Source organism: Rosa rugosa, chromosome 2 (assembly GCF_958449725.1).
Source record: "Rosa rugosa chromosome 2, drRosRugo1.1, whole genome shotgun sequence".
Taxonomy (NCBI): domain Eukaryota; kingdom Viridiplantae; phylum Streptophyta; class Magnoliopsida; order Rosales; family Rosaceae; genus Rosa; species Rosa rugosa.
Genome location: NC_084821.1, coordinates 63,620,649 through 63,691,035, shown reverse-complemented (window position 1 = coordinate 63,691,035; position 70,387 = coordinate 63,620,649). Strand labels below are relative to the sequence as shown.

The following is a 70,387-nucleotide window of genomic DNA, read 5'->3' as shown; positions in this document are numbered from 1 at the left end:
CAATTGACATTCCCAAGCAAACCTCTCCACATTTTGCTTAAACTCCTTCATTTCAGCTCCCTTCGCCTCATAAAACCTGTTCCTCTCCTTTTCCAATCCCTCAAGCTCCTCCACCTCACTCTTCAAAACCCTAAATTTCCACCCCCAATTCCAGACCCAACATCACAATCCAATTCAACCAAAATCTCCAAAACCAATCAACCAAAATCACAACCAATCAAAAATTCAATACCTCAATTTCTCTAAATCACTCTGGTATTTTGCGTCGAGCCGCTCGATATCAGACCGGAGCGCCCAGATCTTGAAGCTTTGGGCCGCGATCTTCTGCTCCAGCAACAAGCACCGCTGCTCCATCGCCCCCATGCTCGCAAGCTTCAACGCCATCTCCTGAGACTTGTTCGCCTGCGATTCTTTCTCCGCCTGAAAAAGAATCCGGAATTGATCAGATTTCGGCCGCCGGGAAAGTCAATTTCTTTCGTTCTGATCTGGAAATTAAACAGAATTTGGGGAGAATTAGGGTTTGAATTGGGACCTGGAGGAGAGAGAGACGTTGGTGACGAGTGTGATCCATGTGTTCGAGTCGGTCACGAAACGCCGAGAGCGCCATTGCTGATCGGAAAGAGGGAGAGAGAGCTCGGAAAGACGGAAGCGCCTAATGACATTTTGAATTTCGGACTATATATATAGCCTTTAGGACTTTTATTATTATTATTTTTTTTATTTTTTTTTTATTTTTTAAGTTAGTAAACTTTCGATACAAAACCTTTCATATGGTTTCTATTAGAACCTATATGTTCGTACGTTGAAATCTCGATTGACATAGATGATTGTATCAAAGATTCTACATCCAGTCAATATATCCGCCATAAAGTTCGTTATTCGTCTTGCACAAAACATGACTAAATTGAATTTTGTCAAATCAACTCAATAACTCATAGTTTGAACATTTAGGGGTATTACAATTCTTATATGTAATATAAGAATTTGGAGTCAACTCATATTTGGAGTCAACTTGATTCTTAGAAATGAGAATACCTAGCGCTCTTCTAGGGTTGGGAGAGCGGCGCTCTTGGCCTCTCTGTACCTTACTCCATCAACGATGGAGCAAAATTCCGGCATCGTTCTCGGCGTCGATACCTTGGCGCACAGCTCATACCATGTCGCTTGATAGGTCGTGGTTCGCAATCTTGCCGGCGACGACCTCTTTTTCTCAGACGCTATTTGATCATGCCAGTTCTTTTCTGAGGAGGGAAGCGGCTGCGGTGTATACCTGGACTGGGATGGCACCGAGAGTTCGTCATCTTCGTCCAATCCGAGCTCGACTGAAATCGAAGGAAAGTGGTTCAGATCTGGTAGCGCTGTGGCAGAAGTTGGTGGCTCGATTTTGGCCTGTGGCAATTTCTTCCCTTCAGACCCATTCTGATCGTGTCTCTATTCAATGGGGAGAAGCAATGGGTACATTGCCTTCTCGGTTCAGGAAGGCCCTGAGAGTCGGGCGACTTCGGACATCTCGGGCACGGCTCAAGTCGATGGTGTGCGGCCTTGGACTGGTGGCGAGTGAGGGGCTCGTGAAGAGCCGTTTTTTGATCCAGTTTTCCCAATGCGTTGTAGCGGCGATCGGAGTGGAGCAGCGCATGGGCTTTGGGCTGGACCTGCGCTACATCTGGTGGAGGCGGGTGGAGTCGCATTGGTGGGACCGGGTTGTGCCTTCTCCGACGACGGGCGGTGGAGCAGTTGTCGGAGCAGCAATCAAGGTTGGTGCATGCCCAGAGAGGCATTGGGTGCCCAAAGTAGACCTTGGTGGGCCAGGGCCTATATTCTGTTGGGTTGGTCAAGTAGGGCTTTAGGCTGGGTCTTCCTTCTTGGGGCTTGGCAGCTGGTGAATGAGCCCGAAGCTGTTAGGGTTCGCATTTGGGATCCGGGAGACTTTTTTGGGCCCTAAATTTATCTGCATGTTGGAATTGCTTCTTTGGTTACTTAGGTAGAAGATTGCCCTTTATTCAGCGCATTATTTTGCGTGGAGTAGGCAAGGTCGATCACACTACCGGCGGTTACCTTGATAGAAGGTTACCCTCTATTCGACGTATTTCTTTGCGTGAAAGTATGGTCGACCATACTATTGGTACCGTTATACATAGCCCGGACTCTGTCTGGTGCCTCATCAAATGCTTAATTGCATCCCTTCGTACCCTTAATAGGTTTTATTTCCGATGCTTTATTGCATTAGTATTTCTTTTGCTATTTTATATTTTAATGTAGTTTCTACATCTATAAGTTGTAATTTTTCTTATGGTTATTATTAATAAAATGGTTGACTATTACTCTCAAAAAAAAATAATTGGAGTCAACTCCAACTCATATTTGGAGTCAACTATCCACTAGTCTTCTATGTTGGTTACGAACTTACGAAACCAGCATTAAACATTCACTCAGTGCAAAGAGCTTGAGACTTCTCATTTTTTTATTTTTTTTTCATTTTCTTTGTTTCTAGTAGAGAACGAGAGTGATGAACTTTATGTTTAATACGTCGATCTCACTGATTTTAGTACTTTCAATGCTTCACGTGTAAAGAACTTTAGATTTATGTTTTACATTATATCAAAGCTTTGTGTATTCGTATTGAATCAGAACCATTTGGTTTATTTAGGGTAGGGATTAATTTTAGCAATTCAATCAACACTCTGTTTCTTTAGATATTTGGTTATGATGTAAAATTTTGCGAAAACAGTTCTTTGGTTAAACCGTCTTGACAAGTTGGATGAAATTAAGGGTTTGGAGTCTAATGTTACGATGCTTACCCTAATAGTGGTATTAATATCGATCTTTTAACCACATGAACAACTTTAGGAATCAGGTAATTTAAAAAAGAGTTAAATCCACACTCCTCATTTTACAATCTACACTCCATAATGTTTTCATTTTTTGCTAACTTAAATTTTGTCTTTTTATGATAATTTTGACCAAAAAAAAAAAGAGGGAGTGTAAATTTCACTTCCCAATTTAAACTCTAATCTCTTAAATCACATTGCATCCAGCCCTTATTTTCAAAAAAAAAAAAAAATCACATTGCATCCAATAACTTCTAATCACCGTACGTCACTTCATGAATAGATTCAAGATTTACCCTATTCTCTTATACTAATTTTGATCAAGGCTAATACATCAGAAACAATCAGGTAGTCTAAACTGTAATCCCTTAAAGCTATGCTCATCACTTTCTCCAAATGCTGACACAATTACCACCTTAATTACAAGAAATTTCACACCAAAAAGTTCCCCATATGCACATGCAACACATTCCAGATCGTGTGAATCATTAAAGAACATCGACTCGTTTTGCTAGATATGTTAATTTCCATTTTCAGAAACATACCCAGCTTCCAGACTTCCAAAGATGCAGAATCTTGGTCTCTAAGTAATAATCGCTATGCCCTTTTTTCTTTTTCTTTCACAATGAACCAAGAACCCTAAAAAGATCTAGCTAGTACTATGCCTACTCTTTAAAGAGTCAGATTTTCACATTGCTGTGACTTGTGGAGCAGTGTTTTGTTACTTCCTGAAGAACACATACATGTGCAGACCGCAGAATTTCCATTTATGCCTGGGTAATGTGATTTGTATCGGTCGTTTATGATTGATGCACTTCTGACTAAGCAAACTGGAAAAAACTGAAAACTTCCATGTGAAAGAGGACAATGCCTTTGAGGGCCTAAATCAAAAGAGGAAGCTAGCAGCCACTTTATAAAAGCATCTTCCACAATGTTATCTATATATATAACAAATGGTAAAGGGTTTCGATTAAAGAAGTGATTAGAGCCTAACGATCATGATCCCTTAACATGGTATGAAGCTTATAGGCCTAGCCTATACATCATTGTGACTCTTTTAGAATCAGAGGTCATTGTTTTTAAGGATTAACTACCACAACCAGACAATTGCTTTTGACCTATTTGGGGAACAAAAGCAGGGGTTGTAGGAGCACTACCTTATCACTATTGCTATTTCGTAAAGGGTAATAGGCAGCTTCCATTAGATGATTATCCTATCACTTGAATAGTTGAATTTAAAAAGACCCTTTCAATTGTATCTTAATTAGTAATTGCTTTGACATTAGTATACATGTCATGATACACATACAATCAAAATATTTGTAGAATATTATGCTAGTTTGATATACATTGTAGGCTCAATTCGAGATGACCTAAGAAGAAAACGGAAGAATTGAGTACGTCATTCTCATTTCATATTTTGATCCCGCCAGTATTGACTAACATTTTGAATTGTGAATCATTCTCATTCTAGTAGATACAAGCGAAGAACAAAGACACGAAAGCGTAAATGTCTATCTCTTTTGGGGGCAAATCCGGAAAATCTCTGTATTACTATTCATTCAACAGTACCAGAACATTTTACTTTTATATATGTATAATATGCACGAATCACAAATATTTCTAGTTGTCTAACATGATGTCGGGATCCATCTTTGCAGGAAGGACAACATTGGAATCCTCGAACCTTCATTTTCCCTTCTATATCTGTCTGCCTCTTATTCTATGTATTGGGATGTCTCATATACATATACCACCTGAATACGTTTACTCCTATGTACAGGAATTAGCTAGACTCCCACATTACACGTACATCTAGAATTTTCGACTTCAATCATTTTGGAATAATTCTAGCGTATGCCAATGATTAAACTAATATTTCACCAAGAACCATAATATACAAAAGGAGAGCCATATATTCTGTGTCAGATCATTGTGCCGACAGAATCATTTTTGAGAAGTATATATGGTGTGGTCCATAGTATCATCCTGCTCTTTTTGCTTAGTAATCTCTGATAGCAAATCTCATTTAGATGTACGTCCAAATCCAAAAGTTCTACCAGAACTTCCTCCTAACAAAGCAATATGGGGAGTCATACAGAAAGCCTTAAGATATGCTTATATGTGTGTGTGTGTGTGTGTGTGTGTGTGTCTGGTGATTGGATTTATGTCCTACCAAAGCCAAAAGGTTAAGGGTATTAAGAAGAAGAAGACAATTAAGAAGATGTATTACATGTATGATGCAAAGAAATGACAGATAAGACAGTGGACAGAAACAATATGACATATATCCAATCCTATGAAACTTTGAATCGAGCTAGGCATTCCCAAATACATATGAATTTAGACAAGGAATGGACTAGCAGCTAGCTACCTAGCTGTGGAGTATGGGATCTGACAATCATATATGCTTTTGTCTGGTCAGAAAACAAAGGCTATTTTGATTTAGTTTACGGCAAGAACACAGCTGGCCAATTTTTAGTAGTATTGTTGTATGACTAGAACATGGCTTAGCCAAAAGGGCCAACAAACCGCCTCGCTATAACAATTTTCTGTAGAAGTAGATCAGCAAAAGGTTCACAGAGAACAACTACGATCTCATATGTACATGTAGAGAGTACGTACAGATTGCCCTACCTGTTGGGAATGACCTCGCATGCTAGCTTGTTTTGTTTGCCTAGTTGTCATCTCATGGCTTCTTTGAGACAATTCATCAAATACTTTACCTTAACCTCTTTGTGTACCCTTCATTCACTCAACATGTTATCTTCTTGCCTACATCTCTTTCAAGTTATTCAACAAACATCTTATCTTTACACCGTTACAAAAATTTGAGGGAAAACGATTGCCTTCAATGTCGCCCCTCATATCCGCCATTGTATGTTGGTTAAGATCATAAGTGATACTTGGGTTTTAAGCTTTCATGCCATATTATTAGACTCTAAAAGCTTAACTGCCGTGGAATCAGCTAGAAAACAGTGTATATCAAGCTAGCTAGCTAATTACCGAGTGATCGTACGATTATCTTTTGCTTTTATATCCAAAAATGGAGAATGCATAGTGTGTGGTGTGGAAATTGTTGGTGGGCATGTGCACCGCATTGGGTGATGTCAATAGGTAGACCGTCCTCATCAAGTTGAACTAAGGCTGAGCTTACATTGTCTGCCCTCAGCTCTTATTACAGACAAACAAAAGCTTGGAAAAAAAAAGGCTAACTTTGCATAAAGGATTGGCAAGGCAATGAGCAATGCTGACGGTTATAATAGGCCAGTGAGGAATAAAGCTTTGGCCGCCCAATATATGTTATTTGATCCATCAAGATAATAAAAAGAACCAAAGAAAGCCTTCCCTTTTCTGTACTTTAGGCTCTCTCATTATCTCATTTTTATACTCGAACTTTATGCATCATATTTGATTTGATATATATTAAGAGAGAAAGAGTCATAGAGTCATAAACAGAAAGCAAATGTGAGAAAATATTATAGAAGCAGGAACAGTTATGGATTCCACGTTCCAAAGGAAAAAGCTTTTCCTTGCAACCAATGAAGAGAGCCATCTGGTATTCTCACTCTATATATTCTAATTTCTTCTCTAATTAACAACCACATATTTGTACATGCATACATACTTTGTTTTAATAAATGACAGAGAAATTAAATTGAGAAATAAATCTTGTTTTACAGCATCTTAATTTGACTACTACTTGTCACAGTTAATAAAGTCAACTAATGGCTTTATCTTCTCTAACAAATTAACTGCTAAGCTGATCGAAGACGACGATGAAGATGATATATATGATGATCCATTTCTGGTTCTTGTGCTTCTGTTTCTGAAGATCATTGAGAATCTAAAAAGACCCAATTGAAGAAATTAACCCGCAGAGTAAATCCCTCCTCTTCAAAAAGTACTATTTACATCACTACCATTTATCCATTTGTCATTTGCTTAAAATGGTCTTCTCATATAAACTTGGAAGGTCACCACACAAACAAAGATGCAGCTCACCCAGCTTTGATGAAAGTCCATTGCTGTTGGCTGTTTACCACAGTAAATACTAGTTATATAGGAAGAAGAAAAAAAAGAATGAAAGAAAATAATAAATAAATGGTGAGAAAGAAAATCTTTTTTTTTTTTTTTTCCTTACCTTTGTGGCAGAGGAAGTGAGATCAGAAATTGAAGCTGTCGAGGTTGATGAGGTAGTTGAAGTAGTTGACAAGGCAGACAATCCCACATTGTAAGCCATAGTTCCATCAGGTTGAAATAGACCGTAATTCCTCTCTGAAGTTGGTCCAGGCTTCATGTTCTCATTGAAAAGAGCAAAAACATAGATTTCAAGCCTCATTCTAGGCCTCAAAGGTGTGCCTTCATTTTCCAATTGCCTTCTCAGCAAGTTTCTATTGTAAATAGCAGCATTCTGCAAAGTTGCACCGATTTCATTGGCATCGCCCTTGGATGGCCACCCCGTCTCCGAAACCTTGACCTCGATCCCATTGAACCCCAACCGCGCCATAGCGAAAATGGCTGCATCTACTTGAGCATACAACATATTGTCATAATGCAACTTGGTATAAGGGTCAATCATGCCCGAATTGGGATTGAAGAGCACATAGTCTAGAGAAATTTTATTCGGGCTATCTTTGTATGCAAAGTAGGGATAGGCATTGATCCAAAAAGGTGCCTTTGTGGTTTGCAAAAACTGTAACAATTGTGACATGACACCAGCTACTTCAGTTTTGAAGCTCCCCGCGGAAGGCGGGTAGGATTCTTCAAGCACTGCTAAAGAGCAAGGTGTTGAGACCTTAATGTTTGAGTCAAGGCCTAACTGAGTTAGTGCCGCTTGAATGCTGACCATGGCTGGGACAAGATTATCTAGCAGCACGGTTGTGTCATCGTCGGTGAAGACCTCATTCCCTACCGCAATGCTGGATATTTTCGTGGCGGGGACATAAGGCTTGATGTGGGCGTTAACCCATTGAAGGGCTGCTTGGGGGTTCATCAACTGGCCTAACATTGCGTTTTCGATTGTCACCATTAGCTCAACGCCGGAATTGGCAAATGCTGTTAGTACTTGAGGATTCGTGTCGTAAATTCTTGCTTTTGTGACCTTAAGGGAGCTTAAGAGGTCTAGGACTTTCTGTGGTTCTAGCAAATTGTTGCCGAGTTGGCCATAGTTGATGCCAAGTGATGTAACTCCTTGTAATTCTGTTAAAACATAACAAAATTTTGGTTAGAAAAATGAACTTAAACAATGTACCAAACACAAAAACCAAGAGAAAAAATAAAGAAACCGATAATGCATGGTACCTGAGAAACAGAGCAAACAGAGAAGAAAAGCATTGATTCTGGCAATTCTGCTAGAAATTTCCATAGATAGATAGAGAGAGAGGGAGAGAGAATCTGAAGGATTGGGAAGGAACTCAGAGGAAGAGGAAGGGAGATATAGAGAAGCTGAGAATTCCTTTCTTTTCTTGGTTTGGAAATATTTGGGTTTGGGAGCTGAGGGGTTTTAGCTTGCCTTGCCTTGACAATGTTGTCTTTGGCTCTTAACCTCTAAACTGGTTTTTAAATGACTTGATGATCCCAATTTCTTCGAGGAGATGGTTTCTTTTGGAGCTGTCTGATCAGCTTGTCTCTTTCCAACCCACTCCTGACGCCAACTCCCGTCAACTTGATATGACCAAACAGCCCTGACCACTTTCTTGCGATAAAGGCAAAGGGAAATCCCCACTAACTTGGTTAAACACGGGGGCAGAGCAACTTAAGGGATCCAAAACTAGGGTTGGGGTGATATGCATGAGAGTCCCTAGGTTTTTCTCGGATAAGGTTTTTTTGAGGCCGTGAAAATACTGTCTCAATTTTATACTTTATAGGTTGTTCGACCGTTGATAAATTTTCTTATCATATAAAAAGTTGTTGTATCACACTTGTAGATTTTACGTTTTTTTCTTATGCAAACATAAGTGAAAGGAACTTTCGGAAATAATGTTAATGGTGATTAGTAACATTTACAAATAATTTGACAAGTAATTTTTTAAAAGGAATGAGCTTTCTTAAACTTGATTAAAGCTAGCGTTCCTATTTTTTTGGTTAGATTAATTTTTCAAAAATTTTCTATTCTAATCTCGACTATTGAAACCTATTCTCCTACATACGGATAAGTGAAACTTTCCTAAAGAGATAACTTCAGTTTATTACTTTATTACCTTCCTATTTAAATCTAAGGTGAAAGATGAGTTTGTTTTAATTGACTCAAAAAAATTGCATGAAGGAACATTTATGAATCAAAACAACCCAATTAAGTTACTTGAAGCTAGCTATTCAGCTATTGCATGGCTCATGAATCATGAATGTTTGCCCTGCACTAGTTAATTAATAAAGTTAAAAGTTACTGGCTCCTAGGTAGTAAAGCAATATAGTTAAATCAGAAGCAACCCAAGTGAATATTCCAGCCCCTTGCACACTCGATCTATTAGCTCATGAGTCAGAATCATAATATTACCTTTCGTTTTTCTTTTGTCCTTCCTCTTTCTTGGAGTAAAAGAAAGAAAAAGAGGGTTTCTTCTTTCTCATCTTTCCATTCAAGAGAGATGCATATTTAGTTAAATGTTTATTTACTTAATTGGGCAAATTTCCTTCTCTTTGATAATGTGCTTCAATTCCTTTGTACTTCGGTTAGATTCTAATAGATTCAAGAAGGACTCTACGTACCCCTAAGTTATTGATAATTTGATAGCAAAAATAAGATTCTAATTAAACGAAATAAAGTACTTCAACCGTGCATGCATGGTGGAATTAATCGTTGGTCAATTACTGAGATAAAGCAAAGAATTACTTTTGAGAAGAAGACAAGTAAGTATTACATGTAAATATTCGGTCTTACGTCAAGATTTCAACCAGAGAAAATTCAAAAAGGTATTTGCTAATAAACCTACGTAATTAGGCCAAAGAGAAATCAAAACGACCCCCTAATTTGACCTTAGAAAAAGGCAGCCAGAATTTTTTTATTGTGGATAAGGGATTGACTATATGTCCATAACTACGTGGGAATGATAAGACAAACAAGTTTTCCTACGTACATTTACTGTTAGGGTTTTCTTTTCCTTTAATTTCTTGCTTTCCCAGGTGGCCTTCCATCAATTCGGTCACGTAAACTTGTCGATGTTTCTCGTTCAGGACCCATCTGAAAGTTGATATACACGTACTGCGTACCCGGCCTTTTGAATTTTTGATTTGTATACCGTCAAATTTAGCTTCCTATGTTTGAACCCACGTGCAGAAATAGGTAGGAATTCATGATTAGGTTGGCCTTGGATCGACCTCATTAGGGTTCTTAATTGATAGAAAAGCAACCAAGAAGCTTCAGTATTGGATAAGTTTGATCGAAAAACTTGTACAGGAAGTTAAAGAACCAAAGCTTGTCGGCGGTAGTGATTGTTTGTTTTGGTAAAGGTATATCATTGCATGCATGACATGTCAAAGAAAATGACTATGAGATTACGTATATAATACCATAAATTATAGAAATAAGATTCGATCCTTGCATAGTGAGTGTGTGAAAATTGATTGGAAGTTGGATCATAAACTGTTTTAATGATATTTTACTTGTCTCTAAGCTACATTAATTTTAGGGTCTCTGACTCAAAGCACAAAATTGAGCAAATGTATTCTCATTTATCCAACCAACAAAATTTTATTCTTACTCACTCAATTTAAAGTAAAATATCAATTTTGCCCTTAAACTAATTAATAAACTACAGCCTGCCACTCTCATCCCGATCTCTCTCTCTCTCTCTCTCTCTCTCTCTCTCTCTCTCTCTCTCTCTCTCTCTCCCTCTCCTCAGCGCTGTCGTCGAGGCTCAATCCGAGGCCGGCCACCGGAATTGCGCCGTTGTCAAGGCTCAATCCGTCGTCGAGGCTCAAATCAGTCCGGCATCGAGGCTCAATTCGTCGTCGTGCAGCACGGTTTCGACTCAAACAGGGACTCCAACGTGCAACATGGACTTCGATTTCGACTCTGATGTGCAGCCCAAATTTCGATTTTGATTTTGACTTCGACGTGCAGCACGGATTTCGACTTCGACTCCGACGTGCAGCCTAAATTTCGATTTCGACTTCGACGTGCAACACGAACTTCGACTTCCACTCCAACGTGCAGCCCAAATTCCGATTTCGGTTTCGACTTCGACATGCAACACGAACTTCGACTCCGACAGCGACTCAAACGCCAACAGCCAGGCAATAAACAACAGCGATCTCTAAGCCGGGTAATCCGATTCCGAGCAATAAACTCCGACAGAGATTCCGGTGTGCCTACTGGTTTGTTTCTCGAGCTCCCTGTTTGGCTCCAGTTTTGTTGCAGCTGGTCAACAGTCTCTTTTCTACACCGGCGTGCCAGTACCGTTCGGGTGCGGTCGTTGGGGGTGTCCCTTGACCTGACTTCTTTTGAGCGACTGTAGACGAGGAGAGCACCAACCTCGTCGTAGGGGTCTTCTGTGCCTCGTGGTGAGGAATTTATCTTGTGTTACCAAGTCGATACTCAACGTTGTAGGTTAAGTAGAGCGAAATCACCGGGAAGTAGAGAGAGCTTGCCAAAGCGTGACTTTAGCTTAGCTGGTTTGCGAGGGCGTTACCCTTGCTTGGCTGGTTTCGTAACCGTTGTGGTCGCTGTACTACAGTCGGCTCCCGAGGAGACTAGGACCGAAGCACTTTGACAGAGGGTTTGGTGGCACTGACAGTCGGCTCCTGAGAAGACTAGGACTGGAGTGTGATCACCGGTAAGAGAAAGAGAGGGGTTGCTCTGAGAGGGCTTGCTCTAGAGAGGCTTGGATGATCATAGAGATTCTTTGATGAATTGTGTTGTCCATTGTTACTTGTTGTAGCCTCTATATATAGGCTACCAAGCCATAGTGGTTGGCCTTAAACAAATCATGATGGGTTAGGTTTGAGCACTTAAACTCTAATGGAATTGTTAGGTTTAAGCACTTAAACACTAATGGAATTTGTTAGGTTTGAGTCACTTTCTGCTCCTTTATTCATTCAGTTATATCTCTACCAAGAAATCAGAATGGGCCTTCGATTTCTTCATATCAAATGATCCATAATGAGTATAGATCATTGTGGTGGAATTTCATTGCTTAATTCCATGTGGTTGGGCCGGAAACGCTGCTGGACTCTTTACAGGTCCAGTTTTCCATTTTTGCTTCTGCAGAAAATTGGACTGATTGTTTGAAAGCTTTCCACTTAAAACTAGCTCTGGCACTCTTCATAATAAATGATCATTGGGATGTCTAGAATTAATCTGGAGAGTTTTAGCTCATTTGGATTTCGTTTGGTTAGTCTGCCGCCCCTCCTTCCTTGTTTAGCTCGGTTTCTCCTAGCCGAAGTAGGAAAATGTGCTAAAGTTGACTTTTCATTTCCATGCTTCCATCATTTCCTTTTCTTGCAGTTCGCATAATCTTCCATAATTCTGCAAGTAGGCTTTATTTAGCCTCTAAATTATATATTTTGAACTAGTCGACAATATATAGCTTGAGCCACTGACATTGGCTCAATTTCTCCAAGACACGCCTTGTCAGGCCAAAATGCTCATTTTGGGTCCAAACACTCGCCCATATGGAAATCAAACAGCACCGTTGAGCTGGGTCTCTCACAGTGCAGACCTACAACCGACGAAGAAGGAAGAAGAGAAGGGAGAGGATCATCGAATCTCTCGCAGTACCGGTGGGTGCCCAAATCAATTTTTTTTTTGGGTAAAATTGGGGCAGAAGGCTGAAGGCCCAGAGGGAAAGAAAATGAAAAAAAAAAAATCTATTGGGGGGGGGGGGGCAATAGAGATCTGCTAAAGGTTCATTGGGGGGTAATAAATATTTTGAATTGATGTAATCTCATTGTTTTTTTTCTTTAATTAATGTTTTATTTGTCTAATTTTAGGGAGATTAGTTCCCATTCCGGCGACCGAAAGGTCTATTGGAGGCAACAAACTCCTCCGACTCCATATAAGATCTCCGACAATCTCTTTGGGAACTTCCGGCGAGGTTTCATAAACCTCTATTGCCCTCAATAAATGTCTATTGGGGGGCAATAGAGATTTATTGGGAGGCAATAAAGGTCTATTTTGAGGCAATAACCATTTCCGGCGACCTATGAGATCTCTGATGACCTCTTTAGGGACATCTGATGAGGTTTTCAGAGAAATCCGGTGGGTGGCGGCCGGTGACTGGTGAACGGATTCAGGCGACCGGTAACCGGAATCCAGCGGCCTATGACTGGACTCCGGCGAAGTCTCCTATGGTTTCTCTCTCTCTCTCTCTCTCTCTCTCTATGTAACAAAGAGGTGAGGGTAAAATAGTCTTAAAAATAAATAAAAAACAAAAAACTTAATTGGGTATTAGAGAAAACCTTATTAGAGTCTTTATGGGTAGGGAAAATTTTGAGAAGGGTACATCAACTTAAGGCCACTATGCATTTCAGTACATCAAGTTCCAAAATATAAACTTTGGTACATGAGGTTTCAAAACCGACCCAGTATACATACACGACGTCAATGACGCCGTTAGTCTCGTGTCAGTTGTCGTATTTCAAGGGGTAAAACCGTCCCTTCACAGTAAAAAAACCCAGTTATCTCTCTTCTCTTATTCTGGGCACCCATCTCTCTCTCTCTCGCAAAATAGAGGGCATAGCTAGACGGCTCGTAGCTCGCACCCATCTTCTTCAGACCCAATTTCTCCGCCACACCACCACCGCAAACTAACCCACCTCTGTCGCCCAAAATCTCATCTTTGACAACAATTTCTTGATGTAGAAATTGCCCACCATCGCCCACAACGAATTTTCCATAAGAACTTGCCCACCATCGTCGCCCAAAATCCCATTTATATTAATCCTCGCATGTTTTGTCTTCCAACATTTACTGGAGACTCTCCAAATGACGTTGCAGTATTCTTCTCCAATACCAAACCCCTCTCACTTCCTCTTCAAGCTCAACCAAATAGTTAGAATCATACACACCCACCAAATCAGGAAGAGAGAAAAAGACAGACACAATCAAATCAAAAGCAACCCATCTGAGTAAGAAAAAAGAAGAGGGCAAAGGTTTCAACCCATCACAGCCACCAATTGTTCCAAATCAAGCAACGAGAACCAAAGGAGGAGGAGGAGGAAATGGAGGCGGAGCAATGACGGGGAGATTTCAGCGACGGAAATTCTGGGAATTCTTCGATTTGGGGTTAGGGTTCTTCGTTTCGGGCTTTTCCATTATGGAAATTTCGGGGTCTGATAGAGAGTGAGAGTCATAGGCCTTCTGAAGGTGGCGGAGAGGTATGGCGCCGGCCTTCTGCAAGTGGCCTATCTCCGGCTTGGTAAGCTTCCGGTCGCGGCCATGGAGGAAGAGAAAGGGGTGGGTTTGTGGAAAAATTGAAAAAGAGAGAGTCTAGCGAGAATCGGAGAGAAATGCCTTAAAAAAAAAAAAAAAAAAATTGAGAGAGGAAATTTGTGAAAGTACTAAGTTACCCTCTGATAAATAAGTAATGACATTAGAGTAAACGGTGTTAATGACGTTGTGTCTATATAGTGGGTCGGACTTTACATTTGGTGTACCAAAGTTCATAATTTGTAACTTCGTGTACACAAATGCATAGTGGGCTAAACTTCATGTACTGTTTCTAAAATTTTCCCTTATGGGTAAGGGGGAATTAAAAAAACGTAATAGGGTAAGTGGGATAAATGACCCTAGAATTAAGGTAAATGTACTAAATCTCTTAATTTTATTTTAGGGTAATTATCACAAACGGTACCTGAACTTATCCTCTATCTTATCGATGATACCTGAACTTCAATTTTGATCACAATCAGTGTACCTGAACTTTTCGATTTCATTTCAAATGGTAGATATCACTAACTTTCGTTAATGTTCGGTTAAAACTAACATGTGCAATACACATGACTTATATTCAAGAGTAATTTGACGAAAATATCCATTTAAATAAGTTTGTTTACTAGATATTTTGATCAATTAATATATTAATAAAAATAGAAGTTCAATTAAAAATAGAATTAAAAATGTATCTCTACCCTCTTATGAAAATAAAATTTAAAAACAAGATCTCAACAAAAATTAATTTGTTTTATAGATACAGACAAAACATTTCAATAAAACTATAAAATATTTTTTTTTGGACAAACTATAAAACATTTAAAACCAAAAACCTATCAAAACTTTCATAATGTTCAAGTAATTCCAGAATATGTGTCTGGACCAAACTCGAGATTACTTGCTCTAGTTGAAATAGAGTTTATATTAGAGATATTCTCGGAGAATTTTAGGAGATATCCAATCACTGTACGATTATGTTTCCATGTACAGCTCTATCTCTATGCTTGTAATCCTCTATATAAAGAGGTCCCTATTATCAATGAAAGCACGACTCAATTCTCTCCCAATTTCAGTTTTCCTTAAACACATTATCAGCATGAAGCCCTAACCCTGAAACAAATAGTCAAACTCTGATTCAAGAAACTAAAACCTTAAATCCGAATACAAAACCTTGAACCCTTTATGCCTCCGCCACACAACTTGAAGCGCTCTACCCCAGGAACCCATAACCGGCGGCGGAACCACCAGAACCGGCCGGAAACCTGCCGAACCGGCCACCGGAAGTTCCATACAACCCGCAGAAAATATTCCACTGGTTCACCATCTTCCGAACCTCCAATTTCCACCAAATTTTGCTAGCAGAAGCCCCTTGATCTGAAGATTCAAGAATCGGAAGAAAAAGTCCAAAAATCGGCCTAAAACTTGCTGAACCGGCCGCCTGATAATCCAACAGAAAAACCGGCAGAAGAAAGAAAAAAAAAAAGGGAAAGGAAAAGAATCCCAGAAGCCCAAGCCCAAGGCAGAGGCCCACTGACACAGGCCCACAGCCACATCAGCACCAGGGACCCACGCCACGTCAGCAAGGGGGACCCACGCCACGTCAACATCATTGCCACGTCAGCCCCCCGGTTAACGCCGGTCAACGACTTTTCTGGCCACTTTCCGATGACTTTTCCAGCGAATTTTTCCGGTCAAATTTTCTGATGACCTATTTCAAGGTATTTTTTACTAAAAGTTTCCTTTTTTAGAGTTATTTTTTTCAATTTCTCTTCTTTTTCGGGGACTTGCAAACTCCCTTCTTCTACCCCCCTTTCTTCTTCATAGGGGAGACCAAATTAAGCCAAACTGTGGGGGTTCGTGCTCACTCCAAGCTTGGAGCTTGTAGAGTCCTCCAAACTTAGAGTTTGTTGAGATAAAACGATCGACCGCAAACATCATTGTTTCGATCTAATCTAACCCCTCTTGGAATCGAATTTCTTGGAAGCGACTAGGCTCAGAAATTTTATTTGTTTTCGTGGTAGCCTTTTTCGCTCTGAAACTAACCTTTTTCTTGTTCTCTTTCAGGATGAGTAACCTGAACAAATTAGACTTTGCTTCATTGGGAACAACTGGCTCTGGATATCACAGGTGGGTTCGTGATGTCCGCCAGCATCTCAAGGCCGATGGAATCCTGGATACGATTCTCGAGCCTAGCCAGGACGTGCTAACTGTTGAGCAAGCTCAAGCTTTGGAAGTAAATAGAGCAGCCTTAGAGGCAAATAAGGCGAAGGCCATCATCCTAATGACTCGTCATATGAATGATTCGCTCCAGTACGAGTGTATGAATGAAGAAGACCCCAAAATGTTGTGGGTCTCACTCGAAGAAAGATTTGGCAACGTCCGTGACTCCCTGCTTCCTGACCTAGAAGTGAGATGGCATAGCCTCCACTTCTGTGATTTCAAGTCAGTTCTTGACTACAACTCGGAAGCAATTCGCATTAAATCCTTAATGGAATTCTATGGTAAAGAGATCACAAATGCGATGTTGATTGAGAAGACTCTCTCTACCTTCCCCGTCTCTGCATTGATGGTTGCTAAGAACTATCGAATTGATGTTACTGCTAGACGGATCACAAGGTTTCATGAGCTCATTGGAGCTATGAATGTTGCTGAAAATCATGACAACATCCTTGTGAAGAACTATAATTCGAGATCCGTGGAAATAGAGAATATTCCAGAATCCAATTATAGTCGCACCCCTAAGAGAGGGTGCCAAGAGCAAAACCCTAATCTTAGGGATACTTCTGGACGTTCTAGTCCATATAATCGCTCTACTAAGGAAGGTAACAGTCAAAATAGGCGAACACGAAACCGAAGAGGTCAACGTGGAAAGAGAGAGGGAGGCAACGCCTCTGGCCATGTTAGTGGCGCCACCAACACTAAGAGCCATCTAAATGACGCTTTCAAAGCACCTCAATCAATGGAGTCTGAGCAAAGAGATGTATGTTCTCGATGTGGAGTATCCGGTCATTGGGCACACATTTGTAGAGCTCGTGAAGAAATTGTCACCTCCTACAAAGCATATTGTGAAGCAAGAGAAGCTCACTATATGGAACAAGAAGGTCAAGAAGATGATCTAGAGTGAAGGGTTGAAGACTACAAATCTGGCTGGGATCAATAGATCGCCAATTCTATTTAAGTCTTTATTTTTTCCAAGAGATGTAATAGGCAATTGCCATATATTTTTGTAGTAAATGCCAATGGTTTAGTCTTCCTTCAAAGTAGGCTCACCCAAAGTAAGTGTGATGTCTAGGAAGGTTATGAGATTAGTGGTACTTAAGCGAGCCTTGCTCCACCGACATCTCTCTACTCACCTGGTCACATTTATTTTGGAATTACCGAAAGAAGTTAGACGACTACCATTGTTTTGCATTAGCTAGCATTTGGATTAGATTCTCCTAATGGTTAAGAGACAATGATGTACTCCGTTGGCTTATGGATAAAATTTCGAGTTCTTTTCATTATGACTCAATTTTGATTCTGAGAATATTACTTTGTGACTACGATGGCTGGGTCATCAGTATTAATTCAAGGACATGGAATAGACCAAGTTCCCCTTGCCAAATGGCACCTTGATTACTGTCACAGAAACTCTCTACGCTCCTACGGCAAATCGCACCTATGAATAACCAACGGATTCCATGCGAAAGCGCATGTAGAGAACGAAAATGAGTTCCTTTGCAATGCCTCTAATGATTGCGAACAAAGGCGCATCTTAGAGAAGTTTATGTGTCTCTCTAGTGGACTCTATGTCACTATTCGAGCTATTAATCCAATAAAAATTATGATAGAAGATCTCTCGGATTTAGACACATATTGGCTTTGTCACAACAGGATAGGTCATCCTGGTCATGATATGATGATCCGTCTACTAAAGACTTCACATGGACATCCTTTCTCTCGAGCGAAACGAAGCATGAATCAAAAGTTGATTCCTGGACTAAGTGTGACCGACGCGGCTGCCTAGGGCACCGCCTCCGTCCACCACCAGCCTAGGGCTGGCGTAGTCCCTATCCATGACGCCATGGATGGCGTCCATCATGGTGATGCTGCAATCACCAACTTGCTTCAAATAGCATTTCAGACGCTCAGGCCCAACCAAAATCCTCATTGGTTGCTTCTAAAGCCTCTCGCTTGTTTTACAAAGCCCGTTCCTTAGGGAAATTAGGACTGAGACCGTCCTATGCAAAGGATATAAAAATACTCATTATGTTCTTATATAGAATCCGTGGGGATTCTGTGGACTAGTTCAACCAACTTGCGGACGTTTAAATATCTCATGATGTTGGTTTGACATGCAAACACGCTGGTCACGTGTTGTGCCATTGTCCACTTATAATGCTGCTTATGCTACACTCCTAGCACATATCATATGACAACGGGCTCACTCCCCAAACCATCATATTCAGTCAATTGGATTTGACTATGCTAGTGAGTTTACATCGAAGACTTTCAATGGTTATTGCATTGGGACTGATGTTGGATATCATATTCTCATGTACACACCCAAATGGTCTCGCGAAAATGACTACGATGGTAGTCAGGATATTGGTAATGCGCACCAACCTCCTTATATCCGCTTGGGGTGATGCAATATCGCATGCAGCTATGCTAATTCGTCTACGACCCACCGCCACTCAATCTACCTCTGCGTTACAGCTAGTGACTGGGTACAAGAATCGTACTTACGCATATTTGAGTGTGACATTTACGTGCCAATTGCGCCTCATAGCGCTCTGTGATGGGTCTTTACAGATGAATGGGAAACTACGTTGGATTTGAGACTCCACAATCGTACGCCACTTCATACCCTTGCAAGGCGATCTCCTTACTGCTAGATTTGCGGGTTGTCATTTTGATGAGACAATCTTCCCGTCATTAGGGGGAGATAAGAACACGGATGTTCAGCAGGAACGACATGAATTGTCATGGCCTGTCCCCACTATGTCTCATCTCGATCCCCGTTAAAGTGACGAGATCACACAAATATGCTGCAAACATGCCTGCAAGGATGGACGTCCCTACAAGAGGACGTAGCGCCACCCTACACGGAGGTAGGCATGGCGCCAACGCCAAAGAGAGTGACACTCTGGCATTATAGGCCATGACCCCAACTAGGATGCGTGAGATGCCAGTGAGTTCGAATGATACTTTGGCACATTCCAATCCTTTGATCATCAAGACTCAAAATCCGTCTCATGAGAATCTTCCGGATTATGGTTATCGTTGGGGGACGCCTCAACGTAAGAACCTATTCCTGAGAATATAGAGCTCTATGAAAATTACACTAGTGTACATGAGACGTGGGATAGAAAATCCATCATAATTGATGATGTAGTCGCGTATTTCGTTGCGCATGAGTTTGTTGAGTCCGATGATATCGAACCACACTCCATTGATGAATGAATGCCAACGTAGAGAAATTTGGCCTAAATGGAAAAATGCGATCCAGGTTAAGTTGGATTCTCTAACGAAGAGGAAGGTTTTCGAGCCAGTAATGCCAACACCTCCTAACATAAAACCTATTAACAAATGGGTCTTCGTTAGAAAGCGTGATGAGAAAAAGATATGGCAATCTCGCCTTATGGCGCAAGGCTTCTCACATAACGCCCTGGAATCGACTACGATGAGACATAATTTCTCGTAATGGATGTCAGTGCACTCCACTACCCTGTCAATTTGGTAGTTTCCAAATAACTGATCATGCAGCTTACGAATGTGGTCACTACATATCTCTATGGGGATCTAGATACTGAATATACATGAAGGTTCATTGTGGACTTCATTTACCCAATTTAAGTGGCTCTAGACCACGGAGCGAGTTCACAATAAGGTTGAAACGCTCATTAAAGTGACTACTTGATTGGGAAGGGATATGCCCGCGCGTTTCCATAACAAGTTTCGGATTCTATCGTGGTTCATGTTGGACATGATCTTCATAAGAAGCCCTTAAAAAGTTAAGGGAAACCGCTGAACACTTGAAATCCAAGTTTGAGATGAAAGATTTTGGGAGAACACGATTGTGTCTCAGTTTGGAACTTGAGCATTGTGTTGATAGATGCTTAGGCATTTTGACAATGTCAAGCCTTCAAGCAACCCCATGATCGTCCGTAGTTTTGATCCTAAAAAGGATCATCTTCGTCCAAAGGATGATGACGAAGATGTGCTAGTGGCAGAAGTGCCTTACTTAAGTACAATAGGCGCATTATTGTACTTATCTCAATGCACAAGACCGGACATCTCATATGTTGTGAACTTGTTAGCTAGATATAGCTTTGCGCCAACGCGACGCCATTGGATTGATGTAAAAGATATCTTTCGGTACTTGAGATGTACGATTGATATGAGCTTGTTCTATTCCTACAGAGAGACGATGGATTCGGACCCATCACACACCAGGAACACCGCCAACACTGGCCTGCGTCCACTATCCCCATCCCAAAACAACATGTGTTTTGGAAGGTTTTGCTGATGTTGGGTATCTCTCTGACCCACACAAAAGTCTTCCCAAACTGGTTAAGTGTTCACCATGGGTAAAGACCATGATATCTTGGAGGTCTACAGAAATAGACCCTAGTCGCTATATTTTCGAACAATGCAGAGATTATTGCTCTTCACAAAGTGGTTCGTGAATGTATATGGATTGGATCCATAATTACGCATGTTCGAACACTTGTGGTTTGAAGTCTACCACAGATGAGCCTACGAGCATATAGGATAATGCTGCTTGTTTTGAACAAATAAAGCAAGGCTACATCAAAAGCGACGTCACCAAGGATAATCAGCAACAACAAACTCTCCTCAAGATCAAAGTGAACTAGGTTCAATCTGAGGACAGTACGGCAGGCTTGCTCACTAAGTCATTGCCTAAATTCCACTTTCGAGAAACATGTTGGTAGCATCGTTTGCGGAAGTTATCCGAACTTCCGTGACCGTTGTCATCAGGGGGAGATGCAGACATCAGGGGGAGATGTCTACATGTATGGTCTCGAGACGTGAAGGGTGTGTTGTGCTATTTTTCCCCTTCGACCGAGGTTATTTTTGTCCCACAGGGTTTTTGTTACTCGGCAAGGTTTTTAATGAGGCAACGAGAGGAGCACCACGTTTGGGCGACACAAGGGTGAGTGTTCAAGTAATTCCAGAATATGTGTCTGGCCCAAACAATGCTCTAGTTGAAATAGGGTTTATATTAGAGATATTCTCGGAGAATTTTAGGAGATATCCAATCAATGTACGATTATGTTTCCATGTACAACTCTATCTCTATGCTTGTAATCCTCTATATAAAGAGGTCCCTATTATCAATGAAAGCACGACTCAATTTTCTCCCAATTTCAGTTTTCCTTAAACACACCCGATGGGTGTGAATAATTATTAATTAAATAAATATGGAAAAGTTTTTTCAAAATAAGTGGGGAGTTATTACAGATAGTGGGAAGTTTTGTCTTGGATGAAATGCACATAGTGGGAAAGTGGGAAGTTATCTGCAGATAAGTAAATTATTGTTTTTTTTTTTTTCAATTTTGATTTTGTTATTTACCTTATTATCCCTTAGTTATTAAATATAATTTCAAATTAATATATGATGTAAGGATCCATATGTAATTTCATATGCATTTTGGCTAACAAAGCCTCTTCTATTAATAATAGTATAGATAATTCTTTTTTTTTTTCCTGTCATTCATATTTTTAATTGAAGTTGAAAGTTTTTCCTTTTGATAGTCTCATTTTTTGTAGGAGCGTTTCTATTGAGACCTCCAAATCTGCTCAGTGGACCTCACTCTATTATGAATTATTAAATGACATATATAACCTCTTATAAAATGACTATTAAGGACAATAATTATACCCAAAAAAAATTATATTTAATTTCTCTATACTTTCCAATTCAATAATATTATATTACATTCTTTATTATTTTCCTTATCTATTTTTATTTTCTAATTTCACTACATACTCATTAACGCATTTATATGCGTAAATCATTTCCCCAAAGAGTGATCTTACTAGGCGAAAACCCTAAGAAAAAAACCCTAAGGCAACGCCGTCTCCTTGTGCGCTGCCACCAAAACCGCCGTACTGTGCCGGTACCAATCCTTCCCGAGATGCTTCAGGGCAATATTGTGGTCTGGAACTGCAGAGGGATAGTTAATCATGAAACCCAGCGAGCCCTAGTGGATATCGTTTTGGCCAAGAAACCTGTTCTCATCTTCCTTTCGGAAACCCTAGCACAGAAAAGTACCATCGATTCCATCACACACCGCATTGGATTCAAGGACAGCTTCTGCGTCCCTCATGAAGAAAACTCACAGGGACTCGCTATTCTGTGGACTGATGATACTCATGTGAATGTGCGCAGCCATTCTCCCAATCACATTGATGTTGAAGTTGGCAAGACAGGAACTGATCTATGGCGGTTTACAGGTTTATATGGAGTCGCTGCTCGAGGTGGCAGAGATAGAACTTGGCAGCTTATTGAAACCCTGGCTGCACAGATCTGTAACCTGCCATGGCTGATGGCAGGAGATTTTAACGAAGTCATGGTACGAAAGGACAAGTCAGGAGGGCCTCCCAGAGCGCTGGCTGCGATGACAAAGTTTCGAAGAACGATGACTCGGTGTGGACTCAGTGATATGGGCTTCGTTGGAAGTCGCTTTACCTGGTCAAATCGATATACGAAAGAGCGTTTAGACCGGGGCTTTCAAACCACCCAATGGAGGCAGCGTTTCCCTTATAGTAGAGTTGTCACCCTCAGTCCTTCTGAGTCTGACCATTGTCCGTTGCTAATTGAGGCCAACAAAGAACCACTAGTCTGGAGGAAGATTAACAGGCCATTTCGTTTTGAAGAAGGATGGTTTGGGCGTGATGACTGCCTGAATATTATTAAACAAGAATGGGCTTTGCCTACGACTGGTAATGCCTTGCAGCAAATTGGGGTTAAAACAAAAGCGCTGGAGCACAGGCTTCGTGCATGGCATCGCACTGATTTTAACAAACAACAGACTGAGCTGCGTGTGATTCAGGAAAAACTTACAGATTTGATGAAACAGCCCCACTCAGTCCAACTATATGAGGAGCAACGTCAATTGCATGTGCAATACAGTCATTTACTGTCTCTTCAGGAGAAGTACTGGCGGCAACGGTCTAGGGCTCTGTGGCTTAAAGACGGGGACAGGAATACTTCTTTTTTTCATCGGAAGGCAAGCAATCGTAAGAGTAGGAATACAATAAGGGGACTACTTGATGAAAACAATGTTTGGCAATCTGAGACCCTTGAGATCCAGAGGATTTTAAAGCTTTATTTTCAGAATATATTTGCGGCAGAAACTGTTAATATGGAAGCTCTTGCAACTGTCATTACGGCTACACCATGCAAGGTCACAGATCATATGAATGATGCGTTATTGGCTCCCTACACTGACGAAGAAATCAAAAAGGCTCTCTTTCAAATGCATCCATCCAAAAGTCCTGGCCCGGACGGTATGTCTCCGTTTTTCTATCAGAAATATTGGAGTATTGTGAGCCATGATGTTTGTTTGGCAGTGAAAAACCTACTTACTCATGGGGAGATGTGGACTGAATCAAATTACACTTATCTATGCCTGATACCAAAAATCAAAGACCCCAAGGAAGCGATGCATTTCAGACCTATAGCCCTTTGTAATGTTATTTGCAGGCTGTGCTCCAAGGTTGTCGCAAATAGACTCAAACTCTGGTTGCCTGATATTGTGTCCCCATTGCAAAGTGCCTATGTCCCAGGCAGACTGATTTCTGATAATACGTTAGTAGCCAATGAGGCAGCACACTTCATGCACAAGCTAAAACACCAAGAAGAAGGTTTTTTCTCTTTGAAACTTGATATTTCTAAAGCCTATGACAGGCTGGAATGGTCCTTTATCTATGCTATTCTAACCAAATTGGGTTTTGCCCCTAGATGGATACAAATCATTATGCAGTGTGTTACATCTGTCACCTATTCTATTCTTATTCAGGGCGAGCCTTCTTCTCTTATTACTCCTACGCGAGGCATCCGGCAAGGTGATCCGTTATCACCTTATCTTTTCATACTATGCAGTGAAGGTTTGTCTGCGTTAATCTCCCAAGCTATCCACCAACATACCATTCGGGGTCTTACTATGTGTCCTCAAGCCCCTACTTTACATCATCTCTTCTTTGCGGATGACAGCATCTTATTTGGTTCTGCTACAAATAGGGAGTGTGAACAGTACAAATTGATCCTTGATACCTATGAAAAGGCTTCAGGGCAGAAGGTGAATTTTCAGAAAAGCAGTGTTGTTTTCAGCAATAATGTCCAGGCAGACCGACAACAAGAAATGGCTACCATCCTTGGAGTTCAATGTGTCAAAGAGCATGATAAGTATCTGGGATTACCCATGAGGGTGGGCAAATCCAAATCTGCCATTTTTGCTTACATCAAGGAGAAGTTAACAAAGAAGTTAGTAAGTTGGAAGGCCAAACTCTTGAGTGCAGCAGGTAAAGAAATTCTCATTAAAGCAATAGCCCAGACTATGCCTCTGTATGCCATGAATTGTTATTTATTGCCAAAATCGCTATGTGATGATATTCATCAACTATGTGCTTCTTTCTTTTGGGGGGACACTGATGACAAGAAGAAGATACATTGGAGAAGTTGGGAGAAATTATGCCTCACAAAGTTTGAGGGTGGCATGGGTTTTAAAAATATCTATGCTTATAACCTTGCTATGCTTGGTAAGCAAGGCTGGAGACTTATTACAAATCCTCATTCTTTGATTGCGCGACTGTATAAGGCCAAGTACTATCCAAACTGTTCTTTTTGGGAAGCTGAGTTAGGTGATTCTCCGTCATTTTCTTGGAGAACCATTTTCAGTGGAAGGCCGGTCCTCAAGGCCGGGCTGCAATGGTGCGTTGGGGATGGCACCCAAGTTAGCATTTGGAAAGACAAATGGATCCCCCACTGCCAACAATTTTTGATCCAGAAACCACAGGATTGTGTTTTTGAATTAGTTTCGGATTTGATTGATTCCCACACCAGACAATGGATCCCAGCTGCGGTGTATGCCTGTTTCTCACCTGACGTGGCTCAGAAGGTATTATGTATTCCTCTTAGTCGAAGAATTTTTTGTGACAAACCTTGTTGGAGTCCTGAAAAAAAAGGATTCTACTCTGTTAAAACTGCTTATTGGATTGCTAGAGCCAAAGTATTAGAACACGTTCTTACTTCTACATCTCAAGGTAATCCGTATGCGGAGTTATGGAAGAGACTATGGAAGGCAAAAGTGCCTGGTAAGGTTCAGATCTGCATTTGGCGTGCTTGTTCCAATTTACTTCCTACAAAAGTTAAACTCAGTACCAAAGGGTATGAGGGTGATCTTCAGTGTATTCTGTGTCCACATGCATATGAAGACATTTACCACGTCCTTTGCAAATGCCCTACTGCAGCTGCAATCTTAACTGCCCCTCCCTTTAATTTGGGACGAAGCTTGGTACCCCATGTTGAGTTTAAGGACTGGTTATTGGATCATGCCTTGCATCTAAAGAAAGAAGTTTTTGCAAAGCTCCTGATGATGCTTTGGGCTTTGTGGAAGAACAGGAACAATATGTTGTGGAACAATACAACGCAACCTGCTGATGCCCTAGTACTTAGCACGCTTGCTTGGTTTGATGACTTCAGTAGGATTCATGGTGCTGACAAACCAACGCACCCAAAACAAAAGCAGTTTTGGAAACCGGCTGCCCCAGGAACATGGAAACTAAATGTCGACGGTAGTTTCCTTCCAAACATTGATCGTGGTGGTGCAGGGGGTGTTATGTGGAATGAAACAGGACAGTTTCATGCGGCTTTTGCAACTCCTGTCCCGTATGTAACTTCGGCAAAGCAGGTTGAGCTGTGTGCTATTAGAGAGGGTTTAAAATTGGTGACAGCAATGCAGATCAGCAATGTTGTCATTGAAACAGACTGCTTGGAGGCTGTCTCTAGTATTATGGACATCCATTTTACTCATGTCTACGACGAAGGCATCATTGATGACATCCGCTGGAGGCTGCAGCAACGACCTGATATCGTTATACAACATACTCTACGTGGGTGTAATCGAGTAGCTCATTGTTTGGCTAATTCAGCTTATGAGGCTAGTCATAGTTCCATTTGGTCTGTGCGACCGCCAGCCTTCATTCTGGAGGCATTACATTTTGATTGTAAACATTTGGGGTAATTTCCCCTTTCAATGAAACTTTTGTGATTCAAAAAAAATTAACGCATTTATATATATTTAATAAGAATTAAAACTATAATCAAGATCATGTGACATAAAAGTTCCCATCATCATATAGGTTGAACGCATATTGGTGAGGGATAACAAAAGAAATCATATTATGACCTAAATCCTAGTCTATCTATTATATTTGAAAAAAAAAAAAAAAAAAAAAAAGAGCTAGCCATGAAAAGAAAATCTAAAAAACTATTAAATAATTAATCATGAGGTACAGAAAATAGAGAAAATAATTAAACATTAAGATAATTATTCTTCATTTTTTTTTTTGCACATCTACAAGAGAAAAAAAAAAGTAAAAAAAAACAATTCTTTTTTTATTAAAAATTAAATTTTAAAGCCCAATACCTTGTGTTTTTCTTTTTTATTGGATAAGAGATTTATGTAATCTAGTTAAGGAATGAGTATGTAATTAATGATGGTTTGTTTGCAAATTATATGAGTGAGGTTATTTCAGGAACTTGAGTGAGGTTTAGTGAGTAAATTTAGTATTTGAAAATTTAATAAGATGTGTAAAAAGCAAGGAGGTCGAGTGAGTAAATTTGGAGGTTCCAATAGAAAAACTCTTTTTGTAGCCACATTGCCACAATATAAGTGAAAATAAGTGATATTACAAAAAAAAAAAAAAAAAAAAAAAAAGAAGGTAATTTTACAAATTTATCTTTGAAAAATGAGTCACATGTTTGGCACATGTCAATTTTTAATGGAACATTAACGAAAGTTAGTGATAGGTACCATTTGAAACGAAAAGTTCAGGTACTAGTTGTGATCAAAATTGAAGTTCAGGTATCATCGATCAGATAGAAGATGAGTTCAGGTATCATTTGTGATAATTACCCTTTATTTTAATCTAATGTACAAACCAAACCCTAAACTCAAAACATGAACATCAAGTCCCAAAACATTAAGCATGGCTTTAGACAAAGTGAAGATCACAATCATAAGATTAACACATTGATGTTTTTGTTTTTTGTTTTCCATGCAGGTTGGAATGGATCTCAATTTGTGGATATTGTACTTATGTATCGTTAATACCCATTGGAACAAAATTTATAAATAATAAACCTTTAATTTTAGATGCAACAATATTGAACATAAACACGTACAATATATATAAATTCATACGATTAGTTCTCTCATCAAGCAGGTCATTAATTAGTTCATTACATTTATCTATATGGGATGGGTTACTTAACCAACAAAGATCTTCCTTTTTGGCAAAACAAAGTATTAATGAAAATATTTGGACGACTAATACATATATAATAACGTCACATGTCGCTACGTAGATGCTTTATATATAATTCGTACTCGACATGCATCATCACCAACCACCATGAGTCCATGACTGGCTAGCTCTGTGTCAATCGTATATGTGTGTCACCATAGCTACATTACCAGGTGGGACGTGGTTGGTGGGTAGCAGATGAACGAAGAGTCGAAAACTTCGAGATGAACTTTGTAAAATCTAATCTGCAACTGTGTAAGATCTATAGACTGATAGACACGTTGTGCAGAAGTCGATGGGATCTTTTAGCAATTCGTAAACAAAGTTAGGCAATCCCCAGCCAAGCATGTGGCCTCACACTGCTAAAAGAGATAAAAATAAAGGCTTACCATTTACAAAGGTAAAAGTCCCTTTGAATTTAAAGCTACCAATAGTCGGTCCTTCCCCGTCATCGTACTTTTGCCAAATATCTACCAAGATCGAAAGCTTTCATCATTCTATCGTACACAGCCCTACAAGTGCGGACGTCGATGCTTCTGTTCTGTTCAGGCGGCGACGGCGCGGCGGGACTTGCCGAACGGAGGCCAAGGGTCGATCTTGACCTTCTTCTTACTGGTGGACTCGCCGGCTACCGTTTGCAGTCGCTGCCCAAAACCTTGAAGTTTCAGGTGAGGTCACTACCCAGAACCTTCGATCTCGATCGCTGCCTAGAAGCAGTCTGGGATGCCTCTGGCCTCAATTAAGCAAGATTCGCGCCGCCATCGGCGCCTGATTGTTGCAGAAGCATCGACGTCCGCACTTGTGGGGCAGTGCGGACGTCCGCCCTAGAACGGGCCTGTATATATATATATATATATATATATATATATATATATATATATTAGAAAGAAAAAAAACATGTGAAACATAAACAACATACTAGCCAGTGTTTGTGATAAAGAAGAGGAGAACTCGAGGATAGTAATGTAGAACGGCACAAGAAAGTCTGATCTAGTTAGGTCTTTATCTTTTATGCTCTTTTAATTATATAATAACGTATCCAAGTCAGATACATTGCGTATCCACAACATATTCAAAGCGTATCACACCCGTATCCCATATCGGTACGGGATTCACACTCAATTTCGCGTATCCGTGCTTCATAGAGATTAACTGTTTGAGTGGGATTGCCAAATTATAAACTGCGCAAGTATGGATATCGTTACTGCAAAGTTAAGAATTTTCAATTTGAATTCTATAATATTGGCGAGGTTGATGTTAATAGAACAATAATAGTTACAATTTTACCATCGATCGTTGAGAATATATATATATATATATATATATATATATACAGTCCGTCTCAGGTGCGGACGGTACGGATTTCCCGTTTTCCCCCACTTTCCGGCCACATTTTCACATCTTAATCGTTCAGTTTTTAGGTCCTAATGTATAGATCACCTCTGCAAAATTTCAGCCAATTTGGTGATCGTTAAGGCATCCAAAACTGCAATTTACCATTATAAATACGAACGGTTCCGGTTCGACAGATTCGGTCCGTTCGTGTAAATTGCAATTTTGGATGCCTTAACGATCACCAAATTGGCTGAAATTTTGCAGAGGTGATCTATACATTAGGACCTAAAAACTGAACGGTTAAGATGTAAAAATGTGGCCGGAAAGTGGTCGAAAACAGAAAATCCGTACCGAAATTTCGGTACAGACGTCCGCACCTGAGAAATATCCTATGTATATATATATATATACTGAAACTCGTTAATTACATCTTATATTCCCCTATAGTTTAGAACCATAATAAGGCTCATGGTTGCAGATTTTCGATTTTAGAAGTTTAGATTTAGGACTTGAGATGCCAATAGACAAATTAAATACACGTACAAATTAGTCCTTAAAAACCCAAGAAAAGAAAGAAAAAGGAAATTAATTTTTAGAAACATCTTTAATCAGTGGATGAATCAGAAAGATGCATGGAGGACCAATATCATATCCTTTTCAATTAAATAATGTTAAGATGGTCAATGCTTTCTTTGTTGCATGGATCCACAAAGGAATCACAGGGGATCGAGTAGATAGATAAATCCAATGCCAGGAAATCTTGCAAATTAAAGAACATGCATGCTTTTTGTTAAAGAAGGAAGCAACATGGAATTGAAGAAGGAAACGGATAGATCGAGCTCAAAAGTAAGTGAGCTAGTGGAAATGCAATGCATTGACACAAATTTCACACACATGGAGCTCCACATGTCTATGTACATAGAGATGTTTAACACTACTAGAGAAAACCCATTTGGAGACAATTTTTTTTGCGACGGACCAATTTTTCGTCTCCCAAACACATTATTAGAGACAAAAAAAATTATTTTGTCCCTAAAAGTTTTGTTTTTCAAAACTCTCCATTGATGCTACTTAGAGACAAATAAGCTTAAATTAGAGACAAAAAATATTTGTCCCAAAATTTAATTGGGGATGAAATTTAATTTTGTCTCCTATGCGTTTTAGATTTTGCAAATAATTAGTAAAATTTAAGAGGTTAGTTGCACCGAATTTCAAATTTTAGGCGAAAAGAATTAGGGGTAAAATATAACTCCCTAATTTTGTTAGCCGAATTTTTTTTTTTTTTTTTTTCATCTGGACGGAATTTGACAAAAGTAAATAGTGTGCAACAATTGATTGGGATTGAAACGATGTAGTTTCGATCTCACATATATTCAGCCTCTCTATTTATCTTAGTTTTTCGAACTATTCGACGATTACTACTCTGTGATTTCTCGTATGAACCTCCAAACACCAATAACTCCTAGCAGCAGTGTCTCTGTCATGCAATTCGTCTCATCTATCTCGACTATCTAGTTTTTTTTCTCCTCATTTAGTACCTTAAATCTTGAACTAGGGTTTTCAATCTTGCAGAATTTCAATTTTTTTTTTTTTTTTTTTAAGTTTTGGTGTTTTTAATCTTTGTTCGTTGATTTTGTAGTAAGGTTAAAGGCTCGACTAGAAGACACTTGCATTGCTGACTAATACTAAGAATCTACGAAAACTATTTTGAAAATCCGGATTCTAGATCATCTTTTATATGAAAAGAGTTTTTTTTGTTGATGACAATATATGAAAAGAGTTTAATGTATTTGGGGTATTAGAAGTCTTTTATTTTAATTACTTTATCTAGTAAAAATTAGGTGTTTGTTGGTCAAAATATAATTTTTTACGTAAATACCCCTCATAGATATACTATGAAAACCAGGTTAATGAAAGAGGATAAACAAGTAAAATTACAAGTATTAAAAAAAATAAAGGATATATTTTGATCTTTTATTAAAGTTTTTTTTACTAAAGATAGAAGGATAAAATCTCATCGGGCAAAACACAAAAGACTCTGTGTTCTTGAAAAGGGTAGGGGAGGCCGCCTAGACGGCGCCTAAGCGTTAGGCTTGATGGCACCGCCCGCTCTCTCTCGACTCTCCTCTTACCAGTACCGGCAGCACTTTGCAGTCCCAAGTCCCAACATCACTCTCTCTCTCTCCCTCTCCCTCTCCCTCCCTTCCTCCTAACAAAGTCTCTCTCTTTCTTTCAAACCTCTGGTGTTTGCCGGAGTTTCTATTCATTTAATCATTTATAACTATATGTTGATTATCTTGAATATTTTGGCCATTATATTCTGGGTCTTTTCAAATTGAATGAATATATGTTGAATTGTTTTCCAGGAGGAAGCAAGATTGGGGAACAAAGAAAAAAATCAGACTCTGTGATTAGGATTTTAGAGAGACACAGTAATAGGGACCATGGCCTTCGTCCCAGACAGAAGGAGTTGTTCATTGGCTTCACATGCAAAGGGCTGAGGTTTGTACAAAGTTGTCTCCTCTTTTCTTTTATTGTGTTAAATTTCATTCCTTTATCTTTATAGCTATCTGGGTTTTATTGGGATTGTTTGATAGTTGCATTCATTGAAAATTTGGGCATTGTTGGCTATCTTGGTGTGGTTCTTTGCATGGTGTATGATCAATTGATCATTCAATTGAAATTTTTATATGACTATATCAATAGTCTTGTAGACGATAACAAACCTGCATGATTAATGGTATTCAATCTCTGATATTGAGATTGTATATTGAGAGTTTTCTTTATTCGTCTTCACCATAATGAACAGATGGAGAGAATGGACAAATTGGTGAGGGAGTCAGGAGAAGCCGTGCTTGCCAAAGAATGTTGTCAAAATCTGGCAAAAAGTTTTAAGTGAGTTTTCATTTTATGGTCTGAAGTTCATAGTTATGTTGAATTTTTTTTTTATTCCGATGATTGTTTTTCTATTCTCTAACTGCTGATTTGGCTTGGTTATGCCTGTGCAGTCACTCCACCGGCCATGCTGGAAAACCAATTGTGAAATGGATTCAGGTTGCACAGTTTATTCTCTCTTCCCTTCCTTTCCTTTTATTGCAGTGGAATATCGCTATGATGTTGTTGTTAGTGTTTTACCATTGTTCTTACTATATGGTGGCATCTGCTTTTGGTACTGTTGTGTTAGGTGCAAAATTGGTTCCAGGAAAGGATGCAAGAGAGTTACCTAACATATTAAAAGATCTCCAGAGAGTTTTGCCCTTCCACTAAGGCACCTAAAAGCAAAGAAAAACCTAAAGGTGCTTCTCATTATTGCTTGTTTCTCCTATGTCTATCTCTTGCATTACGCAAGCTTGTAAAGGCTTTTTCAAATTGATTAAATGTATTTGTGTGTTTGGCTGGTGAACTCATATACTATACAGAACAACAGAAAGTGTTTAACCGAAAGCTAGCTGAGAAAAGTGAAATTTTGAAATGTTTTACTTACAACTAGTTCTTTTATAATCTTGGTTTTTGCCTTCTAGTTAGATACTGTAATACTGATAGCTCTTCCACCTATTATAGCCATTAATGACATATTTAATAAGTTGGCTGCTGAACTTATACCAAATTGTTTTCCGGTACATGCAGTTCATAAAAGTTTAAATGCTGTTGAGAAGGACAACTTCATTGGGGACTTTTCTAAAGTGAGTTTCTTCCTCGTTTTCTCTGGGCATTTGATATGTTATTACAGTTCTATGCATTCATGAAATTTTGATTCTTTGCGATCAAAATATGTTCAGGAGGACTACAATGACATGGTGAATGGAAGGCAAAGCTGGTTAGGAGTAACTCTAGAGAGCAGAAATGGGTGGGGCCTCTTCATTGCCAAGAATAAATGATTATGATACCTCAAAGTTATGCATATGCAAATGCAATAGTGTACTCAAGTTAGATATGCATTTCAGATAAACATTGTACTTAGTTGCTGGTCTTATCTCGAACTATGTCGTTGTCTTATTAGTGTTTGAACTTTGCCGTCTATAATAATGGAATTGGGTTTGTCTTTGCTCATTTGTATCTGAATCTGTGTCAAATTCAATATTTGCCTGTTTTAATCATCCCCTATTTATCTGATAAGCGCCATTAAATTTGAAAATAATATAAAATTTTAAAAATAAGGAGACGAATGAGTTTCGTCCCTTATTCATCTGATTGGCATTATTTATAGTTAATTTTCCTGCCAATTTGAATGAGAATGGGGGATGAAATTTTGTTGAATAGGGGACAATTTTAATTTCTTCTCCAAATGCTTTAGGAGACGGAATGTATTAGTCGTTGCCTTTAATAATTAGGGACGAGCATTAGGAGACGACTTTAGCCACAAAATGATTTTGTCTCAAACTTCTTTTTGGGACAAATTCTCAGCATTTAGAGACAAACTGATTTTGTCCCTGAATGGGTTTTCTCTAGTAGTATGCTCAAAGACAATCTTCTTTTCAAGCATTCTTTCTTTCTAGACTTAATTGGGTGCATCATGCATGGTTTGAGGAATGAATATTTATGTGATGATTATTATGATCAACCATATCATATATGCATTCTAGCTGTTTGGACCCAAATTGGAGCAAACACTAGCTAAAGGTAATTAGCTAACCCTAGCCATACATGCATGTATTCGAGGGTTTTATGAACAGTAAATTGCAAGTTGCAACAGAGTAAAGCAAGTTATCCTGATAAGATAAGTCGATTGAAGAAGAAAGATTGAAAAGCAAGAGTGGTTATTGGGTTATTGTCTTTATAGAAGTGTGAATTTGATGATAAGGAAGTAACCCTTAATCTTTCGTAATAGTGGTATATAGCTTTTCCTTTTTAGATTACGCTAGCTAGCTGGTACCCATCTAAGCATGGTAGCATGGTCTCGTCTATAGTTTGGCCAAGTCGAGAGCTCCATTTTCAGACACGACTAAAGTAAAACACCTCATCATGTTGGAGACTTGATGATCAACTCGATCTTTTGTTTGGTGAGAGAAGATAACCCTAGCTAGTTGTTCGTCTTGAAATATCTCCGTCTGTCATTAATTAAAAACAAGTAAATCCTAGTTAATAGCATCCATACACACTCATCTTTAGAGTTCGACTCTTGAGTTTTTGCTAAACATACCCTTAATATTCCTCCATTAATCCATTTGATCTAAAGTTTAATTCGTGTAGAATGGCTTGGTCCAAAAATATTGATGTTTTCGGGTTTCAAGACGCTATCTAAACCCAGTAACTATCCTTTTCATTTTTTGAAGTATGGCTTTCTTTCAACCTCTGATTAGTATTGCTATAACAGCTGTCGTCGTACGTTTCACGTCTTGATCGAACAAGAATGTGATCCTTCTACACTTCCCTTCATGAACTAAATAGAAGAAATATTATAGGAAAAACCCCTCATTTAAACTTTATACAGAATCCTATTTCTATACAAAATAACAGTCATTAAAAGGCTACCTTCAATTGATTTGAATTATAATGGTTCATATGGTAGAAAGACTAATGACTTATAATTTATAAATATATAAAAAATTCAATATAAACCTTTGGCACAAGTGATTATCTGAAAATTTACAAGAACGGAAGGCAGGTGAAGGAGTTGGAAGGGGTCGATTATGAGATAGGTCTAATTTCTCGAGGAGAGACCAAGTATCGGTTAGCGAGACTGAGATTTGTTTTTGGTGAAGGGAACATTGGGTTTTCAGGTACTATTCATGGATTGGGTATCAAGCACCTTACCGTTATTCAGTTGGGAGCAAATTAGCCAAGCCCAATAAGCCACCCTTTTTGTTTGAAGCATAGTTAGGACTTAGGACCATATACTAAACTGGCCAGTGATTATATGGATTGGATTGGGTTTCTATTTTCGTTAAATCAACCAACTAGTGCAAAGAAGATTATATGAAAAATGAAGGCTTGCTCATCTAATTAAGGAACAACTTTTAGGCCCCCTCCTAAAAGAAAAACAACTTTTAGGCCGCGTTTGGCAAGGGGGATTGGACAGGATTGCACATGCTTATTTAGTGGAAGATAAGCTTCCCATGTTTGGCAATAACAAAGACTATATTAAATGAGACTCTAGAGTCCCAAAAATCCCCCAACACTGTCTACCATAGAGACCCCAAAAATCATGAAATTGTGAAAGCCTCATTCTCACTCTCCACTTTGCTTCAGTTCATCGATCATTCTGACCTCCTTAAACCTGACTGACCTTGACGAAGAACACAGCAATTGAATCAATCTCATTCTGCTCGCCTTCTCCACAACTTTCACCCATTCTGAAATTAAGCACAGACAGACCTCATTCCTAGCCGGCCCCAACATTCATAATTGAATCAAAAGTAGCCTAAAGAAACCCGAAACCACCACCACAGACGGTTGTACCGACGGTGGCTAAAACACCCAGAAACCAATTCTTCCAAAACATAATCAAATTCAAAAACCATGTAAACTAGCATGTAGAACACGAAGAGTAGATCAACTTTCATACGTCATGCACCTCAAAACATCGCCGGAGTCGCGAGAATTGTAGAGAAACCGCCGGAGACTTTCGGCATTCAATTCTTTCTCCACAGTCACCGATCAGACCAACTAAGGCTCGAGGCACGTCGGTGACTATAAGATAGATCAAACCCGACCAATGCGCTAGCCAGAGGTGGCCTGACGGCAGAGTTCTGATTAGGTCACGGTTTGGAGCTTCGCTAGTTTTGCAGGTTGGTGGTGTTAGTTTTAATCATAGTCCTGCTGGCATCAAACAAGGATAAAGGCATTATATAGCATAAGCTAGGCTTGAGGAGTGCAGGACTGTTAGAGAAATTAAGACGGGGTAACACAATCCTGTGAAACAAACATGCATGCCCTTAAAAATATAGCAAAACTACTTTTCTTAGAAGAAGAAAAAAACAATACTAATCAAAGGGTGGAAAAACCCTAGAGAGAGAGAATAGCGAAAGTGAGGTTTCTCCCACCCTGTCCGGTGGCGAGCCTTTTCGCTGTCGTCAGACGGGATTTTATCGATCTCGCCTGGGCCTGGAGTGAGCCGCGCCTTCAGACAACGTTTCTTGTTTGGATCGGGGAGTTGCGGTGGCATGTTAGGAGGTGAGGAAGGGGGAGATCAAAGCGGCTGTCGGGTTTTGGCTTAATCCTCGTTGGCTTGGTCGACGGAGTGGCTTGGTTGAGTGAGTGTGGGGGCCGCTGGGTAGCATCGTAGGCATGGCGGCGTGGAGTGGTTCGAATGGGCAACAGGGGGATCTTATTTCGGTGGTGACAGATCTGGGGAGCCGATAAAGTGATCCGAGTTGGGTTTATGGACCCAATCTGGGGAGGGATATGGTATCAGCAGGTTAGGGCGCGATCTAGATCTGATTTGTTGTGGTCGTGGTGGCGTAAACCGGCGTGATCGTCATGCCGGGCAGATCTGGTAGGGCGGGGCAGTCGGTGGTCAATCGGTGGTGGTGGGATTGGGCCAGACGTGGCTGGCTGTTGGAGTTTCTCTTGTTTCATTGATTGAGGTTTGGGCTTGGGCCCTCTTTTTGGGCTCAGCTGTGGCTGGTTCTTTAATTTTTATTGGTAGTTTGGTTTTTGTTAGTTGGTTAATTAATTTAGTTTTGTCTCGCCTTTGGCGTGTAATAAGTCTCTGCAGGTATCTTGCAGGGTTAGTCGGGCTATATGCATGTGTGTGCACTCTAAGTGCTTTGTCTGGCCTAGTGAAGTGACGCTCCATGATTAAGTGGTCGCAACCTCCTAGTGGCAGAATGAAACTCAGTGTTGTCAGATTACTTCTCCGGTGGCAACATAGTAGGAAAGCTGTGATTTTAGTAATTATGCTTCGTTGTAATTGAATTATCTTTCCGGTATGTCACCACTATGGCAAAGCAAATATAGTAGTCAATTGTGCACTATTTGCTAATTGGTGCTTGTTTGAATACATGTATTCTGTAGAGACTCTTGATATCATTTTAGGATGTACTCTAGATGCTTATTGTAATCAGGGATTTAGGCTCAATGTCCCCCCTTGTATTCAAGAGTTTCATTCATCAAGGCTTGAGGGCAGCCGCACCAGTCCTTTATTCAAAAAAAAGAAACATGCATGCCCTTAAGGGATTGTGAATGACAAATGAATCTGACGGCTGAAAACAAATGCACAGCTTTAAGTTGTTATAATTTTAGCTTTTAAATTTGCAATATATGGTTGAGATGCATTTGTCCCTCACAGTCCCTTAAAATTATCTATTGGGTGAGAAAACAGTCATGCTCACTTAAAAAATAATTTTAAAAAAAAATTGTAAAGGACACGTGAATCTGATGGCTGAAATTTAACGTACAACTTTGGATTTTTATGCTTTCAGCCTTTGAATAAAACATATGTGGCTAAGGTTCACTTGTTTGTCACAGTCACTTGAAAACTAACCCTTAGATTAACACTTTTACATAAAAAAAAATTACATATATTGCTTAAATGGTTGTTGGGATCAATTTAGAACATGAATGATTTCACACAGAGCTACTCACCTAAGAGAAGTTGTTGAGGGATTATGAGGACGAATGTACCTGACGGTTGAAGATAAATGTACAGTTTTAAGTTGTTATAATTTCAACATTTTAATACATGTGATTGAGATGCACTTGTCCCTCACAACCTCTTAAAATTGTCCCTTAAGCGAGCAAGACTATTATTTCACATTCTAAATTAGGTTTATCTTCTAATTCATATAGAGCGGTGTTTGGACTTTAGACAATCGGATCATGATTTGACCCTTTTGTGCAAAAATGTCTTCCTATATGACACAATTATTCGTGAATTGTCGATTTTTTCATATTTTTGAAAAAATTCACACATATGCGCTAAGGAAGGGCTCATAACCCCAGCATTCACATGATCGAACTTATATTAAAAAAAAAAAAAACCGAAATTCGTATGACTTTCAATGCCCAATGTGATCCCTAAGTATTATGCTTACTAGTTACTAATCATCAAAATGCTTTTTAACATTTATTTGAACGTAACTTTTCTATAAAAGTAGATTTTTGCTCGATTTCAGAATTTGACCTAATTTGTATTAAAGGACATTGCGTTATCACAAGTACTTATGCTAGAATCCCATTTTCTTTACCCAGTGCACAAACCGAACAACCACTTGTCCTACCCACCACGGTCCCAATTGCTCAAGGTTTGCTGCTAGCCTTTAATCAGAGCAAACCTCAACAGCTAGTGGAAATCTGACCCAAGGCGCAAACGCAATTTTTAACCTATACACCATTAATAACAAAGCAAAGCGGATGAATCTTCACAAAATACGGAGTTCGACTTGAAGAAATTTCACCATTGACTTGTAAACAAAACATATCAATTACTACTGTGAGATCTCACATTGGTCGGGGGAGAGGAGGTGATGTCCTTATATGTACAGACTCACCTCCCCATAGTAAGACGTGTTTTGAGTGGGAGTCCAACAACAAACCTTAAGGGCAGGGCCCAAAGTGGATAATATTTTGCGCAGTGGATTGAGTTGTGATAGAATGGTATAAGAGCCACTCTTTGGTCGAAAGTGTGCCGACAAGGGCGTCAGGCCCCCTAAAGGAAATGGATTGTGAGATCTCACATCATCCGGGAGAGAGGATCTGATGTGTCTTATATATGCAGACTCACCCCTCCATAATAAGACACGTTTTGGGTGGGAGCTCAAAAACAACATCATACCTAAAATGGACTATATCTTACTGTACAAACTGAGCTGTAACACCTAAGGTTCGAAACCTAGTAGCCCAACATCTATGTCACAAGTGACCACAAGATTTTGGGTTTCATTTCATTCATAAATCATCTTCTCTCTTCTTATTATTTTTTTGGGTCGGTCCGTAATACCTTATTTATTTTTCTTAGAAAACAATTTTCTTTTGTCTTTGAAAGTTGAAACAATTATTCAAAAAAAAAAGAAAGTTGAAACAAATTTCCAAAAAGAAAAAGAAAAAAAAAAATTCACCTCTCTCTTTTCTCCTCATATCGGTCGGGGCTATCAGCAGCTAAATAAGCTTCTCAAATCTTCGGGTTTTTTTTTTTTCTTCCCCTTTGGCTTTGCTCTTCCTTCCTTCCCTTCTCTGCTCCTATTTCTCTCTCTCTCTCTCTATCTCTTTCTTTCTCACTCTTTACAATGCTCTGTTGCTGAGTTTGATGTCTCACCCCAACAAACGCTCCTCATCAACCACCACCACATCCTCTTCTTCTTCTTCTCTCACATCCCCTCCTCCGATGAAAAAGGCCAAGTCTCACTCTCAGCCCGACACCAAAAACGGCCTCCACCACCACACCCACTCCGACAACGACGACGACGGCCGCCGCGCCCAGCCCGACAATTTGTCCCGCAAAAAGGCCCAGCCCCCTCAGCCCGGCAAGAAGCAGTTCGTCATCAAACCCTTCAAAGGTTCGCCCTCCTTGATCCCAAAGCTCGACTCTTTTCGGGTTTATACGACTGTTGTGTAATTGGGTTGCGGTCAATTTTGGGTTTACTGGGTTCGGATATGAACTTTGATTTTGGTTCCGGGTTTGGGGTATTGGGTGATTTGGGGGAGTTAGGTTTTGCAAGGTCGGTGCTTTGCAATTTGTGTATTGTTTGGGTGGGAATGCTTGGTTTGTTACCCTGTTCTTTAATTTACTGTTTGACGTGAGTGATTCAGCTGCTAATGAGTTTCACCCTTGTGCTTGAATTTTGTATTAACCCTAGGGAAAATTTGCATGCTTTGGTTTAACATTAGTGTGTAGGGGTTGCTTACTTAGTATGGTCAGTTATTAATGTAGTGAGGCTTTGATTTTCGGGGAGTTGCTTGTGCAGATGTTCTCTGCTCGCGAGGTAGTTGGTACTTTAGAATGATTAGGTTAGAATTAGGGACTGTGCTTAGTCCAGGAGTTCACATAGCAGTGGACTACGCTTCAGGGAGTTTTTGTTTTAAGATGGTATAGGTTGCAAGTTCTGTCTATGATAACTGAACATTGAGGGTTCTAGGTAACGCATCCCTAATAAGTTGGACGCAATGTCTGTTCTGCCATTCGAGGCTCAACTTTCAGATCCCAAGTGCGTGTATTGGGTGAAAGAAAGGTTTTGTGTGTCGCCATGTTTCCCTTGCTTATGAGTTGAGCAATGGCATATCTGCGCTTCTCATCTTAATGAGTCCTATTTTGTTGAGGATTAAGTCTAAATTTAATTTTCTTTTCTAAATTCATGTTGTGGATAGGTATCCTCGTGAAATTAAAAACCTACCTTTTGTTATCATTCTTTTGGTGAACCTTGTAAATGAACTCTATGGTGATTAAGATTTGTCTTGTCCATTTTTTGACCCCTATTACCGTCCTGTATTACTATCATGAAGTATGATTTGATATTGGAAGGTTTAAGTTGTACACGCTATCTCATGTTCATACCATTACTCTCTTACTATGGGCTTGTGTAGATGCTTATCTTCTGCAGATTTCTGTCATTTGCAATTACTGAATATTATACATGAGAAGTCCTATATTATTCATCCATTGTGTTGCATAAGCCTAATAAACTTTGGGCAACCAAGATTGTTGATGGGGGAAACTGTTAATAGAGGCAAAGCTTGAAATCTGAGAATTGTTTACATATTGAAAGGTTAATGACATATTTCATGTTCATTTTCAATTTGAAAGCCAAACCGGCAGTACCCAAAAATCTTGAAGAGGAAACATGGGAAATACTGAAGTCTGCCATTTGTGCTATATTCTTAAAGAAACCCGTTTCATGTGTCTTGGAGGACCTTTACCAGGTAGAATTCTTTTTCTCTTTGTTTATAATACAATAGTTCGTTACAGTGTCAGTATCTCGTAGGCGTTAGGAACTAACAACATTAATATCTTTCAGGCCGTTTACAATCTTTGCGTGCACAAGATGGGAGGGAGTCTGTATCAGCGAATTGAAAAAGAGTGTGAAAGACACATAGCTGCGGCACTGCAGTCATTGGTTGGCCAAAGCCCAGATTTGGTGGTTTTCTTATCACTTGTCGAGAGATGTTGGCAGGATCTTTGTGCTCAGATATTGATGATTCGTGATATAGCCCTGTATCTTGATAGAACTTATGTGAAACAAACACCAAATGTCCGTTCGTTGTGGGACATGGGTTTGCAACTGTTCCGGAAACATCTTTCCCTCTCACCAGAAGTTGAGCACAAAATTGTCACCGGCCTTTTAAGAATGATCGAGAAAGAAAGGTAATTATATTCCACCAATTTTTGGTAACCGCATGTCATAGAAAGGGTACATAAATTTCCTTATGCTTTTTGTGGTGGGTTGATTTGGAAGGAGTAGGTATTAAAATACATATTCAAGACTGTAATTTTGAAGTCCTTCCTAGATTTTTCGTATTTCTGAAATGGCTGGACCATGACTATTTGATGCTGAAAATATTTGGACATCCAACTACAATTTTTTACTGGGTTTGTTTGTAGGATAATCTAGAACAACTGAGATTTGTCCTTTAATCTATTGACATAAAACAAGTCTCAATATATTGTTGGTCTAGTAATGTGAAATATGGTGGTTTTGGTTTTCCAGATTAGGTGAAGCGGTGGCTAGGACTCTCCTTAACCATCTATCGAAGATGTTTATAGCTTTAGGAATCTATTCAGAGAGCTTCGAGAAGCCATTTCTTGAGTGTAGTTCTGAATTCTATGGTACAGAAGGAGTGAAATACATGCAGCAATCAGATGTTCCCGAGTACTTGAAACACGTGGAGGTGCATACTCTCTCTCTCTCTCTATATATATATATACACACATACTTAAGTCTATATATTATATATATACTTAGTCTATTTTATTTTACATCCAATTTTTCATAATGAGTTGTTCCGTTAACTTTGCACCTCTAGCATGTCTCTTTGACCCTAAAATTAATGTTTGAGTGATTTTGAATGACATGTTGCAGAAACGGTTGCATGAAGAACATGAAAGATGTTTACTCTACCTGGATGCAAGCACAAGAAAGCCATTGGTTGCAACTGCAGAAAAGCAGCTTCTAGAGCGCCATATATCTGCCATACTCGACAAGGTTTCATCTCTTTGTCAATTTTGTGATTCTAGCTTAGTTATTTCTCCCACCGGGTTTTGATATATTTAAGTGTCTCTTTTATATATCAAGGGGTTCACAATGCTGATGGATGGGAATCGCATTGAGGACCTTCAAAGGATGTATACTCTTTTCTTAAGAGTAAATGCCCTTGAATCACTCAGGCAAGCCCTTAGCTCGTACATTCGGAAGACAGGGCAGGGCATGATCATGGATGAAGAAAAAGATAAAGACATGGTTTCTTCCCTTTTGGAGTTTAAGGCTTCTCTTGACACTATATGGGAAGAAAGTTTTTTCAAGAATGAAGCATTTTGCATCACTATAAAGGACGCATTCGAGTATCTTATAAATCTCCGCCAGGTAACTTTTTATTCAATTTACTTCTCTCTTTGTTTTGTGTGTTTCTCTTACGTAATAATAAGACAAAGTTGTCATGATAAACACTAAAAACTAGGAAATGAGTTATCATATATGAGGTAAGGTGCATAACAACAATTTAGCAAAGTACATAACATGGATTAGAAAATATGAATTAGTTAAAATTTGAAAGTCATTTCTATCATAAATAACCATGTAGAATTATTTCTATGTATCAGTGAATGAAACTAGTTTGATTCCCTGTACATCTTCCCTCTCCCTCCTTTTTATTGTGTTTGCCATTTAACTTTCAATAGTTTATCATCTTAGCTTATTTTTGTTGAAATTAAGACAAAGAGTTTTTCTTCCTATGATAGAATCGACCTGCTGAGCTGATTGCAAAGTTTCTGGACGAGAAGCTTCGAGCTGGGAACAAGGGTACTTCCGAAGAGGAACTTGAGGGCACACTTGATAAAGTCTTGGTTTTATTTAGGTTTATACAGGTAAGATCAATGTGTTAATGATCCAAATGAATAAGTTAACTCTTGGATTAACTAGAAGTTCTTTTGTATGTTTTTTCTGTTATTGGTGTTTGCAACTTTTTGTTACTTATGTTAGTTTGCAAAGTGACACTCACAAGACATTCTTTTTGGCCAATCTAGGGTAAGGATGTGTTTGAAGCATTTTACAAGAAGGATCTTGCAAAAAGACTACTTTTGGGGAAGAGTGCTTCTATTGATGCAGAGAAGTCTATGATTTCCAAGGTTAATGATGGATTTATCTTTCTATGACTTGTATACTTAGTGACTTTCCATATCTTCATTGTAGTAACAATTTTTTTGTCAATACAGCTGAAGACCGAGTGTGGCAGTCAATTTACAAACAAACTCGAAGGAATGTTTAAGGTGTGCATATTGCTACATCATCTGATATGCCCAAGAGTAGTTATTAGTCAATATTGCTTCCCAGTATCTCATGCGATAGGATGGTAGAATTTTGTCCAACTGACTGGCCTCAATCTTATTTTTATTGGACTGACAAGACACATCAGATTGACTTTTCTGGTGTTTTATTTTATGGGAATAAAAATTTTAAAAAAAAATGAGGTTCAGACCATTTGGGTTGTTTAACTGTTACACTTGCACTAGTTTGTGTATTAACTTAAGCTATGGCAGGTTAGATACTAGAATGGGCTGTAGTTACAGTAGTATTTATCCGGACCTTTTTTAACTTGGGATCGAGTGTTGTATGGGAGGATTTTGGTATATTTCAAAGAACTATAGGAGGTTTTTTTGTTATATTAATTTAAGCCTCTCTTCACCTAATCCTTCCAACTTTAGAATGGTTAGCCTGAGTGGATGCCGCAACCCTTCACTTTTTCACTCCATCCACTTCTCCCTTATCAAATTAAAGCCTAAACATTCCTTTTACCTCCACTCCTTTCTTTCCTACCTATAATCCTCATTATGTTTCTAAAGTAAAAACTAGTAAACAGTTATTGCTGCTCTTTCACAATGCTGTCTAAAATTCACTTGTGGATGTCTATTTATTCTTTGTAATGGTTAGTTTGTGGTTCTATCATAAATGACTTTAGGTTGGCAGGGATGTGATTCTATATATCCAAGCATTTGTGCCAAGTTTTCTTTGGATCTTAATGTCTTATTTCCTTGCATGCTTTGTATGTACATTATCCAGGATATTGAATTGTCGAAAGAGATAAACGAGTCCTTCAGACAGTCGTCCCAGGCCAGAACAAAACTGCCATCAGGGATTGAGCTTAGTGTTCATGTCCTTACTTCAGGGTACTTTACAATTTTTGTTATTTATTTATTTATTAAATAAAATGTTATATAAAGATTTTTTTTAGTTTTTTTTTTCCTGGTGTTGTGTCCTTTAAGCGCTAAATGTGAAGACTATAGCCTCTTATCCTGTAAATAAAATTTACTATTTGGACCCTGCAAAAGTTAGTCTGTTCCAATAAATTTTCACATTTAACTTTCAGTGATAACTTTCGAACCCGTCATGAGGTTTTGTCATTTCCAAAGTTCTTGCACATTGGGATCTGTTAGACTTGTTATGATATTTGCACCTAAAATCTATTGATGATTTGGATGCCACCAGTTGGTGGAGAACTGAAGGAACCTAATATGGGAAACTTGACCTAAATCTTGCCCTTATTCTCTTTATTCTCTCCACCCAAGGAGTAACTATTGTTTTGATGGTTGGATACAGGTACTGGCCAACATATGCTCCCATGGATGTTAGACTTCCTCATGAATTGAATGTATATCAGGTTCAGTATACGCTACACAACAGATGCTTTAGTTGCTGGCACCGCCAGTGTGCTTTGTACAATTGTCTTACTCTATGTTTCTCCTTTCGCAATAGGATATTTTCAAAGAGTTTTACTTGAGCAAGTACAGCGGTAGGCGTTTAATGTGGCAAAATTCATTAGGTCACTGTGTGTTAAAAGCAGAGTTTCCTAAAGGCAGAAAGGAGCTTGCAGTTTCTCTGTTTCAGGTTCTTCACTTCTTGGCTAATTATACTTTAGTTTACCAGCTTCATTCTTTATTCCTTTGTAGGATTCTTTAAATTGTACTTGTCCAATTGGATAAATTATATTTGTTGGCTTTTCAGACTGTTGTTTTGATGCTGTTTAATGATGCCGAGAAGCTAAGCTTTCAAGACATTAAGGATTCCACTAGCATTGAGGACAAGGAACTGAGAAGAACTCTGCAGTCCCTTGCATGTGGAAAAGTTCGTGTCCTGCAAAAGGTGGGTGACCTGGTGGTCTTTCATTGCGGGATTCATATATGAAATCTTTATCAGTAATGGAACTAGCAATGTCGAGTCTTCTCCTTACTTTCTGTGCCTTTTCCCTTTCAAATGTGTTAACAGTTTCCCAAAGGGAGAGACGTGGAGGATGACGATTCATTTACATTCAATGATACATTTACAGCTCCTCTATACCGTATTAAGGTACATGGTTTTGTACCTTCTGTAGTAAAAGATTACCGGTGTAATCAGAAGCTTGCATAAGCACTGTGCAGCTTAACTGAGGCTGAGAAGTTTTAAAATGAACGTGTAAATCTAAGGCATTTTTCTGTCAATTTTCAACTCACTTTGTACAAAGCCATGAGAGTAATCTATTTTGAGTTGTAGGCCTCATGATGAAGGGCTTAACCATGATTTCTTTGTGTGCAGGTAAATGCAATCCAAATGAAGGAAACAGTGGAAGAGAACACAAGCACCACTGAAAGAGTATTCCAAGACCGCCAATATCAGGTTATCCTTGGTTTCTGTTTCAGATGTTTCCTTTACACGCGCTAGTCTCATTCCACATTCCACAGTTAGATTGGATTCTCTCTAGTTGACAATCTTTGCTTTTCCTGATTCAGATTGATGCTGCTATTGTTCGGATAATGAAAACTAGGAAGCTGCTGAGTCACACAATTCTGATAACTGAACTGTTCCAACAGGTAAAATAGGCATTTGATATTGTTCAACTTTATAAAGCATTTTTGGACTTGGCAACCATGGGTGGCAATTATGCCGGGTGATTTATGTCATATTTTTGCCTTTTGCTGATGAGGAGAGAATTAATAATGAACACCTTAAAGGCTTTTTGGCTTTGCTAAATAAGAGAAATGCTGAGACGGAGAACTCCATGAGTTTTTACTTGAAATAATTCGGTGAGGGAAGTTTGAGGCAAATTGTGTGTTGTGTTTGTTTTGGTTGAGCAGCTTAGGTTCCCAATAAAGCCGGCAGATTTGAAGAAAAGGATCGAGAGCCTGATTGACAGGGAGTACCTAGAACGGGACAAGAACAACCCACAAGTTTACAACTACCTTGCATAATTATCCTTTTTGAAGTTTCTCCTTGTAAATGACACAGGAAGACTTCAACTTCTATCTCAAGGAGGAAAGAGAGAAGAGGCGGGATTTCTGGTCCAACTTCAACTTGGTCCGTTACCTGAAATTTATGTACAGTGACTTAGTTTTTGCAATTTTGTTGCAGTCAGTACTGATTGTAAAAAATATTTATTTTCCCTTCCTTATTTATATTCCTGTGAAAGAATTGTGTACTTGAATGAATGAAAGATTTCTTTTTTCTTTTCTCCTAAATAGGAATATATATAAAACAGAGGTAAAAAAGTTCTCGCTCAGTCTCTTTTCCACCGTATCTTGTAACATGTATTTTGGTATCCGGTGATTGTCTTCTGCACATTCTCGAGCTGACTTCTCTCTTTTTGGTTACGGCGGGAGGGATCGAGTCATAACCGAACTTCCCATCCTCTTCAATCCGAAGAGTTTTTGTGCCACGCAAAATCGACTAAAATAGTTCTACACTTTGTCGTACCGAAATTCTTACACTACTGAAATTCATGCATGCATTTTTTCAGTAACAAGTGGTGCGCACAACTGTCTTTGATTTTAAATACAAAGAGTGAAAAATTGAGCGAGATCTTTGTTATTAACCTCGTTGTGTCACTTTGCTTTCTAGTTTGTTCTGAAAATTGTGGCAAAGTGTGCTACTATTCCGAGCCGAGACCTGATTTTGGATAAAGCTCTCGTCAAGAAGTGTTTTTCACAAGCCGATGATCGGACGCTGGACCTCTTTTGAGTATTCAACTCACATGGCCTAACTTGGTTTCCGCTCGACCAGAAGCACATAGGTCGCTTTGCTTTCTAGCTGGAATTGGAATGATCACTTTGCTTTCTAGTTGGAATTGGAATAATAATGGAAAACTCATCTATGTCTTCACTTTCAATTTTCAAATGCAACAAACGGAGATACAATATAATTCATAACACAAACTACATTTCTTCTTGATTCCAATACATTTCAATCTCAAACCAAACTCACAACGAGGATCTCTTCACTTGGTGATCGAAGAGACAGCGGCCTTGGGATCATCGTCGCCGTGGACCTCCACATTCGTGACGGCGGCGGGGTTGAGAGGGGCGCGGATGTCGGACGAAACGGCGTCGTCGGGGTCGTAATCGGGATTGAGATTGCGATCGATGGCTTGGCGGCCTTGTTCGAGGCAAGGCTTGCAGGCAATCTCGATGGTGATCCAGCCGAGCACCACTGCCACTATGGCTATCGCTGCGCTTGTTATCGCTCCCATATTTCTTCGTCTCCCAAAGTTTACACTACTGATATTGCTTACCACTCACTCATTCTCTCTCTCTCTCTCTTTAAGCAATGGGTTTGAGAGTTATTTATAGAATTTTATGTATAATTTAAAATTCACATGTGATTTAAGTTTAGTATTCGTAGGTCATGACATTTAATATGTCTATACCTGTAGAACACACTGAAATAGTGAAAATATGTTTTTCATAAATTTTCTTGCCTTTTGACTTTGAAAATCATAAAAGAATAAATTCGTTAATGAGTTTAGTATTTCATCAATTGGAACACACTCTAAAAATCATGCTTTACTAATGGTGAGATTCAGAAACATTACAATTCCAAATTTTGAACAGAAATGATGCTTTGCGTGGTTTGGTACGTAAGAGAGGTGTCATTGGGGCGCCCATGTAATGCAATGACAAATCGAAACATTTTAAATCCGACTAACACAAATTTTTCTTGAAACTCTGTTGCATCATAAGTTCAACATCCGTAAGATCATGATTTTTAGAACGTGTTTCAATTGACAAACTGAATACTGAAACCTCGAACGAATCTTTTTTTTTTATGAAATTTATTGTTTTCTAAATTTGAAAAATCGTAAAAAAAATAAATTGCTTCTTGATTTTTAAGTTCAATTCGAGACATATTTAAAAATTATTATTTGATGGTGAAAAAATTTTGTCCAAAAAAAGAAGAATATGCGAATTTGGCCATAAAGCACGTGTTATAGTTCCACAATTTTAAGTAAAAATTATGGTCGTGAGATACATATATATATATATATATATATACAGATCCTATCCAGAGCGAGGCCTCGCTCTGAAATTAAAGTGTGAGGTTGGAGTTTAGGGTCACTTTTCAGTCTCATATCCACATCTCGACCGTTCAGCTTTTAGGTACTAATGTATAGATCATCTCTGCAAAATTTCAGCCAAATTGATAGTCGTTAAGGCATTGATAACTACCTTAAAGCTAGTACGGTTCAGGTTGGACAGATTCAATTCGTCCATTGGTTTAAGCGAGTTAGATACCTTATATATATATATATTTTGTCGGTGATCCAATTTCCGCAGGGCATAAACCGTAGTTACTAGTTAGTTGGTAGTTTTTAGAATTTTCGGTCATTGAATCTCAATTAGTTACACAAGGTTGAAAAATTTTGTGTCTGGAAAAGTTGTTTCCCATTATTTTATTTTCAATTTAAAAAATTTAGAATGCAAGACAACTTCGTCTCCTACTTTTCTTGGCCTTTTTTCCAAGGGTAAGAGAGTGATCATTAGTTTCTTCTTGTTTTATTTCTACTCTGCTGTACGTTCATCTTTTATATGTCCTCTTCAACCCCAAACTCTGCTAATTTTAACATCAAATGCAGCATTTGACCCACAGTTGCGGAATTTGAGCTTTTGGTGAGTCAACTTAAATCACATCATAATGGTATTCAAACTTGGTTCAAGGACAGCTGGTAGGTACCTTTCACTATTTTGTGCATCTTTGGGGTCAAAACCTAACTTCACTAGGATCACTAAATTGTGATCGATCCATGTCTTTCTATCCACATACAATTTTAGCCCTAGTGATCTTTGAAATGCAGATGCTCTAGCCTGAAAGCTACGCGTCTAAGGTCATTAAGTCGACATTAATCTAATTTATGTGCAGACATGGGAACCATAAGGACATCATGGTTAGGTGGGAGTAAGCCGGGGATATCATCTCGTGATGTTAGGTGGGAGTAGGCCGGGGATATCATCTTCCCACAACTCGCTAACAATAAAATTTGTGGACAAAGTTTCGACTCAAAGCAGAAATACAAGTACTTGTTGCAAGACCAAGTGATTAACTACATGTTCCTGAACTGAATAGCCAGCTGCTCTATGATAGAGGCATATATCCGATCGATATTCTCTGAAAAACCATCTTCATTTCTATAATTTTGAGTTAGTATCATTGAAAATGTGGTTCAATAGCTTATAGCTAGTTTCTAGGGAAAGTAAGAGACCAAGCAAACAAGCGTGATGCTACAAAAATGGAGTTCATCCAAAAACCCAGGGTATGATAAGGGTGTAATATTATAGCACAACACAATCACAAATTGAGAAATCAGGGTAAGAAGGAAGAAATAACAACAATGATGAAGAACCCTATATACTTAAATACATTCCAAGAACCACTAGAACCCCCTTTTACACACAGCCATGAGCTCTATAGCTCAAGTCTCTTATATAACTACTACATGCTTCAGGACATACAAGTTTACACAACATGATATCAGAAACTGAAAAGCTAGGCAAAGAGGACCTGTGAGCTTGAAGGTGTGAAGTCAGACAAATTATCTGGCGCATCAACCACATGCCATCGAACACTGAAGTGCCACTTGTTCTCAGAAGAGCCTTTACGGCTAACCCTTGAGATGTTACCAACAGCAACATGAAGGTTCCTACCAACGACATATATTGTGCAGTCACAAGAATTCACTGCAAAGGGTTTACATATCTGCTCAGGTAAAGGAAGGCCTTCTATTGGTTCCCAGGAATCGGTATCCGCGTCATAAACCTTAAGCTTCATTCTTTCAAGCTCTGAGACCACAAACAAATGACCGTAAATCACCACACTTGAACCTGTCCATCCCTCTCTGAGTCCAACAGCCATACTCTCCCAATTATCAGTTCTTGGATCATAAACCTGACCCCTAGGAGAAACATAGAAAGGCCACAACCAGCCCTCCGTAACAAGAAGCTTTCCATCGAGTACTGCTGCATCATAAGAGGACATATTTGTTCCCATGCTCGCAATGGAACGCCAACTCCCTTCAGCAGGGTCCAAAACCTCAGCGGAGTCGAGCTCAAAAAGATCTGCACTGTTTCCTCCAGCCACATAAATCATCCCATCAATCACTCCGCTTGCAAAAAAAGACCTGGCACTCACCATCTGGTTCACCACAGTCCATCGATTCTTCTGCATTTCATATTTCAGGACCAAATCCAGCGGACAATCCACATCAGAGACCATACCACCACAAACAAAGAGAGTGCCCTCATGGGGAATTGCAACACATCTGAACCCATGGGGACAAACTTTGTCTTTGCAAGGCATGGCAGGGATTGTGTGCCACGAGAAATGAGTGAGATCAAGAACCTGCCACTGAATCTTTCCAGTGCACTTGTGGAATGCAAAGACAAAAAGCCACGGGTCTTTAAACCCTACTTCTTTTCTACGAGTGAAAAACCGCTCTTTACTACCAAGCAGTAGATGCCAGCGCTTGCATACAGCTTTGCTTGCTGTGTGGCTTTCCACAGGAAGCCGAAGGAGACAGTTAAGCGCCACATCATCAGGTAGACCAGGAATGAGGGGTTCTCCCCTAAGTGATAACTCTAGTTCCGACGATGGATCCATCAAAGAAGATTGGATAACCGCTAGCCTAAATTTTGGAGATAATGTGATCTGAGAATCCCCTAGCTTGAGTACAGGCGCCTGTTGAGAGGACAATCGAACTCGTTGCATCTTTCTCTTTTCGAGATAAATATACAAAGGCCCTTCTGAAAAAGACCTTATTCTGAATGCAATTTCTTGCCTATGTTACACCACCAAATAGTCTCACTCTGAAATCCAGCAGAACCAAATCCGAAACCAGACTAAAGCTCTGAACTTTTCACAAATTCTGTCCAGATAAACCAATCCCCAAAATCCAAATTTTACACAAAACAATAACACCAATTCCTTTTCCACAACACCTTCATCTGAAATACCTTAACATACACACAAAGCAACATCTAAAACATAGGAACAACAAAGAATCGACTTTTCTTCACTGCACCCTATCAACACAAGAAACCCACAATCTACAGCTATGAATTTCTTCCAACTGGCAAATGAAATAGAAAGCACCCCAAATTCAAAAAGCCCGTAAAGCAATCAATACCTCAGAAGCAGCCCAAAGCTTGGATTTTTTTGTCCTCAACCGAAACACCCACAGAAACCCAGTTCAAGAATCACCTAGATATGGACTTTTTGTGGGCTTTGGCAGCTTCAACATCCATAAAAAACTACGGCTGCAGAGCTGGTAAACAAACCATACATAGCTGAAAAAACAAGAAGAGAATGAAACCAGTAGCAACTTAAAACCAGAAAAGGGTGAGAGATGGTTATAAAAAGATGGTGACTTGATGCGGTTCAGAGGGCGCTATGGTTTGTTGAATCCATAGAGAGAGAGAGAGAAGGGGTGACCCATCAGACAACTCCTTCTCATAAAGGCAGGTTATTTTATTTGGTGGCAAACATGGTTCTTTGATTCTAGATTAAGGAAGAACCACGCGCCAAATGGCCAAGTCAAGTTAAACTCACTGTAAAAAAATCCACAGAAGAGTGCTCTGCAAAGAAGACAAGGTTGGAGAGTGGTTTGGACGCGCCATATTGAGAGGGTACTAGGGTATGCAGTGTTTTTCTGGTGTAAAAATCTTTCTGTTTATAGTTTTATCCATTATTTTTCTTTTAAAAAAAAAATTTATATAATTTTATATCACTTTTTTGAGTTAAACGTGTTACATGACACGATCTGTCTCATTTAATTTTATCTTCTGTACATACATAGCTTTATTAAGTAACGAGCAAGATTATTTTTACATAAAGGTCGGAATTATACCCTGAAACTTGGAAGCGACACTTCCTAGAATATTTGGCTAAAAGAGAAGGATACCATTATTCTCTTTCAATTGAAAAAAAAAGAAAGAAAAGAAAAGAAGTTGTCGTCCCATTAAAGAGAAAGAGACGGTGGTGCTTTTTTCTTTAACATCCATTTCTGGAATAAATGCATGATAGAACTAGGTGGAGATGCGTTTAAGTTGCTCTAATGCAAAAGAAATCAAATCAAATCCACGCACTTTTTCTCAACACCTACCTCCATGCTTCACCAATTCTATCAACTATCTTATACATGTTCACAAATCACAACACTAAGAATACAAACTTCGGTTAAAAAAATATGTGTTGATGCTAGTTTCAATATGTTATTTTTAATTTATTTGCGAGATATAGATAAAATTAAACATATATAAACAAAATGAGATACCATTACATTGTATTTGAACATAAAATTGGGGACAAACTTAATTAGTCCGGATAATATTCTATATCTTTTAGGGATTGGTCTAAATCACATAATGCATGAAGCTTTTGCTTTATTTCCCATTACAATCCATCCAGCAGCAGTCATTGCATTTGTTTGGAGACATGTCATTTTCCGATCTGCCAGTACTGCTGGTGTTTTCATACTTATCGGATTGAATATCTTTTTTATGTTTAAGACCACAATTAGTCAATTAGTTTTCCATAGCATATAAAAGTTGCAAACATTTTTAATAATTGAAACTTTACATGATGTTATTTATTGACGCATGTGATTAGTTTTACTCATTTGTTGCTATTTTTTTATGTCACATGATACTATTTTTTTTTTTTTTTTTTTGGCAGTGGAAGGATAATTTTTATTAGAGAAACAAAACTTTACAAACACAAACACACTTACAAAGCCCACTGTGTGGGGATAACGCAAACAAACAGAAGATAAACAAAACAAGTGGGAACCATTATCCATCCAAGTAGCAAACCCTCCAAGGGAGGAAAGGACAGCAGCATAAACATAACCAGCCACCTGTCGACTAGTTAAGTGACCCAGAGACGTCACAGTATTGTTTGCCATCGGAAAATTGGAATACACCCAGTTCATCCCGACATCGGAGCACCACCACAGGTTCAGCCCAATTGCAGACCCAACGGAGAAGGAAATAGCTGGTGCTAACACCGCCACAAACCGATCCATTGCGTGATACAGAGACACCACGAGGAATGCAACCAGTGAACACACCAAATCCCATGCAGAATCCAACAACCAAATCTCAAAACCAGACAAAACGCCATTGAACACCATCAGCAGATCACCAGGCAAGAAAATGCCAGGCGGAACGGTAACCAAAGAAAACATAAAAAAGAAATAGGAATCGAGAAAGGCAGCAGCAGAATCGCTGACGTGCCGTTGTAAGACATACGATACAACACCGAAGTCGGAGCACCGAACCGGTGAACATTCGTTGAAAAAACTGATTGATGAGGGAGACGTGCACCTGTTGTGTGAAGAAACTGAGAGTTGAAAATTGGGAGAAAGGTAGGGATAGGTAATCTGAGATCTATAGAAGAGGAAGATTTGGGTGACAGGATAAAGGAAGAAAACCAAAGGGAAAAGCAAACCTGCCACCGCCGGGGCAGAGAGATCGACCACGAAACGGGTCGGGATGAAAACCACGGAGGGGTTTAGCTGAAGAGGAAGAGAGAAGCAAGAGCCTCTCTCTCCTAGGGTTCTAACATGATACTATGATAGTAGAGAAGCAAATATGTTAGGGCATTGCTTAGAGTGCCTTCCTGAGTTCCTCGCCCCTCCAAATACCAAACTATGTCAAAGCCCTTATTTGTTGAAATTTTTCTCGAGTCATAATCTCATCATTAATAAGACATGAAGAATTTTAGAATGTTATCCACATGAAGGATTTTAAATATCTAGAACGAATTTTGTTTACGATTTTTCAATTTTTGAAAATCATGAAAAAAATTGGATCGAGATTTTTTGTTCCTTTAATTGGAACATGTTCTAAAGATTATATTTTACCAATTGTTTTTTTTTTTTTTTGAACAAAGCAAGCTTTATTTATTAAAACAAGCTATTACAGAGAGGCCCAAAACCTCCCAAGAAAACCAACAACAAGGACCGAAAAGCCCCAAGCAAACAACAAAGCAAAACAACAACAGAACCAGTACGATCTGCAACCGCCGACAAGAAGGATGAGACCGCCGCACCACCGCAAAGTAGCCGACCCACCAAATCCGACAAAATCGAAAGCGCAGAGGAAGGACCCATATCGAATTCAATGTCCCAACCATCAGATTTCCAGAGGTATTTGCAAACATCACCTTCACCACATCGAACCAAATCTGCCAAGAACAAAGTAGCCAGAAGAACAACAACCGGTATAAACCGGATGAAAGGATTAGGTGAGAAAGGGACCAAAGAAACAGGCACCGAAAGGTACACAGCGTCTTGAAGCATCACCCAGTGCAATAGTGAGTAAACCCCACTTAAAAAGTTCCGAGGAGCGAAGTAACCGATCATGGCAGAAGAAAGAACTACAAGGGGAAGAGGATGAAGAAAGAAACAACCGGAAAAAGGAAAAATGGGAACAAGAGGAACCCCCAGGGCCAGAAACGGAGACAAGCTCCGAGCAAAACTACCCAAGACGGTAGAGGGAAAGAACTACCCAAGACGGTAGAGGGAAAGAAAACGGACAAAAACAAACGGAAAGAGAGAAACAGAAAGCCGGTAAAATGGAAAAAGCCGCTCCCCCAACTCTCAAACCAGAGATCCAGATCAGAAAACGATCTAGATCTAGCAAGAGAGGGGGGAGGAGAAGGAAAACTAGTCGGTTGGGTTTTGTAGAGAGAAGGCAGAGGTTCTCACACTAAAAAAGGGGCCTGTTGAGATATTGACAGATCCTATTTTACCAATTGTTAGATTATGACATGGGAAGCTTTCACTAAACAAGGGCCTTGACGAGGTGAAGCATGTCACGACACATCCAAACTGTTAAACCATGCCAAGACTATTTTTTATTTAAATTGTCCCATGTCATAATCTCACAATTGGTAAAAAGTAATTCTTAAGACATTTTCCAAGTGATGGTGCTCAAAATTCTCAAACGGATTTTTTTTATAGTGGTTTAAGCATTTCTATCTTCTTACCAATTTGCGGCTTTGCACAACCACCACCGGTCTGCTAAAAACTTTAATCGCTCATATCTACTAGCTTCAGTGTCTTGTTTAAGCATGTACTATAACATGTCGAAGCACTTGACATGATGAAAATTATTAATGCATGAAATTATTTTTACTCTTTTCGAGATCACACGGTTTTTTAAAGGCTTCTTAGGCCAAGAGACTAATCCGTGCTGGGGAATCATGTCAGAACGCTTCCTCTCTCCTGACCACAAAGAATAGATTGGGATTTAACTCCAATTAGCGTCAGCGGGATTCGAACCCCGATGTGGGTTCCCCACCTAAAGGCTCTTATCAACTCGACCACACATGGTTGTTGTGGTGGTTAGGCTCCTATCTCTTGTTTGGGCATGTAACATACAATATTAAAAGTCTTGATATGATAAAGTTTAGACATAATTGCCAAAGTACACTCTGAACTTAGTAATAATTGTCATTTTACACCTTCAAATTGTAATTGCGAAAACTTAACCTCCTGAATTTGGTTAAAACTGCCAATTCCTCTGGCAAATTCTAGATGGGTAATATGGTCATTTTCTATTTATTTTAATTTTAATATTATATTTATTTCTTTGAATAATAAAAATAAATAAAAAATAATTTTTTAGAGGGAGAGTCATGCCCTTCCAATCTTCCATCTACTTTTTTTTTTTTGTACAATTCCATCTACTTATTTACTTATTCATTCGAGGAAATTTTTTCTTTTACAAAATTATGGCTACATTTTATTATTTCAATAAGAAAAATTAAGTGGAGAAATAAAAAATTATTTTTATTTTTTATTATAAAGATCGTCTATTACCTTTAAAAAAAAAGATTGTCTATTATAAGTGCAAAAAAAAAAGTAGTTCATCAATTCGGTTCAGTGTTAAATTTTTATTTTTTCGCTTAATTTTTCTTATTGAAATAATAAAATGTAGCCATAATTTTGCAAAAAAATAAAATAAATAAAAGTTGTGAAGTGAATGAGTAAATAAGTAGATGAAATTGTACAAAAAAAAAAAAAATAGGTAGATGGAAGGGCATGAATCTCCCTCTAAAGAATTATTTTTCATTTATTTTTATTATTCAAATAAATAATATTAAATTATCATATTACCCCTCACATTTAGTTGGAAAACGTTGAATTTGACAAAAAGGGTGCAAATCGGCAGTTTTTCCCAAGTTTATGGGGTTATATTTGCAATTGCAAGTTCAGGGGCTTTATTGATGCATTAGATTATTTTTTACTCATTTGTTTCTATTTTTCATGTGCCACAAGATTTAGAGAAGCTGAGAAGTGAGGAGTTAGTTTCAAAACAAATAGCCTCCAACTCCATGATATCTTATATCAAATCTTTCTTGACAGTGAGTTTGTTTCAGATGACTGCTTAATTTAACCCAAACAGGGAGAAATTTGCTTGCTAGTTATAGAGACAATACATAAGGCATCTATACGACTGAGAATCTACCAGAAACCTCGGCATACTAGATGTGTTAAACATGTTATAGAAAGCAGGTGAAGTTAGCAAAAATAAAGCAATGGAATTCTGCAACCAAAATAAAATATACATTCCTTTCTTGTGGGTATTTTCAGCAGCCTTTTTCCTATTAATCTTATACAAGTCCTCCTAACAAATTCACATCTACTCAATTTTGCAGGAAGCAAATGTCTTGATGACAGGTCTGTGCTACTATATCTCAAACCTGAAATCTCTTTAGTTCATTCTAAATCTGTATCGGGGGTGCTACAATCCCAATGGCAAGTCACAAAACCTATAATAATCATTTGAAATTTATCCTATCTAACCGGATATGGCAAGTATATTATCTAGTTTCTGCTACTTGTGTTATAGAATCCTTGGTAATGATTTTGCAGTTACTGCTGCCTTTTGTTGACAGATGCGTGCCTTTGGAGGTGGGAGGCAGATTTACGAACATAAGAAGATTCAGGCGGAATATATTCAAATGGATATAAAACGAAAAAATGCCAAAGAAAAGGATATAGAACGAAACAATGCCAAAAAAAAAAAAAGGATATAAAACGAAACAATGCCAAGAACAAAGGATATAAAAAGGAAAGAAAATTTTCCAATGTGAAGCCTATAGGTTCATTTGACAAATGACTCCAGCTGTTTAATGTAGTCCGATTTTCTGCTGGCTTCAAATATTCAAGGATCATAAACAGAAAACGAAAAGGCGAGAAAGTGTTCAACCAATGCTACAAGTAGTAGATAGATCCCAAGAGAATAAATCAAACCAGTCTTCAACTTGTTAGGTTCAATTGTTATTACTAACTTGATAAATGATGAAATAGAAGTATTTAAAAAATGAAGAGAAAGAGGTAAGACTACTGCATAAGTGCATAATTGATAAAAGAAGTGAATGGCATGTGATAAGTTTTTCCACTCCATGTGACTGCAAAATGATTAAGAACTAATAACAACGAGCATTCCTGAGAAGGTAAGGAACCATATACAAGTTACAGATTTGGTACTTTTCTCCACTGTTGAACCCCATTAAAGATAACATAAATCAACTTGTTGGCATAGCCTTGTTGCTTACCAAACATGCAAGATATATCCGAGAATTCTATGCAAAATAGCCATTACAGAAAGAGGAATAACAAACCTTGAACCAAAACCTCATAGAAGATAACCCCTTAACTGTACTAGACAACAATAATCCAAGACGCTCGCAGCTTCAGTGGACTTGAATTCGATCAATAACATTACCAAAGCATAAAAACCAAAGCTTAAACTGCAAATCACAAGTAGTACAAAAGTAAAGACACATTCACAACTGCCATAATCTTCTACTAGCCTACAATATGTTTATTTCCACATAAAAGAACTTTCTGCATAGAAAAATAAACGGATGTGTTTCCTACTATATTGACATCTTGATATCAACTTCAAGACCATAGAAGTAAACAAGTGAACATTGTTTAAGAAGAAAAAGACAACTAGAGGGGCACATATAGATTCAGAACTTTATATCCTTCTATCAAGCCCATGTTTATTTGCAAATACATATGTAGATTCTTATTCAATACTAGCAAACTTATTATCTAAACAAAGCAGGGACAAAGAAGAGATAGATCTAATTTTGTTCCGCCTTCCTCTTTTGCATTCGGAGATTTTTCTGACCCAGAAAAGGAGATAGGAAGCAGGTACAAAAGCTACAGATGTAGCGACAGATCAAGGTTTGTCTCGCCTTCTTCCACATCATAAGGCATTCCTGAACCAGAATTGGAGTTGTCCTCCTCTTTAACAAGAAGAAGCTCTTTCTTCTGAGGACTATCAGTTTCCATCTCATCTGAGTTAATCTTGGTCCTTTTCAACTCATTCACAGTCCCAGCATTTCCTTGGGCTTCACCTGAGCAGCGCCTCTTACCTCCATTATTTTTCTTAGATTGACCAGCTTCACCTTGGCCTGAAGATTGACTGAGATTGCAATTAAAGAAATCAAGAATATTACGCTCCTTGAAGGCAGGCGACTGATTTGAGCTGAGATCTGGATCAAAAGTTACAGCATCCACAAGAGAAGGAAGCTTGCCACAGTAGTTATTCTGAAAGCATGGCAAGGCATTTTCAGAAAGGGATGGCATACTATCCATAAAATTTTGAACTTGATCAGTATTGAACTGACAAACTCCATTTGAGAGCAAACGAGATTGATGGCTCCCAGCACCTTCAGAAAAGTTCTCAGGATGGGAGATGGTGAGAGGTTGAGTATTGCTAGTAATGATTTCTGAGTTACTGAAATGGCCAGGAAAGTTCCAGCTCTTCATTTCCTTGATCTCTTCCTGATGGACCCGAAGATGCCCCCCTACAGCCTGGGGATTGTTGAACACGCTTTGGCAATAGAAGCACTGTACACCCTTTTCAAGGTTAGGGGTCAAAAGGAAAACCTTAATACAATTCTTGCAAGAAGAAGTAAAGCTAGCAGGAGCAATAACAATGGAGGGACGAGGAAGAGTGCCTTGCTCCTTACCTCTATTTATACCCATTACCGGGGTAGCTACGGGCCATAGGGGTAAAGAGTAATTAAACGCATACGACCATACTGATAAAACTCATTTAAGAAAAGATCTCAGAGAAAGCGCAATAGATAAAAAGTTTCCGGTAAAGCTTCATGCAATAGATTCTTTCCAGAAATCCTATCTGCATCCAGGATACCCATTAATGCGTAGAGAATGCATCAACACCAATTACGCAATGCAAAACAAATGTCATAGCACTACAAATAGTACACCTGCCATAGTAGTGTCTGGAAACAACCTTTAATTAACACTTTCAAATCTGTTCAGGGGATATATTAAGGATACGTCGGCTTTAATAGCCTGCAAATCCTATTAGATGGTAACAGATTCTAAGTATTAGCTTGCTATATCTGGCAGGAGCCCGCAATCACTGTCTAAGTGTGTTTTAATAAAAACGTATGCATTAAATAAAAATTTGCAAAAGTATAATCGAGTCAAGTAGAGCTGTCTCGTATATGCTACTTGATTCGATTTTGTGAGAAGCCACTTTATGCACAGATTGTAAAATTAGGACTATAGAACCTTGCTTTCCAGAAATAACACCATGCTTGGCCTATATCAGTGGATGTACTACAAATATGTGTGTGTGTGTGTGTTTACATGCATAGATACATACATATATATATATATATATATATATATATATATAGTATATATGTTTGTGTGTCTACACTATTTATGCAACTTAGGTAGATATGCTATATAAGTAATTTACATATGTAAACTTTATGACATCAACCTCATAGAGTGCACAGTCAACTCTTCATTTGCTTAAATCTCTTTTCTTCATTAATTCATAATAATTTCTGACAATAGTTAGATTACAATATATTATGTAATTATACCAGTGTTATCTATACCTAGCTATCATTCATGATAAGGGATTCAGGTATAACCAAAACAAAATAAAAAGTACAGCGTGAAACCTTGGTTCACATTGAAAACCCTCATTTGCATCAACTCCTTAGGAAGTCAACACAAGCAGTCATGCACGTGTCTATTTATGCCTGTCTACATGACAACATATACATATCTACGCAGGTTTTGTGAAAAACAAAAAAACAAAAAAAATCACAAATTTCAGAGTTTTCATTCTTCTTACCTAAAACCACCAGGAGATGGTAACTTTCTAATCTAACACTTCTTACCTAATATATCTTATAGGCTGAAATTTTCTAATCTTAATTTCTTACCTAATATGGAAAAGGTGAGATAATGACGGAACCCTCAACTTCATCCTCTATAAGAAGGAAATGAGCAAAACTCATTATAATACTGTAAGCATCCTGAGCCTAAGCAGATACAAAAAACCTGGCAGCACAAGCCCAAAATAACATCTATTCACATGGTACATGACCAGGATCATACCCATTTCATGTACCTTCTCTTTAGAGGGCAGGCATATATAGCCATTCTGTTGTTTCCAGGAAAAAATATATATAAGGTTAAGAAGTAAAGGGGGGACATTTCGCGGAAGACATGGTGTCTTGAGGATGTAAAAAGACTACAGAAAACAGACACAACCCTGTGATTGGATTTTAAAATCTCTTCAATTCATTAACAATATTGAACACAAGAAAGCAAGAACCATAATAAAATACTGAGCTTGAAACCATTTTAGTTTGAATTGATATTGTTTAGAGTAAGTCTTTTTATGAACTACTTTGAAATGTTGAAATGATTTAAAGGCACCTTGGTACTTTTTCATGCCACCTGAAAAGCATTTCAAGTGAATACTAGAAACCATGTAGTGCATTTTTTAGAGTCTGGCACATTACTAGGAGCCATTTTGAGCTACAAATTTTTTTTATTAAGATTAATAAGAAAAGTCTCACTAAAATAAAACCAAATGAAAGCACGAGATGATTATAAGATCAGAAACATTATAACAGTCATCTCTAAGAGAGTAAAGCACTACCACAACTCTAGGCAAAGTCATGTTCCAGTTTTAGTAGCACACTTCTTTTCAAAATAAAATAAAATAAATAAACAACTAACAGCCCTCACTTGCAGGATTAAGATGATGAAGAATAAGGTACTTACAGGTTTATGTGACCAGTTGCACCACATCTCCCACACTTCCGCATAGACTGGCCTTCTCCATGAGAATGAATTCTCTCCTTGCGTTTTTTTGGATCACCTAGAAGATTCCCAGAAATCTTCTAATGCACATTCTTAAGCCCTCCAACATTTCCCATAACTTACATCCACACCAAGATCGTTCGGCAAGTCCACAATAATATCTTTTGGTTTATATTGGCATGAAACACCCTTGTAATTTGACGTTATATATTGACCAATAAGAGGATTGCTTGTGGTCATGACGAGAAGCATCTGATGAACAAGAGTGCAGACTATCATAACATCTTAGGATAATATACTCAAACTCTGGGTGACTTGGTTGCACGGAGTTGCCATGTACAATTGTCATGCACTGAACTTCAAATCAAGAAAATTTTGATTTTAGAATTGAATCAACTCATCTCCAAAATAAAACTTTTCTCGAGCCCCAGAATCAAATGCAATTGACTTTTTTTTTTTTATTGAGAATGGGGATCTACAGAATGACTTCTCGTTAGCTTGAGTTGCAAGACCAACCGAAGCATGTTGATTACTTCCACTCCAGAAGCAAATACCCTAATTTCAGGGGTAATGCACATGGGAATTTCCAGTCTCCCGCACTCTCACAAAATAGAAGCAGTCGCATCACCATTGTCTACTATCTCCACAGGATAGCTTAGAGACGTTCCACAATATACAGCCTTCACTCTATTTCCACATTCATTTGGGTCTTCCCTGATACGACCACACACTCTATCCCGGAGCTCCTCATGAGTAGCATTTTCAGAAACAGCTCATCCCTTCATTCTACCAAGCTTATATAAAGAAGTAGAGAACTAGCCAACTTCCCACATAACTAATCAAAATTGTCAACTTAGCCATATTCCTGAAATTAAACACTATCCAACAATCAGAAATGATAACAGTTAAAAACAAAATATACAAAGGAGATGACTTTTGAGTCTACTACTGACTCTTTAACAGGTATTTGAGGCCGGATTGATTTTCCGGTCATTTTTCGAGTAATTGATTGGGGGTCGTCAGCAACCCTAAACCCCAAATTAACCACAATACTCATTCTTTCTCGAATCCTAATCATGACCAAACTCAAATTCTAAGCCTTAACAGCAAGCCCAGTCAATGATCCTAACTCAAACCCTAATCAAGAGCACAATTGCTACCAAAAAGATCGAAATCAACAGGCACAATTTTATATTTGTACGAGTACAGCACACCAAATTGAAGATCATGACTTGATAATTGAAGGTCATTCTAGAAGAGGAAGTACTTACCGGCGCCGGAAATCAGCGGGATGCTGCTGGAGAAGGTCGTGGCGGAGCTGAAGACGTCGTCGTTTTGGCCAAGGAAGCCGTTTGATCCTGCTAGTTTCGTATAGGCGCTAAAAACTTTGGCGGGTTTTGGATTAGTGGGTTTGGGTGGGACTCATGGGCCTGTTGCGCCTTGGGAGTCTCAGACTTATGGGCCTCTTAAATAAATATTCTTTTTAATTTGCAAAAAAAAAAAAAAATTCTTCTGCTAGTTTGATATAGATCTCAAATATTGTTACTAATTTTGAGTTCTCGGAAGTCATTGTAAGTTATAGTAATGAGGTGTCGTTTATTACATTATATATCATGTCATTTGGGACACAAATTTAGAATGAAAAACCAAGTCTTATAATGAGTTCATAACACCACACTGACTACACAAGAGAGCAAACTTGCAAATGAAAAACTTATTTCTATGAAGATAATCTTATAGAGAAGAAGTTGCCGGTTTAGAATAGTGGCCCTAAAGCCGTACAACATAAGCATTACACATGCATTAGTAGTTTACTGGTGTAGCGTGAACTTATGCATTAGTGGTTCGTAACACTGCAATGATCGACTACACAAAATAGTAAACTTGCAAATGACAAACTTATTCCTATGAAGAGAATCTTACAGAGAAGAAGTTGCGGGATTTAGAATAGAGCACCTAAAGCCGTACAACATAAGCATGACTAATGCATTGGTATGTTTTGAGTTTACAAAAAAAATTCAGAAGTTTTTTTATTTTCGGGGGGTGGGACCATCTTAAATTACCAAAAACAATGTAAGATGAAGTGATGAACACCATTCACTCGAGTAAAATGAGCAGCAGGTGTGTGAAATGAAAGGTGTCGATCTTGGACATCTCACTATCTCAGTGACCCAAGGACAAGGGTTTCTGGTGTGTAGGGTCGATGGGTCTCTTAGTGGTTCACAATGGTAGGTTAAGGAAGATTGTCCAAAACATTATAGGCCGTTAGGCCTACGGCCACAAGTTGCTCCTTGGTACTTTGTGTGTGTCTCACCAAACTATTGTACTACCTTTGCTTCAATCAATCCTGGACCAAATTAACTAGGGCCAGAGTTGGGCATTTATCAGTCTTTCCAGCCCGCCAAAAGCTGTCTAGCCAACCAGTACTGCTCTCACATGGTGATCGATCAATATAGAATATAGATGGAACATGTCTAAGGTAGTTAAGTTTGTACTCCCCAGTCCCCACTGCCTGATTTGTATTATATATGGAAATCCTTACTCTATTTTCTGTTTTCTAAACCATCGGATAGGATGTGATTGAAATTTGGAAATGAATTTCGAAAGTGATTCGCCACCAAATAAATTTTATGGAGATTTTTATGTTGCTTTCAAATCGTATCTGCTGTTGTAATTATTCAAAATCTTTTCAACTTTAGCGATCATGCACCGATTTGGGCATGAAACTTTCTCAACCCCATATTATACATCTCTCATATATTATTTGTTCTTCTTTACGTCACTCAAGTATAATTCTTAAATTTGTAGACTATCTTACATACGTACTTGTAATATAATATTATAATGACAACTGAGCGTGTAAATGTAATCTTAGTGTGACATGCTTGCGATTCAAACTTAATAGATTGTTATATATATTGTGAAATAAATAATAATACTAGACCAATAGTTAATTGGTGTCAACGTACGTATTACTCCTTTTCAGTGTATTCTTATATATGTCAAGGGACTAGCTAGGGAGTGACCTAACCTTCATTATAAACTTAAACTCCGATCTAAAGCATTCACTTTAAACCAGAAATTTCACCATACAATGTAATAGTCGAGAAGAACTGTATCAAGATTCAAGCACTTGATGTAGAGAAATAAAAGCTTGAATACCAGTGAGATGTATACAAATGAATGTAGACCGTCTACACCGATTCCACTATATAATAGCTAGTGTAGTTAACAGAAGCGACTAAAATTGGTCCTCGGCGACTTTGAACAGGCATATGTATGACGAATGATGCCCATGATAGTCACAGTACATGAGAATTCAAATGTCGAACAAACACCCACACTTTCGATCTCTGAAACAATGCAATGGAAACCATCAAAGCACAAACTGTTTCACCTAGCCAGTCACCTGTTTTAGTCCATATAAAGTGCCCCTAGACCCGTAACCAGTCCATGGAATCAACTTCACAATGCAGTCCACAATCACGGGAAATTCTAGTGTACTTGTGGGTATGAGATAGCCACATTTACAAAAGTGACAACAAATTTGTTGTCAGAGTGGTAATGTTGAGTCCTATTTTGTGTAATCTTAGTTCTAATAATGATAATTACACCTATTACGACATTGGTACAAGCTTTTGAACAAATTCGTTGTCAATGTTGTAATCTTAGTTCTAATAATGGTAATACACCTCTTACGACATTGTTACAAGATTTTGAATAAATTCGTTGTCAATGTTGTAATTTTTGTTTAACTATTTATAAATAGTGTAAATGAATATCGTAACTTTTGTTCTCAATGTTGTAATTTTTGTTCAAATAATTATAATTTTTTGTTCAAATAGTTGTAAATGAGTATATGAGATACCCACATGTAGCATAGCTTGTCTCCACAATCACTAAGGCATCAAATCTTTAACCTCATTGATCTAGCTAGGTCAAAAGTAAATGTGTAAGAAAACCAGACGGGTAAAGTTCAACGTATCATCGCCGATTAAAGATCGATAAATGGAAACATGACATAACAATGAAGAATTAATATGCAAGTTGTGGAGATCGATCGATCTCATATTTCTGGGTGGCCAGTGACAGGTGACAGGTGACAGGTGACAGGTGACATCGATCTATATATGCATAATCGAGTACGTATGACTCATGATCGAGCTTATTAGCTATAGGATGGTTAGTCACTGTTTTTGCCAGTAGTACAAATACAACTTACTAGGTTAGACTAAGGAGCGCCACATATTAATTAGTTATACATGCATGTTGATCATTCTGACTGAGATTGATTTGTTAATTTTGACGTAGATGGGCGCAACTTGGTTGCTGCTCCAGAAAACTCGGGTCCAATTGGCAATAGCAGCAAACCCAATGCATGCAATGAAGCAGATCGATGATAGTCACAGGTACGTAAAGTTTTCTCCTGAAAATGTTTTGGTCAAATATTGCATGAACCCTGATATACATTTGTTAGCTGGATATCACAGTCTATATGTGTAAATATATACCACCCAAAGTAGTTATGTAAGACCGTCGAAAATGACGTTAATATGAACCGGTTACTAAGATTGTGTTTGTGTTTAAAAAGACGTTCTTGCAAGCTGGGATTAATTAGAGATCGTAGTATGAGGGTTTAGTTTTTTTTCCCCCCTTCTATAATGGGTTTATATGAGATAATTTATATTTAACTAAATAACTTAAGTAATTCCTTCAAAAATGATTTAAGTCATACACAGTTGTGTATAGTTTTAGACGTAAACACCATACTGAAAAAGACAAAACATAAAAGATTGAGGATCTTTTACTCATATAAGAAAGTGACATTTACATGGTTGGATATGGAGAATGTAAAGAGATGTAGGGCTTATTCTGAGTGATATGTCTTCCAACTTCAAGGAAAACCGCATTGCAGGCTTGCAGCTCTAAGGGGCTTTCGATCACATTCCAATATACCATTGGTCGAGTTCATGCACCAGGAGGACAAGTAATTTGAAGTCTGGGTTTGGTGTTAAGTATACGTACGTAGGGTTTAAATACGCTATATCCAACTATTGAATTAAAAGCCTTAGTGATATAAATATAGTGATAGAAATAAACACAATTAGCAGGAAAAACATGAAAAACAAGGAACTTGACTAGTAAAAGAGACTGATCACATTTACATGGTCGGAGACTGAAGAAAAAGTTTAGGGGAAGTAGGGCCTATCATGAGCGATTTACTTTGTCTAACACTTTCATGGAAAAACACATATATCTATGAGAATATTTCATTGGTCTGGTTAAAAGAAGTAATTGATTAAGGCTTACGTTTTGTTTTTTTTATTGAGAGATTCTTACATAGGACAAACATACCACGTGGTGGTGGGGCAGTTCAATCAAAATTCAGAAAATTTTAAATGTGTCCTGAAACTATATTTACTTATTAAAATAAACTACTCAAAACACCCCATTGCATGTTCACTGATTGGACAGTCTTACCAGCCACAGGGTACGTTTTACTCTGCATAAGAATTTCTCTTGTTTATTTATTCTTCCTTTTGAAACCAAGGGTTTAGGATGCCGTATACATAGGGTTTATATAGAATATACTTAACCAATCAATTAGAATCCCGAGTGATGAGTACAGTTAGTTAGATGTAAACACAATTAGCACAAGAAAAAAAATGAAAATTTAGGACTTGACTCGTAAAAGAGAGTGAGATTCACATGGTTTGAGATTGATAGTAAGTTTAGAGAATTCTCTAAACTTACTATCAATCTCGAATATGATGAAAATTGAAAAACGTACACATTGCTGGCCTACGAGATTTTTCCCATTCGATCCCAGATATCAATTGATCTGGTTCATGCACCAGGACGAGATCTAATCAATCAAAAAGACCTGTTGGTTATTCTTGTACACAACCACGACAGAAAAGCAAAGCACAAAGGTTAAATTGAGTGGAAACTTAGCTAAATCATCGACTGAGAGACTCAATTAGACTCGGGTGGTGGAAAAGTAACAAAAAAATAGTCTGATTACATAAGAATGTACTTAACGTATAAAACTCTTGAATAGAAAACGTGATTTGCTCAAACACACCTACAGACATAGAATCTAACCATATATATGTTATGGAATATTTTGTAGTGCATTCTGTCCTAATTAATTAAGAGACATAAAGTAAACAAAATGCGACCAAATATTTGCATAAAGTTTTCTTAATCTCTTTGCTAAAGGCTTAATCAATTTCCACAATAAAGCCTAAGGATATTCTTTCTTTGTTGAGATCAAATGTCCAACCACTTCAACCCATATTCCATGCATTATACATCGCATGTGCCACCATATTCAATCACATTTTTCTCAATCACATTCATGCCAAACAACTTTTTGACTAATTAAGGTCTAACATTGGTTTCGTATCATTTTCTTTCGAAAAAAAAGAATGCTTATTATAACTTATTGTTTTTGGAATTTATATGTTTTTTTCTCTAGAAGAATTTGACCTCCTTTCTCTAGCACATTGGGTGTTGGACTCAAGTCTAAAATTCCATAATATTCTTGAGTTTTCATTTTTGAAAAGAAAAGTACCAACATTAGATCGATAAACTAATTAATACTTGTTCGGAATCAAGTTGTTTCCATCCAGCCCCCTTTATATGAGGGTGGGAGAATGGAGAAAATAAAGGAAATTCAAGAGACCGAATTATAATACTCATAAACAAGGCAGCATAAAGTTTTCCAAGATGGAAAACCAGATTCATTAGAAAACAATTAAGGATCACTTTAGTGACATTACTTAGACACTAATCAATTAATTAATTAATTTGTGGAGTGGTAGGGTTAGGTATGGCTCGGCAGTTGGTAGTTTATTCCGGTCATTCAGATCAGCTGGGGAATCTCTTCATTATTCTTTTCCATCTCTCCTTGCAATCACCGATTATTTTATCAGCAAAACAAAGACAAAAAGGACCACATGATTTGCATCCCAATATGCATACACTGTGCTTCAGTCACTGTTTGTATGTTTTCTTTGGTTTGATTAAGCCATAAATCTCTAATTATTTTGTTATCAAAAGTAATTAGCTAGATAGAAGGGTTGGGAAAGAGTTGGGCAGGATATATTCTCCAATTACCTAAAATTTGATTTGCATAATCTTTACCAAACTATTTTGGAAAATGACTGTTAATAATAAAACTCATTACTGCCCCTTAGGTGATGTATTCGTGAAACCTACTTGTAGTTGGGTGTGATATTATTATAAGTCTTAATCCTATACACGGTCAATCTTAAGAGTACATTCAACATAATAGCCAAGGAAGACTTGATCATTCCTTTGGTAGTTGAAAGAAAAACTTTGCTTAAATGAAAATAAGAAACAAAAACAAGAAGCCTGTCGATGTTGCTTTAGAAAAGTTAGAATTAATGTGTGCAGATCATCTGTACATGTGAGAGTGTGGAACACAACCCTACTTGACTAGTTATAACCTCGTAGATTTATGGAGGTGTTATTTAGCTCTTGCTAATTTTGTCCAAAAAACAAAATCTAGCTTGCTAACAAACCTGGATGAGTAAAAAATCTCCGAAAATGGTAATGGAGGTGTGGGCGTTGTGGTAAGAGATTCCACAGGGAGGTGTTTGGCAACTTTTGCTAGAAGTTTTCCCTTTCCGCTCTCGGCAATACATATGGAAGCTGAGGCTCTTAGGGCTGATTTGTTGATAGCCATACATCAGGATTGGAAGGACATCGAAGTTGAAAGTCTTAACCTTGTGAATGCATAACACATCGCTGAAGCAGACTTTTCTGACATTGGAAGGATCTTGGATGACTGTAGGAGGTATGTTAGTGCTTTCAATTCTTTTCACTTCCAACATGTGTTTCGTGAAGCAAATGGTGTTGCAAATCGACTTGCACACCTTGCTAGATGTAATAGTTTGGATGACTTTTGTTTAGATGAGACACCTGGTATGACTCAGGATGTTCTCTATGAGGATAATTGTACTATTTCTAATGTAGCTCGGGGTTCAGGTTTTATGTCCCCCCCCCCCCCCCGATGCAATATTCTACTTCAATAAATGGAACCGGGCGTGGGGCTGAGCCTCCCAGTTAGGCTAGGTTCCAAACCCCTTTAAAAATAAAAATAAAAGTAATAACATTTTTTTGAATCGAAATATGTCATCCAAATTTATAATTCAGCAAATAGAACCAGAAACTACACATCTCTGAGGGGCCGACAAAAAGAGCCGTCATTTAGGACATACAAAGGACCTATTCTAGAGAAAACGGAACCTTGCACTCCTGGGTACACCCACCTTTTAAAGAAGTTCACGCACCTTTATTCTAACAAAACCTAGAAAACTCATAAGCATTTTAAGTAAATCTAACAACCGAACAACTAGATTTTGCAATCCAAACAGAACATTAAACAATATTTGGGTTAGAGGATGACATCCCATCCTCCACACCCCTAACTAAGGAAGCCCAAAGCACGAAACTCAAGGACCAAGCCACCCACTCCCAAGCCATGGACCAATCAAGGCCCAAATGGCCCAAGCAGGAAATGCTAAGGGCACCCCAGCCTGTCTCAAAGCTTTAGCGCCCCTGCTTCGTGAGTCACCACCGCCACCTTCGACGACACGAGTAACCTCACCAGCAAAAGCGTCGACCTCATTCTCCAATGTATCCCCTGTAGATCGATCAATCCCCACCAGACTCTACGAGGTTCCAAAAAAACAGAAGGAGCACTCCACGTCCCAAGCCTTCGCTGCCGTCGCGACCCCATCGCCGCCACCAAAAACAGAATTCTCTTTGTCTC

The 70,387-nt window shown here is 38.6% G+C and overlaps 7 protein-coding genes and 1 long non-coding RNA gene across 14 annotated transcripts in view; 3 read left to right on the top strand and 5 right to left on the bottom strand.

Annotated features, from left to right (window-relative positions):
* Nucleotides 1-648, bottom strand: part of LOC133729256 (uncharacterized) — a 1,299-nt gene extending 651 nt beyond the window's left edge. Inside the window, exons 1-3 of the mRNA XM_062156753.1 lie at nucleotides 533-648; nucleotides 233-420; nucleotides 1-130 (exon numbers count right to left, since the gene is read on the bottom strand). The exon at nucleotides 1-130 is cut by the window's left edge and continues 33 nt beyond it. Of these exons, the coding sequence (XP_062012737.1) occupies nucleotides 1-130; nucleotides 233-420; nucleotides 533-607 (393 nt within the window). The 5' untranslated portion in view covers nucleotides 608-648. The remainder of the gene's footprint in view (nucleotides 131-232; nucleotides 421-532) is intronic.
* A 5,678-nt stretch (nucleotides 649-6,326) lies between these two features.
* Nucleotides 6,327-8,382, bottom strand: LOC133732964 (glucan endo-1,3-beta-glucosidase 14). The gene is made up of 3 exons (XM_062160567.1): nucleotides 8,133-8,382; nucleotides 6,973-8,030; nucleotides 6,327-6,863 (listed from the first exon to the last, which is right to left on the bottom strand). Exons 1-3 carry the CDS (start codon nucleotides 8,194-8,196, stop codon nucleotides 6,774-6,776), a joined length of 1,212 nt encoding a protein of 403 aa, XP_062016551.1. The 5' UTR covers nucleotides 8,197-8,382; the 3' UTR covers nucleotides 6,327-6,773.
* Nucleotides 8,383-22,343: 13,961 nt separating this feature from the next.
* On the top strand, nucleotides 22,344-26,453 carry LOC133731267 (uncharacterized). The gene has a single exon (XM_062158683.1). The coding sequence runs from the start codon at nucleotides 22,344-22,346 to the stop codon at nucleotides 26,451-26,453; it is 4,110 nt and encodes a 1,369-aa protein (XP_062014667.1).
* Nucleotides 26,454-31,086: 4,633 nt separating this feature from the next.
* LOC133732962 (uncharacterized) lies at nucleotides 31,087-33,123 on the top strand. 2 transcript variants are annotated; one of them, XR_009857428.1, is made up of 7 exons: nucleotides 31,087-31,290; nucleotides 31,440-31,575; nucleotides 31,883-31,968; nucleotides 32,082-32,127; nucleotides 32,258-32,369; nucleotides 32,701-32,756; nucleotides 32,853-33,123. It is a non-coding gene; the product is annotated as an uncharacterized LOC133732962 (long non-coding RNA). The 2 variants fall into 2 exon arrangements; XR_009857427.1 differs by having other exon boundaries at nucleotides 31,088-31,575.
* A 5,981-nt stretch (nucleotides 33,124-39,104) lies between these two features.
* Nucleotides 39,105-46,689, top strand: LOC133729252 (cullin-4). Its single transcript, XM_062156749.1, has 17 exons — nucleotides 39,105-39,509; nucleotides 40,754-40,869; nucleotides 40,965-41,311; nucleotides 41,655-41,835; nucleotides 42,027-42,149; nucleotides 42,240-42,527; nucleotides 42,902-43,027; nucleotides 43,187-43,288; nucleotides 43,376-43,429; nucleotides 44,220-44,326; nucleotides 44,757-44,817; nucleotides 44,913-45,044; nucleotides 45,162-45,299; nucleotides 45,423-45,503; nucleotides 45,729-45,809; nucleotides 45,923-46,003; nucleotides 46,268-46,689. The coding sequence occupies exons 1-17, from the start codon at nucleotides 39,260-39,262 to the stop codon at nucleotides 46,379-46,381; spliced, it is 2,382 nt and encodes a 793-aa protein (XP_062012733.1). The 5' UTR covers nucleotides 39,105-39,259; the 3' UTR covers nucleotides 46,382-46,689.
* Nucleotides 46,690-47,262: 573 nt separating this feature from the next.
* Nucleotides 47,263-47,733, bottom strand: LOC133729253 (uncharacterized). The gene has a single exon (XM_062156750.1). It carries the CDS (start codon nucleotides 47,653-47,655, stop codon nucleotides 47,404-47,406), a length of 252 nt encoding a protein of 83 aa, XP_062012734.1. The 5' UTR covers nucleotides 47,656-47,733; the 3' UTR covers nucleotides 47,263-47,403.
* Nucleotides 47,734-49,714: 1,981 nt separating this feature from the next.
* Nucleotides 49,715-51,911, bottom strand: LOC133729251 (F-box/kelch-repeat protein At1g30090). Its single transcript, XM_062156748.1, has 2 exons — nucleotides 51,583-51,911; nucleotides 49,715-51,478 (listed from the first exon to the last, which is right to left on the bottom strand). Exon 2 carries the CDS (start codon nucleotides 51,162-51,164, stop codon nucleotides 49,947-49,949), a length of 1,218 nt encoding a protein of 405 aa, XP_062012732.1. The 5' UTR covers nucleotides 51,165-51,478; nucleotides 51,583-51,911; the 3' UTR covers nucleotides 49,715-49,946.
* Nucleotides 51,912-58,429: 6,518 nt separating this feature from the next.
* LOC133729250 (uncharacterized) lies at nucleotides 58,430-63,000 on the bottom strand. 6 transcript variants are annotated; one of them, XR_009856317.1, is made up of 3 exons: nucleotides 62,856-63,000; nucleotides 59,151-62,449; nucleotides 58,430-59,028 (listed from the first exon to the last, which is right to left on the bottom strand). XR_009856317.1 is itself a non-coding variant. In XM_062156745.1 (3 exons), exon 3 carries the CDS (start codon nucleotides 59,467-59,469, stop codon nucleotides 58,639-58,641), a length of 831 nt encoding a protein of 276 aa, XP_062012729.1. In that variant the 5' UTR covers nucleotides 59,470-59,623; nucleotides 61,546-62,449; nucleotides 62,856-63,000; the 3' UTR covers nucleotides 58,430-58,638. The 6 variants fall into 6 exon arrangements, 4 of the variants coding, with proteins under 4 accessions (XP_062012729.1, XP_062012730.1, XP_062012731.1 ...); XR_009856318.1 differs by having other exon boundaries at nucleotides 58,430-59,340; nucleotides 59,454-62,449; XM_062156745.1 differs by having other exon boundaries at nucleotides 58,430-59,623; nucleotides 61,546-62,449.
* Between the last annotated feature and the right edge of the window lie 7,387 nt (nucleotides 63,001-70,387).

Bases quoted from the DNA above. Each gene is read 5' to 3' on its own strand.
- LOC133732964 (XM_062160567.1), bottom strand. From the start codon at position 8,196: ATGGAAATTTCTAGCAGAATTGCCAGAATCAATGCTTTTCTTCTCTGT. The intron at 8,031-8,132 runs GTACCATGCATT...ATGTTTTAACAG, and splicing joins CTGTTTGCTCTGTTTCTCAG to AATTACAAGGAGTTACATCA. The intron at 6,864-6,972 runs GTAAGGAAAAAA...TGTGGTAAACAG, and splicing joins TCACTTCCTCTGCCACAAAG to CCAACAGCAATGGACTTTCA.
- LOC133731267 (XM_062158683.1), top strand. From the start codon at position 22,344: ATGCTTCAGGGCAATATTGTGGTCTGGAACTGCAGAGGGATAGTTAAT.
- LOC133729252 (XM_062156749.1), top strand. From the start codon at position 39,260: ATGTCTCACCCCAACAAACGCTCCTCATCAACCACCACCACATCCTCT. The intron at 45,300-45,422 runs GTGGGTGACCTG...ATGTGTTAACAG, and splicing joins AAGTTCGTGTCCTGCAAAAG to TTTCCCAAAGGGAGAGACGT. The intron at 45,810-45,922 runs GTTATCCTTGGT...TTCCTGATTCAG, and splicing joins TCCAAGACCGCCAATATCAG to ATTGATGCTGCTATTGTTCG.
- LOC133729253 (XM_062156750.1), bottom strand. From the start codon at position 47,655: ATGGGAGCGATAACAAGCGCAGCGATAGCCATAGTGGCAGTGGTGCTC.
- LOC133729251 (XM_062156748.1), bottom strand. From the start codon at position 51,164: ATGCAACGAGTTCGATTGTCCTCTCAACAGGCGCCTGTACTCAAGCTA.
- LOC133729250 (XM_062156743.1), bottom strand. From the start codon at position 59,469: ATGGGTATAAATAGAGGTAAGGAGCAAGGCACTCTTCCTCGTCCCTCC.